Genomic DNA, 72,089 nt, shown 5'->3' on the forward strand with positions numbered 1-72,089 from the left:
TCTTCATAGAGCTCTTGAATACTCCTTGTCCTTTGCGGTTGTTCATTTGAACTTTATTGAGAAGAGGGAAATGCAACATTTATTGGAGAAGGAGGTGGAGTTGTATCATGCACAGGTTCCACGGTCTCTAGTTCTTCTTCATCACCAAAGTATGGAAGAAAATCATATGAAGTTTCTTCCTGAGCTTCCCAGTTCCATGCCAATTCTTTATCAAATTCAACATCGCGACTTACCACCATCTTGACGCTACTTGGGTTGTATAGATTGTAGCCTTTTGAACTCATATCATAGCCAACAAACACATACTTAACACTTCGATCATCAAACTTCGCTCTCCCTTAATGTGGAACATGAGCATAGGCTATGCTCCTAAGATTCTCAAGTGCTTGACACTTGGATTTATTACACTCCATGCTTCTTGAGGGGTTTGATCTCTAACATTCTTTATTGGAGACATGTTGTTCAAATAAACTGCACAAGATACAGCTTCTGTCCAAAATTCCTTGGGCATATTTTTAGCTCTTAACATACATCTAGCCATATTAAGAATCGTTCGATTCCTTCTCTCTGTAACTCCATTTTGTTGGGGTGAATAAGGTACCGTTAGAGGGCGACGAATTCCATGAGATTGACAAAAGTAATTAAATTCTTTTGAAGTGAATTCACTTCCTCTATCGGACCATAAAACTTTTATTTCATAGCCACTTTCTTTTTCTACAAGTACTTTAAAGTTTTTAAAAGCTGCAAAAGCTTCAGATTTTTGATTCAAGAAATAAACCCAAGTCTTTCTACTAAAATCATCAATGAAGAGTAGAAAGTATTTCAATTTACTAATTGAAGGTGGATTGATTGGTCCACACACATCAGTGTGAACAAGCTGAAGTGGTTTGGTTGATCTTGACATGGCCTCCTTTGGAAAACTCCTCCTTGTATGTTTTCCAAGAAGACAAGCTTCACACAATTGATTGGGATGGCTTATTGATGGTATCCCATGCACCATTTTATTTTCTCCTAGTGATTTGAGCGCTTCAAAATTCAAGTGCCCAAATCGCATGTGCCAACACCATGATTCATCTTGCACATTAGCCTTCAAATACTTTGCATCAATTGTCTTAAGATTCAGAGAAAATAATCTATTCTTTGCCATATGCACTTTAGCAATTAGAATTCCACTTGAATCTCTAATTCAAAGATGCATATTTTTCATGTGGATTTCATATTCCTTTTCAAGTTGGCCCAAACTCAAAATATTACTTTTTAATTTTGGGACATAATAAACATCTTGAATTAACTTGTGACTACCATCTTTACAGAAGATCAGAATCGTACATATCCCTTCAATTTGAATCTTTCAGGTATCTCCAAAGGAATTGTCACAACCCAAACTGATGGGCCGCGACGAGCATCTGGTAACTTACTCAATCGAGTACCACCGTAACGTATGTTTCTTATTACTATCATCATATACACGTGACATACGGGCCTAATAGGCCAACATCATCATTTATAAACTCAAAACATAGGCCGACAAGGTCGTACAATATTTCACGTACACGACATATGTCTACAAGTCTCTAAGAGTACATAATTGTCATAAAGGTCGGGACAGAGCCCCGCCATACCAAACCATACACATCTAAATCATACTGACCAAACAAGTAACTCCAAAGCAAATGGAGTGCACCAATATCTTCTGCTGAGATGATCGCCTACTTGGAGGATTCTCGACCTGTCTATCGAGAACTGCGGGCATGAAATGCAGCATCCCCAGGCAAAAGGGACGTCAATACAAATAGTGTACCGAGTATGTAAGGAAAGAAAATCAATAAATAATAGACATGAGAGAAACATGGAGTAAAAGACTTGACATGTACGTGTGCATAGCTCTGTGAGTCATTTTATTTTTATAATGTCATGTATATGCGTATAAATATCATACCATGCATAGGTATATGCATTCATAGCATCATCAAGCCTCTTAGGGCATCCCATCATATCATTTCAGCCACTATAGGCAAATTATCAACGTATACCAGCTGATCAGGTGGTGGTGCGTATATAACGCCGTAACCTTTTTCCATATCCCATATACATATATATACATATATATGCGTATATAACGCTATCTGGTCATGGGTCAATGTATATGTATAAATGCATGAAATGCATAAGAAATACGTTAATAATATTTTCTCGGAATGTCATTAAAATAATATGCCTTAAGAAATAAGTTAATAAGATTTTCTCGGAATGTCATAAAAATAATATGCCTGTCGGATAAATTTATCAAATACGTATTTTTCTGAGACCCACGAACAGAAGATATAATAATAATTCACATGGGGAATTAGGAATATAGACACCCCTAATATTTCTATAGATAGAATCATTTATGAAAATTGTGCATTTTCTAGTTTTGTATAGATCATGCCAAAAGAAAAGAAGGAATAGCCTTAACATATCTGGAGTAGGAAAAAATCCATATGATATTCTTGGAAAAGGTTTCACCGTACTTCTTTAGAACCGCAAAATTTCTCCGTTGCTAAGACTCTAAAAATTTTTGCTGGAATTTGTTGCAAGGAGAATTGCTAACGTTTACTTCTGGTTGTAAGGTCTTGGTACTGAAATTATTAGGAATGAGGTTTAGGATATGATTGTAGTTATGGTTTTGTTTTGAAAGATCTTTGGAATTGAAGTGTTTTGGTAACACTTCACATTGTTGAAGTGTTTTGCTAACACATCATTTTGCCACCTATCAAGAATGACTAAGAGTCATCTTTTTATGAAGTGGCTTGCTGCCACGTGGGGGTGGGGGGTAATTTTAATCTTATCCCATAACCAATTAATTAATTAGGTAATATTCTATTATCCGGTAATTAATCAATTACCTGCATAATTAAGAATTACCTAAAATACTACTCTTTTTTAATACAATTTATACATCATACTATCATGGCCATATGGTACCTTGTATGGCACTAATCTATAAATACCGGGTATTATAGCTCGGACCGGATTTTATCCCAAATTGTCAAACTTCGAGGAATTTTATTTTCTTTGATTTGCTTACCCTCTCTCCTTCATGAATATTCTCATCTTTTTGTTTGGAATAGCATAATACTTACAATCCCAAAATAATCTCGTTCCCGAGCTTGTGTCGATTAACTTACAACGAAATATTTGCGTACAAAAAAAATACGGGATGCAACATCTCATTTCCGAGCTCTCATCAATTTATTTATGGCGTGCTTTCATATATGAAAATGTGGGGTGTAACATCATTCCCCCCTTTGGAACATTCGTCCTCGAATGTTGACTGGTGCACTGACCATTTTCATAGCTTATGTCTTCCGAATACTTTATTACTCTCCTTTCCATCTAGGCAATTGTTCTGTGAATAAATCCAAAGGCGAGGGCATCCCCTCCCTTTATGCCTCTTTATCACACCACGACTTGTGGTCGGAATCCTTCCAATCTCGTAACTGTTGTTACCTTCTATCATGCAGCCTGTACGACTCTGACCTTGTAAATGCGCCTATGCGACTCTTTCCTCCAGCTTTTAGCCAATCTCTAGGCCTCACTTTGTGAACATATACATAACTAAAGATGTCCCTCTAGGCATTTATAGGTATACTGAAGTCCTTTCCTCGGTACTTTGTCGAACTTACGACTATTGCTATTTCTTGTTTCATAGCCCCGGTTATCCATCCGTGTGAGTTTACTGCATCTAGGTAGGTCATAATATACTCTAACACTTACTTCGATTTATCGTTACTGAGGCCTACTACCAAACTCCATATTATTCTCGTTGCTTATCCCATATGTATAAATCTAAGTCCTTTAATGCTTCCTCATTACTGTTCATCTTAAGAACGACAGTCTAATCTCATCTCGTACTTTGTGACTTTTGTCCATCCATTGTTGATTCACCTCAATAATGATCTACAATATACCACAGATAACTTGAAACTTCTTCCCTTGCCACTAGGGCTTACGTTGCATCAAGGAATATTTGAAGTGATTTCCGCAATCGTATTTCATAGAAACTCGATGTGATTCGCCTTATGGGGGTATTCTGATCTCATGCCATTCGTGAAATCTTTTCTCCTTCTCCCCTTTTATTTTTCTTTCTTCAAATCATTATTCAGTCGAAGGCCCAACCGTTATCTTTTATCTGTCACAATTACCCCTTCATTTCACTATCAGGGCAGCATTTCATCTCTTCTAAATGCTACTAGTCTTACACTCCTTTGAGTTTATTCAAGCTATACTGAGCCTTCTATAACTTAGAGAACCCATCGGCTCTCATGTTTTTATGGGCTTAATCCCGAGAACTGACCCATTCTCATCACTTTCTTACTCGCCCTTTTTCATCCATACTCCTATCATAAAACCTTGTCGCTTTACTATACTTTAGCTTGCGATCTCTACGTATCTATTTATACTATTCATAACCTTCCTTCAACTTGCTTGCACCATTGATTCTCTTATGTTATTCTGAAACATTAAGCGAGACATCACATCTTCTCTAACTCTTCTTTATTCTCTTGACTAGATCTCTCGGTACTTAGAAACAATAGGCTAGAAGGTACGCCACTGACGACGCTGCTATCGTTCTTGGATATTGAATCCCAGTGCTTCTAGCCTTCTATCCGAAGCATGGACTATTCACAATCTTCTGCCTTTGAGTATCTTGTACGTTGTTCACCTTTACCTTACTTACCTTAAAATCTCGCATCGTATCTTCTATCTCTTTCATGACCTCCCTTCCACATAGGTATAATTCACGTCCATAACTTGAAGCTCTATTATAATACTTGCACCTCTGGTGCATACACAATCCGGTGGGAGTTTTGTACTGACTTCTTATGAGGCTGGTACTTTTCTAGCCGGCTTTATCGTAGGGCCATTATAGAATATGGTTGTTGTACTATCCCTCTGGTATCTCTAATATTAAGAATGATCCTTTAATGTTCTCAATCATGATTTCTATAATTTTCTGGGTCCAATAATCAGATTCTTGATTTACTTCGTTGATATAACTCTTTAGTTTCCTCCTTCTTCTGATCAGCCTTTATGTAGGCTTAAGCTATCTCTTGATCTGTAGCTCATGGTATTAATTATTACGTTTAGCCTTTCATGGGCATTGAGGAATGTCCATGATACAATCCTTTAATAATACAATCCTTCATCTATGACCTGGGCTCAATTCTTTCTTTTAACTTATACCAAAATCTTCTACGGTTGTATATGTTGCATGTATGAAACTTCCAAACTCTTAAGTACGTTCATAACGTAACTAACTCTGGATCATGAATCTAATAATTCTTTTTGTTCCATCTCAGCTTTCTTCTAATGTAAGCAATTACTTTTCCTGGTCTTTCTGCCCCCTTTTTTGCGTGCATACTTAGCTTATCTTCATGCCCATGCATATTGGAATTCCATACAACTCATATGATCTTGAATATCACTTCTGATTTTACTTCCCGTTCATTAGCCACCGTAGGTGCTATTTTCTTATGGAATGCATACAATGTTGTTGTGAGACTGTTGTTATAAGACCATTTCCTCCTTAGGTCACCTAGCTTAAGTTAAAGCTTCCTTCCTTACTTTCTCAGCCAGTCTTTCATTGTAGTATTTAGGGAGGATTATCTGACTCTTGTAAAGTTGCGAGCTAATTACACCGAATACTTAATGTCCTTTCTCTCCTATAATTATTCGTAGTTTACGCTCGTGTGCTTGTAGGGTTGCTTTTGAACTTAAATTTTGACTGTTTTTAGTGGCATCCTCTTTTATTTCCGTAACACTTATACGTCACCTTTAACTACCCCAACTTCTATCTGAATATTTCTCAAGGGTTCCGAGGTCATATCTGCGAGACTAAATTCCCCATATTGGGTTTTACTATGTTTATCTTGCACGGTCTGCTACCTCGTCTGTAACCCCCAGTTTAGCCATAACCAGGCTCTTCCTGAATCAACTACTGACTACTCGTTGGCCCATTCTCATATTAATATTCCTCGTAATCTTTCTTGGGTCATTTCCTTTATCTTAACTTACGTCTCGTACGTGCTCCTTATATATCAATAACATCTCAGGCAGGAACCCTTACTTCCTCTCCTTGACGTCGTGCTTGCATAATATTCTGGAATCGTAGTACATCTGTAGGATTTGAATACGTGCAATCTCATCCCCTTTTCATTTTTGTCGCACTCTTCCTTTACCATTCCATAGTTACTAGAATTACTTAATTCCGATTTAATGCCACGTAACTCCATATTCCCCCCTTTAGGGGAGTACTAAGAGCTGAAGCCACAAGGATCTACCTATAGATATTTTACCTCTTCATCTTTGGCGTCGTTTCACGACATCAATAACCCTTACACGCCTTGCGATAATCCTTTTGTACCCAGGATAACAAATTCCCTTACTCGCAATGGTGACACTTAGTGCAACTGGCACATACAATCCTTTAAGCTTAACTTTGCTCATATTGCTTGCTTTAGGGAAGCGTTTTCCTGAATGACCATTTTCTGAATTTCTCATGAATCATCTTCTGTTGTCCATTCTATTTTTGCCGGAACGCAAATCTGAAATTCTCGTGATGCTAACTATTATCAAGTCACCCAGTCCCTAATTCATGTTTAATTTATCTTGTTCACCAGCCCATACTGATTTCTATTATACTGGGGTCTAACTTTTCCTTTCGGTAGTTGCGTTGGAGTCACGAACTTATTTTTCGAAGTGACTTTATGGCCTATACTCTTTTGTTTCCTCAAGGACTGTCACCTCTCATATTTTCCTTCCCCTGACTATTGACTCTATAATACTACCATTTTTGTTTTGATCTACCGTTGTCAGCCATGTTGACATCTTACTCATAATGCTTCATTAACTCTCTTCTTATTTCCCTGCTAACATCTTTGTCTATCACCTTATTCTGAAAACTTCAACAAGACATTCTCTTGCTTTTAGCTCCCCTTGCTCCATCTACTAGTTCTTCGGGTTGCCTAACATTCTCTCTCTGCTAGGGACGGGAGCCATACTAAGATAATATTTAACCTTTCCAGGCTTCCAGTGCTTATCTTTGTAGTACTCATATCTAGCTGTACTATTTTAGGGTGTACCATCGAGGTGTCTCACCAGGAGATCCATTACCACGTTTGCACTATTCTTCGGAAATGTCAACCAACTCAAATATTCCATCCACCCTTTTTGGGTCACTCTAACCCCAGCCGGACCTTGATATCCGTCATTCTCTTATACTACTCCTGTTAGCTTCCATATGGCATAAATGAGATGGGTATGGCCAGCTGTACATACCTTTGCAACCATTGAAGGTAACTCAAAATGCTTATATCTCCCATCATGAATGGTAAATAATGATAGTCTTCATTAACTGGGCGCCTCGTACCCTTCTTCACCTTGCTTCATTTACTTGTTGAGACTTGTACTATCTTCTAAATTCTCATTGCCTTTCACCATAGGGGTGGATAGATATCCTTGCCTTAAGGCTCCTTATCAATAGGCTTACACATTTTAGTACACATATGATCTATTGAAGACCTTACATTTTCTCATCATAAGCATTATGAAAAATCGAGTTCCTCTGACTCAAATCTTCAATATCCGTATTCAATCTCTTACCAACTGGATGTATCGTCATATTACACATAAAATAGAAGCTAGGAGTTTGAATTCTTATAAATGAGCTCTACCACACGATCTAGAGTAAGAAGAAAAAGTGACAGTCCTAAATGCCCTGTAGCCTCTTGCTTATAAGTGTGGTGCACGACACACCCATAAACAAGACTCTACTAGACACGGCTTGTAGACTCCCTAGGACAGAACTGCTCTGATACCACTTTTGTCACGACCCAAACCTATGGGCCACGACGGGCACCCGGTACCTTACTCAACCGAGTACCACTGTAACGTATCTTTCTTATTACTATCATCAAATACACGTGACATACGGGCCTAATAGGCCAACATCATCATTTATAAACTCAAAACATAGGCCGACAAGGCCGTACAATCTTTCACGTACACGACATATGTCTACAAGCCTCTAAGAGTACATAATTGTCATAAAGGTCGGGACAGATCCCCGCCATACCAAACCATACACATCTAAATCATACTGACCAAACAAGCAACTCCGGAGCAAATGGAGTGCACCAATATCTTCTGCTGAGCTGATCGCCTACTCGGAGGACTCTCGACCTGTGTATCGAGACCTGCGGGCATGAAACACAGCGTCCCCAGGCAAAAGGGGCGTCAGTACAAATAATGTACCGAGTATGTAAGGAATAAAAATAAGTAAATAATAGACATGAGAGAAACATGGAGTAAAAAACTCGACATGTACGTGTGCATAGCTCCGTGAGTCATTTCATTTTTATAATGTCATGCATATATGTATAAATATCATACCATGCATAGGTATATGCATTCATAGAATCATCAAGCCTCTGAGGGCATCCCATCATATCATTTCAGCCACTGTGGGCAAATCATTAACGTATACCAGGTGATCAGGTGGCGGTGCGTATATAACGCCGTAACCTTTTTCCATATCCCACATACATATATATACATATATACATGTATATAACACCATCTGGTCATGGATCAATGTATATGTATAAATGCATGAAATGCATAAGAAATACATTAATAATATTTTCTCGGAATGTCATAAAAATAATATGCCTGTCGGATAAATTTTATCAAATACGTATTTTTCTGAGACCCATGAACAGAAGATATAATAATAATTCACATGGGGAATCAAGAATATAGACACCCCTAATATTTCAATGGATATAGTTATTTAAGGAAATTGTGCATTTGTTCGTTTCGTATAGATCATGCCAAAAGTAAAGAAGGGATAGCCTTAACATACTCGGAGTAGGGAAAAATCCATATGATATTCTTGGAAAAGGTTGCACCGTACTTCTTTAGAACCACAAAATTTCTCCGTTGCTAAGACTCTAAAAATTCTTGCTGGAATTTGTTGCAAGGAGAATTGCTAACGTTTACTTTTGGTTGTAAGGTCTTGGTATTGAAATTATTAGGAATGAGGTTTAGGATCTGATTGTAGTTATGGTTTTGTTTTGAAAGATCTTTGGAATTGAAGTGTTTTGGTAACACTTCACGTTGTTGAAATGTTTTGGTAACACATCATTTTACCACCTATCAAGAATGACTAAGAGTCATCTCTTTATGAAGTGGCTTGCTGCCTGGTGGTGGGGGTAATTTTAATCTTATCCCATAACCAATTAATTAATTAGGTAATATTCCGTTACCCGGTAAATAACCAATTACTCGCATAATTAAGAATTACTAAAATACTACTCCTTTTTAATACAATTTATACATTATACTAACATGGCCATATGATACCTTGTATGGCACTAATCCATAAATATCGGGTATTATAGCTCGAACCGTATTTTATCCCAAATTGTCAAACTTCGAGGAATTTTATTTTCTTCGATTTGCTTACCCTCTCTCCTTCATGAATATTCTCATCACTTGTTTGGAATAGACTAATACTTACAATCCCAAAATAATCTCGTTCCCGAGCTTACGTCGATTAACTTATGACGAAATATTAGCGTACAAAGAAAATACGGGATGTAACATCTCATTTCCGAGCTCTCATGAATTTATTTATGGCGTGCTTTCATATACGAAAATGTGGGGTGTAATAGGACACATTACCTCTCACCGTTTTATTGATCTCCACAAACTTCTCTTTGCATCCACACATATAATTGCTTGCTCCATTGCCCAAATACCATGAGCTGCAATCATCCTTGTCTTCTTCCTTGAGTGCTATCAACAATGATGACTCAACTTCTTCTTTCTTGTCGTCAACAAGGTTAGCTTTTTCTTCAATATTGCTACGACATTCCCAAGAGTAATGGCCAAATTTGTGACAATTATAACACTCAATATTTGATTTATCATACTTTTGTCCATTATATTTTTGGTAGTAGCCACATCCTCTTCCTCCTCTATGCCCACGACTACGACCTCTAAATGTCTGGTGGATTTTAACTTCATTGTTGAAGTTGTTACTATTACTTCTTCCTCTTCCATGACCACCACGGCCTCGGCCTCGCCCGTTTCCTCGATAACTCTTTTCACCTCCATAATCCTTAAAGGATGCCCGAGTTTTAAGAAGTTGCTGCAATAGCACTTCTTGTCTCCTCTTGATCTTTTCTTCATGGGCCTGTAAAGAAACCTCCAATTGCTCTACCATCATAAACTCTAAATCTTTAGACTCCTCAATAGCACACACCACAAAATTAAATTTAGGTGTTAAAGTGCGAAGGATCTTTTCTACCATACGGACATCTTCTATGTCCTTCCCGTATCTTCTTAGTTGATTTACAACAGCCTTCACTTTTGAACAATAATCAGAAATACATTCGGATTCTTTCATTTTTAAAACTTTAAAATCAGCCCTTAGAGTTTGAAGTTTTACCTTCCTCACCTTGTCTACACCTTGAAGAGAATTTTGTAAAATCCCCCAAGCTTCCTTTGAGGTGGTAGCATCTGCCACCTTCTCAAACTGGCATCATCCAAACATTAGTGGATGAGCGCGAGGTCTTGTTGATCCTTCTTCCTCGTCTTTGCCAAGACAAATTTTTTATTTTGAGGCAGAGCTTCCTCATTATCGGGTTTTGTATACCCTCTATCTACGATTTTCCCACACATCTTTCATACGTAGACACTATTTCTCATAATTATCTTTTGTGAGTCGGGGGTACTCAAAAGACAGCGTACCATTATTTTTCATGGCTCTGATACCACGTTGTTGGGAAAAATAATAATTCCGCCAAGGAATAATATCCACGATAAATAATAATAAGACAAGAGAGTAACAACGACACCAAACTCTTTTAATGGGGTAAAATACAATACCCGAGCGGAGCAATATAACTACTATAATATTACAACTTAGTAGTGTCAAGAGACTACTACAATTTTAAAATTAAATAACACTCTTTATTTAAAACACCTCACTACAATATTACTCACACTCACTATTTATCTCACAGACTACAATCTGTGGATTACTCTCTCTAACTTTTATTGCTTCTCTCTTATTTTGGTGTAATTGAAATGAAGAATAAAGGCCTCTATTTATAGTAAGAGATGTCATCCAACTACTACAAAGAAGATGGCTTGTTGTTGATTTAGTCCTATAATTTTTCAACAAAGTTAGTCACCTCCCATTTTCTTCAACAAAGTTGTCAACAAAGTTAGCCACCTCCCATTTTTTTTCAACAAAGTTAGGTACCTCTCATCCCATTTTTCTTCATTTCTTTTTTGTTTTTCTTTAATATGAGCCCCACAACATCATGCCCAAATCAAATGCAGTTAGAGCAAAATTTGGGCTTTCAGTCATAAGATAAGTCTTGGTGAATAGTCTGTGAAGGAATGTGAATGATCTCAATGCAATCTGATAGAGGTTTAGTAATATCAGTATTGACTAGGACTCTAGCATATGAGATCTTATTCAAATCTGCAGTGTATCAGTCTGTGTACAGGGGAGTAGCAATGGCACTTGCCAGTTTTCTTTGAGCGTCTGCAAACAAATAACCAACAGGCAACCCTAAAAAATTCACCCGTAGTGGAATAGTAGTGATACATTCAGGAACAAAATAGAAATTTCTCTTCCAGTTCTGCAAAATGTATGGCTTATTATGATATGTATAAGGGCCTGCTTGCATCACCATATCTCGATCCTCTGTAGTAGCAAATCGAACTACATAATAGCCATCGTTGTGGTATAGAATTTGGGGCTTCGAAACAAAGTCACAGATGGCGGTAACAAAATCTTCCATAGACATTCCATAGGGTGTGTCGTCTTGGACATACCCTATAAGGGCATTTGCCCAGTGATCGTTGAGATGCTTAATTTCATCCTCTTCAATTTTAGCGATAATCTAATTACCATTTCGCTGAGCTGGAGGTGCATACTCCAACTGCATACCCATCTGCAAACTTCGATTGTGCTTTCTTCCTCTCTAGTCCTGCTGAATTGGAGTAGTTGGCCTCTGAATTGGTGGTGACTCGATTGTCGATTCTTACTGGGCAGGTGACGTCTGAGTAGAAGTGCCGACATCTGAGAACTGGAGTCGGCGAGGACGTGCCATCTTCAGAGTTTCCGTTTGCTCTCCATTAGTTGAAATCTGCTTATCACTGTTACATCTTGGGTGCTTCATAGCTCTATGATTCTCCTTTCCAGCATTATATGTTTCGGTTTGTTTTAGCCATCTTCCACGTCATGTCTTCTGCTCCTTTCTCAAAGGCTAGTTTCAATTATTGCCATGACAGAACTGTTGATCTTTATATTCACTAGTGGCTACTTCGTCTCTTTCTCTTTTATTGTACGTTGGCATACAATAAACTGCATTCCTCTTTCTGAGATTGGATGATATAGGTGCCTTTTTGCTCACCTCGTTCACAGTTCTTGCATGCATAATAACTTGGCTGGTCATACTGAAACCTTTATTTCTATTTGCTTTAGTTATATTCAACGAGAATTAATGAGATAAACCAGAGAGCAGTCTGCCAACATATAGTATATACAAGAAGATTAGACATGGAGTAGGCACCGGTGAATAATATATATATATCTATTTATATATAATAGGAGAGACAAAGAAATATTATGGTGACAAGTGGCGTAACATTAAATTGACACGTGTAAAATGTTTGGACAATTCTCCAATTTTGTTGGAGTTTCAAATATATTTAAAAAAAATGTAAAGGACAGTTTTTTTTTCCAGAATTCAAAATTTCAGACAGTTTTTTTTAGAATTCAAAATTTTAGAATTTTTTACTTTTTTAAAAAATAACTGATTTTACATGGCACAATTAAAGGACACGTTTTTTTCTCTTTAAAAAAGAAAACTAATTTTAAAGCACCCACTTATTGAGTAAAAATTAAAGCACCCTTCGTTCTGCCTTCAGTTATCCGTTTACTTTCCCTAAGAAACCCAAAAAAAACTTCCCCTTCTTTCCATTCATCTTCTTAACTACGCCTCTTTTATATCTTCTTTGTCACACACAATTTCACATACAATCAACAGTTCCAAAAATAATCTTCTATTTATATATAATAGGAGAGACAAAGAAATATTATGGTGACAAGTGGCGTAACATTAAATTGACACGTGTAAAATGTTTGGACAATTCTCCAATTTTGTTGGAGTTTCAAATATATTTAAAAAAAATGTAAAGGACAGTTTTTTTTTCCAGAATTCAAAATTTCAGACAGTTTTTTTTAGAATTCAAAATTTTAGAATTTTTTACTTTTTAAAAAAATAACTGATTTTACATGGCACAATTAAAGGACACGTTTTTTTCTCTTTAAAAAAGAAAACTGATTTTAAAGCACCCACTTATTGAGTAAAAATTAAAGCACCCTTTGAAAGACTCGTTCTGCCTTCAGTTATCCGTTTACTTTCCCTAAGAAACCCAAAAAAAACTTCCCCTTCTTTCCATTCATCTTCTTAACTACGCCTCTTTTATATCTTCTTTGTCACACACAATTTCACATACAATCAACAGTTCCAAAAATAATACCTTAGAATACAGATACGATACATAGCATAAGTGAAACACGGATCGAATAAGTAGAGCGGAGAAAGAGTTAGTAAAGGTTGTTCGTTATATTAATTGTAATGGAGTCCCTTTTTGTTGAAGGACACAATTCATGACAGGATTTACAGAAAAAAATGAGGAATTGGAGGCATGATGATGCACATGGAAGACATGCAAGAATAATATATTTGGTAAACAATATTACGACTTACCTTTATAATTTTTTTTCCATGTTAAAGAACAAATTTTGTTGTGTATAGATAAATTTTGTGACACTTTAATTTACGTAAAACAAATAAAGTGAAATCTTTTTTTATAAGTATTCTCACATTTTTTAATTATTATATATCCCTCAAATATTTTACTTTATTTCTAAATAATTTATTACAATTGATCAATATAAATTTGATTGTATATATATTGCAGTGGACATGATTTACAATTTACATGGTAATATATATCATAAGTTTGAAGTGTTTTGTTAGATGTTTTTTTAGTTTGTACTAACTAGGTGAAAGGATAAACTTATTTTGAAATGTTGGTAAAAAAGAAAAGAACAAGAATTTATAAGGGTTCGGTTAGACACTTTTTTCTTCATATTGTTATGTAAAACGAAAAAAAATATTTTGAACCAAAATAAGCAATTCTTTTGAGACTTTTTCTCAAAGAATTTATCTATATCCTATTCTATTTATATAGAGAGAAAAAAAGAGGCAAAACAATGTTACGATGCATCGTGTCAACACAATAACATGTCAAATTTTAATTTTTAGAACAAAACTCCAATAAAATTGGACTTTCAAAATTATTTTAAAATATAACAAAGCTCTCACGTTTGTCTTTCAATTCAGACAAATTAATAGAAATTAAACTTCTCAATTCAAAAAACAAAAATCAGTACTTCTTCCCAATTTTATTTTGCAGTTTTTTTGATTAACTTACCAACTTTCTCCCAATTTTGTTTGGCAGTTTTGTTTATTAACATGCCAACAAAAAAAAATAGTATCATCATATAAGGTCATCACAATAACATGTCAAATTTTAATTTTGAAAATAAATCTCCAATAAAATTGGTTAAAAATTATATTTAAATAGAACAAAGCACCCACGTTTGTCTCCCAATGCAGAAAAAAATTAATAAAAATTAAACCTGGCAATTAAAAAAAAAATTAGTACTTCCTCCAAATTTTATTTTGGCAGTTTTTTTTATTAACCTGCCAAAAACAATTATTTTCGCAATCATATTTGACAGTTTTTTTTTTGCCAATTCAAAAAAAAAAAGTTAGTATTTGCATAATCTTCGGTCATGCAATGTTTGGTTTGTGTCAACCGTATTTCTATAGCATTTGTTTGCTCGCGGGAAAAATCTGAGTTTTTCCCAGATTCAAACATATATTTTTTATTATTTTTTTCCATAAAATAAGCCAATAATTATCCAATTTTTCACAATTTGTGCCAAACGGTTCAGCCCCCATAAGGTCATAATCCATCTTCTTCTTGCTCGGGGGTTTTCTTCTCTCTTTCATAACTCAACGCCATTGCCATTGAAATATTCAATTTTTGTTTTCTAAAGGAATAATATATCTAAGAGGTATCAACTTTTATGTTGTTGTAACTTGGGTTGGGCAGTTTTAATCCATTGGATATAATGTAACTTGAAATGTTTTTGGCATCTCAATTTGTGTATTGTAGTTTCACTATATATTGGTATGTCTGTGGGGTATAGTTGATAATTAATATCTTGCAAAAGCTGTGGTTCTAACCTTTATTATTTTTGCATGTTTGTACTATATCTTAAGTATTTGCTCATATAATTTTTCTCACGCTATTGTGAACAATCATACAGAATATAACATGTTTCTTTTATAGAACCATGTTTTGTTTTCTTTATTTGTTATATATAGTTATGACATCATGAAAATGGTCCATGGTGAAGTAAAAGCAACTAGAGAATCTGTCTAAAAGTTAGAATTGTTGAGGTAATTGTTTGTTGAGCTAAGGGTGAAGTTGTTCCTCTCTTTATTTGAGAAATATAGCCTTAGACAGTCAACTCTTTTTAGATGACAAAGTAGAGTAAAGTCAATAAGTTTGTATTTTTAGATAGGCATGTTTGAATAAGAAAGAATTGTTCCACATCTAGAATTTGCAATATAACTGGAAGCATGTTAAGCTACCTTAAAATATAAGGAGAAATATGAGGTTCATACTTATCGAATAATTTTGATTCACTTTAATTGAACTATTTTGCTATTGTTGGTTTTGTACTTAGGTTCAAAGGCGTTTTTAGACCTTATGAAATAAGATTTTGGTGTTTTTGCATGATTGTGGTTAGTCTAAGAAAAGTTGTGCCGGCCTTGACAATAAAGTTTTAGATGTGTATAGGTCCTTACATCACTAACAGTTTTCTAATGGATAGTAAGATATAGTAATAATTAGATAACACATTTTTTTTTTCATGGCAATTTTGTGAGGAATGGATAAGTTTGTTTCCTGGTTACTTGAATGTAAGAATATTCAATGCATTTATATGTTTGATAAAATAATAGTATTTGCATGTTCCTTTGTATCTACCTATTTTTTTTATAAAAAATATTATTTAATATTCTCCGCACGAATACTAGTAGTATATAATAGCAGGATTCCTTTTGTGAGAGACTCAGAGGCGGCTTAACAGTATTTGTGGCCTAAAGCCATATATATATATATATATATATATATATATATATATATATATATATATATATATATATATATATTCTAATATTTTGAGATACAAAATTATTAATAACTTTTTATAATCGATCTCTCCTAAAAATGTTTTGAACAATATTAAAATAGTTTTAACTCTTTTATTTTAGTTTTGAACAACTTGATTCATATTTTTCGTGGCATATTTTAATTCTAATAAATGAATAAAAGACAATATATAACTATGAAGTAAGAATAAAATGAGATGATAATAACACTTGAAAGTTATAATAATAGAATTTAATTCAAGAAAAATGTTGACTTGGTTTCAAGATATCTTTTTGCTCCTTCAATAACACAAAATGCTTGAAACTTCAGGAAAAAACAAAAAAGAATGCACGATATATGATATCAATAGTACTTTTAAGCTATGTGGGTTTTTGAATAATACTACTCCTACTAAGTTATCAGATTTAAACCCGAAAAAAGCAAGAAAGAGAATATGTAAGAGTATAAAGTTATGCGAACGATTAACTCTTGGACAAACCAAGAAAGAAAATGAATAGTGTAAAATATGATTTAGTACTACATATGTGGGTTTTCGAATAATACTACTCCTACTAAGTTATCAGACTTAAACCCGAAAAAAGCAAGAAAGAGAATATATAAGAGTATAAAATTATGCGAACGATTAACTCTTGGACAAACCAAGAAAGAAAATGAATAGTGTAAAATATGATTTAGTACTACATATTTTTCGATGAAAAAATGGGTAAAAAGTGAAATATAATAATTTCACTTGTTAGATTTTTTGTTCATACAAAAAAAAGTTTGAAAGAAATTCACATTTATAAAAAGTATTACGCGCAACTCAATTAGTTACACATCTACTTCATTTTATAAAAAAAAAATATCTAATTTTCAAGGTAAAAATTACTCATTATTTTCCTAAAATAGGCTATAAACCTATTTTGATATTAAAAAAATAGGCCCCCCAAATTTGGGGGCCTCAAGCAAATGCTTTAGAAGCTTTAGCCGGCCCTGGAGAGACCAATATATCACATAACTTTTTTTGGTTCCATTTTCAGTTGTTGGTGCAGGTTCTGTTAATCGATAAACATGGATCAGTTCTCTGAGGTTGCATGCTGTCAGTTCTAATCATTTAGTGTTTGGTACGAAGGAAAACACTCTAGATGAGAGGCTTTGAAATATAAGTTCCTTATTCTGTCTGGAATCTGGTATAATTGCAGATGCTCCAAGCAGAAATGAAAACTAATCTATTGCGGCTATATAACTTCAAGGATGCTACGAATTAGGGTTAGCCTGAAATAACCATTACTAATATTTTGTATTTGTCAACCTTTTCGAATTTTAAAATCTAGAAATAGAAGTATAAATCTAATGGTACAATACAATGCTTCCACCACCAACTTGTAGGTTCGAGTTTCGAGTTACGTGGAGGGTAAGCTAGAATGCTAATGATTTTTTTGAGATCATTGTTATGTTTTCCGTCTCGTTGAATAAAACACATACAATGGAATGATTTATTAGCCATACAAGATATTCACGACACAACCTAATGATTTTCCTGAGATTATTGTTGTATTTTCGATATCGTTGAAGAAAATACAAATGAAATAATTTATTATTCACACAAGATATCCACGACACAACCTGTGTATACGCTCTAATAGTTGTTTAGAAATTGAATTGATTCAACAAAGGAAAAAGAAGTGAATCTCACCACTTTCAGGTAAAATTTACTTATTTGGCTCCTTGCTTGTGAAGGGTGTGTGTGTGTTGTGGGGGGGGGGGGGGGGGGATAACTGGCTGGGTGTCTTGACCTTAGCCAAGTCAAGCAAGTGAATGTCTTGATTGCACTTGTTGTCTTCAACACTTGAACATTTTTGAATTTGTAAGAAGGGAGTTTTGTCTTGCTTTTTCCAAAATCATTTCCTTTCTGCATTTTTCCCTTTGCCCTAAGGTCGTACGTGATGATGTAACGTCCTAATCCTTAGATAAATATTTACTCGAAATGTACTTTAAGAAACTGAAAGAAAGAAAATCCTTGATAAAACTAGAGAATAATCAAAACTATATGGCGTTTGACCCAAAAACTAACTTTGAGATTAAACAATTGAAATTATATATTTTTGAGGGCCACTAGCAATTAATTCGTTTGATTCAAGACGTTAGCAAATTAAAAATAACAACGAATGAGAAAGACTAAAATAGACTGAGCAAAACAATAAAGAGTGAGAGAGTCTTGATTTTCAATGTCCGAACAATCTCCAAAAGCAGGAGTGATCGAGTTACAAAGCTGTTTAAAAAAAGATGAGATGGTTTTGTCTAAGGGCAAATGAGGGTTCCGAGTCCTGAGGCTGCACATTGGAGAAAGTGGGTAATGGGAGCGGGACTCCAGCTGATGCTTATCTCTTCAGTGTAACAAAATTGGCAGTGATCTCTATGGAAATTCAACTATCATTGACCATGGCTTTCAATCTTATCCGCCTTCATCTCTTCGAACGGTCCTGTATCGGGTTGGGGAGCAACTTCAACCACAGCTCACGTGCTCCGAAATCCGTCACCTGTCTAGGGCGGCCCGTCCATAAATCAGGTAAAGCAACTGCTTTAGGCCCCACATTTGTGGAGGCCCTTTTTTTTTTATTACACCTAATAGGCTATATATAAAAAAAAAAAAAAAAGTTATGTAAACTTATACTGCGGTTTTAAGGATATGTGATTTAATCCAGTATCAATTGATAAACAACGAATTGAATAAATAAATTAGACAATGAAATGAATCAAACCGGTCTGCAAACAACGCCTCGACCTCGACTCGAGACAGTCTCGAGGCTAGTTAAAAAGAACAATAGAGGATAGAACAAACAACGATGAACAATGATGAACAAAGAAAACAGCGTATATGTATATTTTTCTTAGTGAATAATAATTGCCTCACAACTGAATGTGATCCCTCTTTATATAATAGAGGAATCCTAAATAAGGTACAACTCTAATAACGGAAGTAGATCCCATGATTGGCACTAACAACTACTTTGATTTGATCCGTTCCGGGATTTCCGCCGTGATCTTCGACCGGTTACTGATATATCGCCATTCCGTTATTACGCCTTACTCGACGTCAGTCATGCTTGATCTCGATTGTTACTGGCCTCGATCTCATAGAACACTTCAATCTCTAGGCTCGATGTTCTATCTTTGAGCTCGAGCCCGATCTATTATGAGGTTACCCTCGGGGCAACTCCCCTGCCAACGAAATAGGATATGCCCGATTTCGACCGTATACATCTAGTCCTCTCGTTTTTTGGAGTGTAATGAGAAGAAACGAATTTTGAGACTTTGATTTAATACCTTAATCAATTATGATGTCAACATCGTGACGTAAGCGACAGAAGCGATTAAAGCGTCGTGTTTGCATAATTCCCAAGGTCATTAATTAACGCCAATTGATGGTCGGCCACCGGTGCTTTCAAACCATCAAAGTGGCTATTATAAATAGACCGCCTTCATAATCTTCTCAAACTTTACTTTCAAACTTATTCTAATCTTCAAAAGCTCTTCTATTCACTTCAAGTTCATCAACTTTGCTGGTTTCCGTTTGCCAATCTCTTATTAAAACACAAATTCCGCCTTCTTCTTCCTTAAACCTCATATAGTAATGGCAAAAACATCAAAGAATGCTCCTCAAGAGGAAAAAAGCCTCCTTATTGTGGTCGGACGGTGACAAAACACCGGTGTAGCCACGTATCGAAGAGTGCATCCCCAGGCCATGTGAACTCACTTCCGACTTTAAAGTCGAAAAATCCTCTTATGTTCCTGGCCAATGCGAGCCCATGTCTAGATATATCTGTTCAATATCCGAAGGCGATCTCGAACAGGTGAAAAGGACTGCCACTGGGAGAATAAAGAGGTGGTGATTCCTACCACCGAGGAGGACATCACCACTCATATGAAAGGGTTCTTAAGTGTGTATGCTTACCCTTTCACACTAGGTTCCGTCGATCCTATCATAATCGACTTCTGCCACCAATAGCGGGTAACCCTGGGCCAGATCTACCCCTCTTTTTGGCGCATTGTCATTTTGGTCAGATTCTTCTCGAGCAAGGTCGAGGGTATGTCTTTCACCCTCGATCATCTCATTAGGCTATACAACCCCCATCTTTATCAGGGCGGACTGATAAAACTTCAGCGTCGGGCCACGAAGGTATTGTTCTCGAGTATAGACGAGGACAAGGACCGAGGGTGGATGGGCCGGTTTGTCCGAGTCAGGACCTCCGACTTAATCCTCGCCGAGAAGATGCCATTCCCCGAAGAATGGAACATGAAGCGTAAGTAGAACCTCACTGATAACGTTTGACTACTTGTTATATTTCCTTTACCTCTTCTCATCTATATTCTTCTTTATGGTGTAGCTTTCGCCTGGTTTCCTGGTGCAGTCCCAGACCTTGCAGGTTGGGTTCGACAACTGGTTTCAACCTCTTCGTATGCTGAGCACTCGTGGCGCGATTTGGTCAAGGGACGATGGGTGGCCAAAAATTATGGTAAGTTCCCATGTCCGTGTTTGATGCTTTCCTGTGAAATACTTCTTTTTAACATGATTTCTTCTCATATAGGCCTTGGAGATAATGTCGTCATGAGGCCACCTCCCATGGGGAAGGGGAGGTCCCAATCCGACCAAAGATAAGAAAAGGAGAAGGGCCTTGACTCCAGATACCCCAAAGCCCAAGAAAAGCAGGGCTCGAAAGTCGAAGACTAATCCCTCCGTTCTGTCTACCAATATAGTCCAAACACTACGAGATGAAGACGAGGAGGGAGAAGATGTCGACTGCCTGCTGGTGGCTCGGAAGAGGGAAGGCATCGAAGCTTCGAAAACTGCTGATGTGGTGACGGTCGAGGAGGTTCAGCCGCAGATAGAGATGATCTTGGGGGAAGGTCTGAGTAGGGTCCCCGAGTTATCGGGTGTTGATGATGCCTCCTGCTGTGATGAGCAACCGGCGAGTGTGCCCGAAGGGTCTAGTTCTAAGGCCCTTCAAAGAGAAGAGAATGCCCCAAGTGACTCGCTCGGGGCAATTAACATCGATGATTCGCCGCCCGGCCCCACGTTCTTTGAGGGGCAGTTTCGGGATGCCCGGTCCATGGGGACCCTTGATGTGGGGACGGCTCCCGAAGGGGATGATATATTTCGTGGCTGCTTCGCAGGGGTCGAAGATGTTCCCGAACTGGACGTATCACTCATTTTTTATGAGGCTCAGCGGCTTCTGAACCAAGTGAGTTTTAGCCCATGTTACCATGCTTACGTTTTGTTCTTATTTCTCTAAGTCTGATTTCCTTCCTTTCTATACAGGCTACGGTGCTCTATCGAGAAGCGTCCTCCAAATACCGAGTTGAGCTGGCCCGATGCGAGGCCGATCTCAAAAAGCTTACGGAGGAGAGAGATGCCCTTAAACTCTTCTATGTGCACAAAGAAGAGGAGATCATGAGTATTCGGGCCGAGCTAACAAGAGCTCATGAAGATCAAACCGAGCTCATTGAATGGGTAATGTAAATTTTTGGGAGCTTGTTATGTATTAACTTGATATTGGCGACTAACACTTTTCTCCTGCAGGTTCAGCAGAAGGCCGAATTGGTTGAGCAGCTTCGTGAGGAGGCCAAGATGAAAGAGGCAGAGACTTTGGGGTAGAAGCAGAACATGGACTGTCTCGCCTCGGAGAAAGAAGCGGTTCGGCCCCAACTATCTTCGATTGAGCGTCAACTCCAAAGTGTGAAGGAGGAGCTCGAGATTCGGTTGGCCGCTGAGCTTGCAAGGGCCACATCCAAGGCAGAGGCGCTTGTGGCCTCCTACCGAGCTTACGCCGAAGCCGCTAACACTCGGGAAAAGGAAATTTTTGATGCTGCTGAGGTTAGATTGTCCCGTGTTGCCGAGTATGCTAGGCGCCAGTCTCGAAGAGAGACTCTTGAGGAGGTATATGCTCGTGGCTTCGACCTCACGTCTGATATCGAGAATGCGAAGGTTTTGGAAGACGAGGCCGAAGCTTTGCTTTCCGATGAAGAAGACTCTGCGAGTCGATACGAGAGTGGAGGAGATGCAGATTAAGCTCCCAAAGCGGACTAGGCATTTAGGATTTTTTCTCCTTTTGTTTTTTGTGTAACACCTTGTGTGGTCTTTGTAAATACTTTGCATATCTGAAATATTCCTTTTCTTTCTGTTTCGTCTTCGATTTTTGATTTATGATAAATTCTGTTTTGCCTTGTCAAAACTTTGTTGCAATCGGGTTGTTGTAGCCTCTATAATCTAGTGAGCAATAGCTCGAACTCATAGTAGAACAAACCCTTAGGTTTTTAGTTAAGCGAGGGCGAGTCCCCGAGCTTAACAATATGTTTGGAATTTTGATTTCAGACGGCTTGATCGAAGCCGTAATTGTACTGTTTTTATAGCCGAGTTCGAGTAAGTTTCGAACTAAGAGTAACAGACCCCTTAAGGTTTTATATCAAATAATGATGAATCCTCGAGCTATATTCAAGTCAGTTTTATTTGAGCTCGGAATAGTGGAACCCTTAGGTCCGAATTGAGTGAGAACAAAATCTCGAACTCTAAGTGTATTGGCCCTTAGGCTCTTTAGATTGGGGCGATATGGCCTCTAAAAGACGGCTATTTTTTTCCCTTTTTCGGCTTAGAAGACTTAGTAAAAAATTTCTTTATGCCTTAACACGTATTCTTTACCCATTGGGTTTTTTGAGGGTTCGATGTCAATTGAAACCCCTTTGCTTTTTGTGCCTTAGCACGTTTGTGTTAAGATAATTTGATACCTCTTAAGGTTTTTCGAGGGCTGATTTTATCAAAGCCCTTTTGATTACTTGCCGAGGGTAGCCTTTTTTAATCGGGTTTTCAAAGAATTTGACGGCCTATTTTAATTACGGGATTCGGATGTCTCCGAGCCGGCTTAATTTGGCCGTAGCCTTTGGGTATGCCTCTTGGGCTTATTTTCCAATAACACTTCGAACTTGTTTGAAGTGTTAGTCCCCGAGAATGATGGCCTTGGCCTGTAGATCGAGGAGTGCCTCTTTGAGGTCTTATGAATTTGAGTTTAGATTACTCGAATATGTCGATCGTCGACGTCAGTCCCTGAGTGTACGAGGTATATTTGCACTTGGCCCTTGAGCAATTTCTCACAAAATCATAAGTATGGAGCTTGTATTGAAAGTTTTCTTTGAGACACAAGATGATTGATATAAAAAGAATGCTTCTTTTTATAATTTATACATGCATACATGTTTTTCCATCGGGGCTCGACTAATCTATATGGACACGATTCATTCTACCGTTTGGCCCATTACAAAGTTTCTCTATCAAGACCCTTTGACACAAAGTATTTTCCTCGAAAGTGTAACATCCGAGGGTGATGTCCCCCAGTATTCGAGGTTGATTGTAAAGAAGCCTTGGATACTGTTGAATGGTCCTTATGTAGCACATAATTGTTGCCTTGTTAAAAATCTCGCCAGAAAAACCCACCTGGGACAAAAACTAATCTAAGGTAAAAAGAGTGCAATGCGTGCTTTAAAACCTGAGGTCTCGATGTCTTCGATCGATCACCTGCAGTGAGTTAGTGTCGAATATATAAATGAAAAAGGGGAATAAAGTCATACCTTAGCAATAGTACCATTTGAGAAGCGATATGTTCCAATTATTTTGCAGTTGTTCGCCATCTATCGTGCCGAGCTTATAAGATCCCTTTCCGACGATGTCGAGGACTTGGTAGGGTCCTTCCCAATTTGGGCCGATCTTCCCTTCGCTAGGATCTTGAGTGTTGATGGTACCTTTCCTCGGGAAAGAGTCCCCTACTCTGAAGTGGCAAAGGTTGGTTCTCCTATTGTAGTATCTTTTGATTCGTTGTTTTTGTACATCCATTCGAACGAGTGTGGCTTCTCATTTTTCATCCAATAATTCGAGGCTAGTATTCATAGTCTCGTGATTTGACTCTTCTGTTGTATGTTGAAACCTGGCACTGGGTTCCCCGACTTCGACTGGAATCAAGGCTTTGGAGCTATATACTAAGGAGAACGGGGTTGCCCCCGTACTGGATTTTGATGTTGTTCGATATGCCCAAAGGACTGGGGTAGAATTTCTCTCCAATTCCCCTTAGCTTCGTTCAACCTTTTCTTTAGGGTGATACAGCGTTGATAATATCCTTTTTATTTTATGGTCTTCGAGAAATTTCATCACTTTGCTGCCGATAAATTATTTTCCATTGTCACACACTATTTTGGCAGGTATCCCAAATCGACATACGATGTGATCCCAGATGAAGTCTATAATCTCTTTCTCTCTCACTTTCTCGAACGCCTGTGCTTCAACCCATTTAGAGAAATAGTCAGTCATAAATAAAATGAACTTGGCTTTACCTGGGGACGATGGTAGAGGGCCGACGATATCCATCCCCCATTTCATGAATGGCCATGGGGATAAGACTGAATGAAGTTATTCTTCGGGCTGATGGAACATCGGTGCAAATCTTTGACATTTATCACATTTTCGAACAAACTCCTTAGTGTCTTTTTCCATGCTATCCCAGTAGTATCCCGCTCTAATGATTTTGTGAGTCAGTGATTCGGCGCCGGAGTGGTTCCCACAAGTGCCTTCATGGACCTCTCGTAGAACATAATCGGTGTCTCCTGGCACTAAGCATACTGCAAATGTCCTTCTATATAATGTTCCATCTTCAGCCAATGTGAATCGAGCAGCTCTGGTTCGTAGGTCCCTCGACTCTTTAGGGTCCGATGAGAGCTTTTCATTCTTCAAGTATTCAATATATTTGTTCCTCCAATCCCAGGTTAAGCTTGTAGAGTTTATCTCGGCATGACCTTCCTCGATCACGGATCTCGAGAGTTGGACGACAGTTCCTGAGCTGCTCTCATCTTCCTCGACCGATGACCCCAAATTTGCAAGTGCATCGGCCTCACTATTTTGTTCTCGAGGTACATGCTATAAAGTCCATTCTTTAAAATGGTGCAAAGTTACCTGCAGTTTGTCCAAATACCTTTGCATTCTATCCTCTCAAACTTCGAAGGTTTTGTTTACTTGGTTCACCACCAGTAAATAGTCACACTTGGCTTCAATGACTTCTGCTCCCAAGCTTTTATCTAGCTCCAGACCTGCAATCAGGGCCTCGTACTCTTTTCTCATTGTAAGTCAACCTAGATATTTTGATATATTGCCTAATAGAGCTACCCGTGGGCAGCTTCAAAACGATGCCTAGCCCAAACCCCTTCGCATTTGAAGCACCGTCTGTGAAGAGAGTCCATACCCTCGATGATGTACCTGATTTTAACAAGAGTTCCCTTTCAACTTCGGGTACGAGGGTTGGCGTGAAATCGGCCACGAAGTCCGCTAAAATTTGAGACTTGATGGTCGTCCGCGGTTGATATTCGATATCGTACCCACTGGGTTTGACGATCCATTTGGCCAATCGGCCCGATAGTTCGGGTTTGTGCAAAATATTACGAAGTGGGTAAGTGGTTAATACACATATGGGGTGACATTGAAAGTATGGTCTTAACTTTCTAGAGGTGCTTATCAGTGCAAGTGCCAATTTCTCCAAGTGTATATATCTAGTTTCTGCTTCTCCTAAGGTTCGACTTATATAATAAATGGGAAATTGCGTACCTTTCTCTTCTCGGACTAGAACACCACTTACCGCGATTTCCGATACTGCCAAGTACAAGTAAAGTTTCTCATCTGCCTTTGGAGTGTGAAGCAGTGGTGGGCTTGATAGGTATCACTTCAATTCCTCTAATGCCTGTTGGCATTCCGGGGTCCAGGCGAAAACGTTCTTCTTTTTGAGTAGAGAGAAAAATCTGTGGCTTCGATTCGACGACCTCGAAATGAATCGGCCTAAGGCAGCTATCCGTCCAGTTAGCTTCTGCACGACTTATACACTGTCCACGACGGTGATGTCTTCGATGGCCTTGATTTTATCGGGGTTGATCTCGATCCCCCGATTCGATACCATGAAGCCAAGGAACTTGCCCGAACCGACCCCGAAAGCACATTTCTCGGGGTTGAGCTTCATATTGTATTTCCTTACAATCTCGAACGTTTCCTGCAAATGAGCCAAATGGTCCTCTGCGCGCAGGGACTTAACTAGCATGTCATCAATATAAACTTCCATTGATTTACCTTCTTTTTTTTGAATATTTTATTTACTAGGCGTTGGTAAGTAGCTCCTACATTTTTTTAGCCCGAAGGGCATTACATTATAACAATATGTTCCATACTTAGTGATAAATGAAGTCTTTTCTTGGTCTTTCGGGTTTATTTGGATTTGATTGTACCCGGAATAGGCATCGAAAAAAGTAAGGATCTCATGGCCGGTCGTGGCATCGATCATGCGATCGATGTTAGGCAGTGAAAAAGAATCTTTGGGGTACGCCTTGTTTAAATTCTTATAATCTACACACATCCTAAGTTTGTTCCCTTTTTTTAGGGAATACAACTATATTGCCTAACCATTCAGGATATTGTCACACCTCCTTTTTCCCGGGAGGATAGGGGGGGGGATAGTGGAGTTTTTCTAATTAAAGTGACATTAATCGAAATGGGATTATTTATTTATTTCAGAATCGCCATTTGGAATAATTTATGGTGTCCCAAGTCACCGGTTTATTTTAAATCCCAAATCGAGGAAATTGACTCTTATTTATGGTCTGCGAATACAGAAGACCGAGTAAGGAATTCTGTTAACCCGGGAGAAGGTGTGAGGCACTCCCGAGTTCCGTGGTTTTAGCACGGTTGCTTAACTATTAATACTTGGCTTAATTATCTGATTTATTATCTGTTTTAAACCTATTGTGTATTTTACTTTTTAACCACTTTTAATTATTTATGGAATTATTTCTGAAACAAGTCACGATGTCGTACACTTGTCATTTTGGTACACATTGCAAACCGCGCAACATGAAATGCACACGCGAGTTACGACATGCTTATTTTATTATTGTTTGAAGTTATGGTAAGGTCACATGAAATGCACACCCGAATTGGAATTTACGTATCGTGACCATGCCACGGGAACCGTACCCATGGCCACGATGATTTATTAATCGAGCCTAAAGCAAACTACGGTATTTATGAATTATTTTCCCAAGCTGCTTGGTTCGTAGAGGTCATTTACCAACTCTAGCTTTGACATCAAGGTTGTGCAAAAGTAACAATATTTCTTCAATTCCAAATCTCAAAAGTTATTACTCAAGTAATTCACCTGAAATTCTTTTAAACAGATTCCAAAAAAACGAAATGGTTTCTAGATCTAGAATCCCCACGCCTTTAACACCTTCAAATTAAAGAAATCCGTACTAGGCAACCACAAATCCATTTCTTCATAAGTAGTCTAAAATCTTACAATCTCCAATAATAAAGCAATAAAATGAAGATACTAGTCTTCTAATGGCTAACATATATGAGATCAAGTACATGTTGACCTAACCATAGCTAACAACTAAATTTTCACTGCTGACTTAAACACAAAGAAATCACCACAGGCAAGCTAAATTTGGATCATTTTTATCTAAAATAAATTACACGAACGGGGAATAGTGAATCATGAATGCTCATGGGGGTTATGAAAGACCAGCAGAATCTCAAATCTTAAAGCATTATAAACCAATTAACAGAGAAACTCATAAACCACAACTCAACTTCGCTACAACAATCATACCATCATGAAAACTTCATTCATTTCATAAATTTACAATAAGTAGGCAAAATACCTGGTTGAACAAAGAAAACTTGAATAAACAGACTAAAGGCAGAGGCAAACTTGACCGAAGCTCAGCAGTTCCCGAAATAGTAAAATCAGCGGAATCGAACAATGATTTGAGTTTAAATCGAACTCTCAGCTTCGAAACAAGTTCTACAGCTCCATCAAGCTCTGAAATCCCCAGAAAATGTGAGAGAGAAAAAGGATTTGAAACTGAAAATCAGCTTTGTAACTTTTGAATTTTAGCTCTAAACTTTGTAATTCCCACTTGTTACTAGAGGCTTCAACGAGAGTGAGGTTGTGTGATAGAGAGAAAAATAAGAGAGGGGCAGCGGCTGAGTTTTTTGTGTAAAGGGGAAGCTAGGGTTTCTAAGAGGGACCGGTCTCTGTTTTTTCTATGGGACTGAAGTCAGGGGGAGTGCACCGATTCTCTTTCTCTGATCTCCTCCCTTTTTTTAGGGTTTGGAAAAATGGGTGTTGTAAAGAGAAGGGGGATCCGGTTGGGCCAGGTGGGTCATGGAAATTGGGCTTCTAAAGGGATGGGCTTGACTAAACCAATTTGTGTGGCTAAACTATTATATATATTTTACTCACTAATTGACTAATGACCTAATTAATTAACTAGCCTAAAAATGCATGTAGAGTTACTAATGTATTTTTTTTTTTTGGTATTTTAGTGTTTTACAAATGCAATTGATTATGCATTTAAAATCTAAAAAATGTGAAAATTAAAAATATTTTTGTATTTTCTTTATGATTTAAAATGCAACTTAAAAATGCATCAAATATGAATACGTACAAAGCAAACTAAGAAAAAATATAGAAAAATAATTTAAAGCTATTGTTTTGGATTTTTTTGGAGTAATTTTATATTAGGGCAAAAATTAGGTGCTCATAGTTGCCCTTCTTTGCTCGAGAACATGAAGAGTTTTCGGGCAATAATAAAGTGAGCAATTATGAGCAATTTTTGCCCGTTTGACACTCCATAGGAAGCATTTTGAAAATGTTTGACCGAACCGTGTTTCAGAGGTTGCCTACATATCCTTGGCTATAAAGGAATCAGGTCAGTGTAATTCTGGAAGTTTAGGTAGCTGGGACTACCGAGAAGCTGTGATTTCACTACTGTTGCTGTTGTTACTGCTTGCTGAGCTCCTTATTACACCAAAGTCAAAATGAAAAAGACTAAGCCTATCAGCTATGAGTTACAAGATTCCTATCTATGAGTCTTTTGAAGCTTGATCTTGAGTTTTGGCTGGTTCTTCATGCAGACTCTGATCTGAACCTCGATGCTTGCTAGCTGCAGGTGGTAGTTCATTCTTCTTCGGCTTTTCGGATCAAGATGGGACATGCAAAGCTTGCGACTTCAATCATATCTTGAGCAGCCCATATCTTTTCATCTTTTTCTGCATTTTGGATTCACTTCTTCTTCTTTTTTTTTTTTCTTTTTTTTTTTTTAAATTCTGGATTGAGACTTCTTCCTTTGGTCATCCTGTACTGTCAACTCGCATTCTTGAGGAGAGCTTCTGCTACTTCTAACTTGAATTGAATTCTTAAATGACTTCTCTCGTTCTCCAGGTGGGCGCCTGATGACTTAAAACTCGAAATAAATTACTTCATTCTCCAGGTGGGCGCCTGCTGACTTAAAAACTTGAAATAAATTTCCTCATTCTCCAGGTGGGTGCCTGTGCTGACTTAAAACAGAAATGAATTCCCTCATTCTCCAGGTGGGCGCTTGATGTTGACTTGAAACTTGAAATGGATTCCCTTGTTTTCCAGGTGGGCGCTTGTTGCTAACTTAAAACTTGAAATGAATTCCCTCGTTCTCCAGGTGGGCGCCTGATGCTAACTTAAAACTTGAAATGAATTTCCTCGTTCTCCAGGTGGGTTCTCTAGGTGGGCGCCTGATGCTAACTTAAAACTTGAAATAAATTTCCTCGTTCTCCAGGTGGGCGCCTGCTGACTTAAAACTGAAATTAATTCCCTCGTTCTCCAGGTGGGCGCCTGATGAGTTAAAACTTGAAATTAATTCCCTCGTTCTCCAGGTGGGCGCCTGCTACTACAAAAAAAATAGACAAAACAAAAGAAACCTTTCTACCCCAGTTTACACTAGGAAGATTTGTGAGTTATTAGCAGAACTATAAATTACCTATGCTATTGATGAAAGATGCAATGATGAGAGTAAAATTAAAGACTCGACTAGGATGTGCGTCTCCTAAAGAAATAAAAATGTGAAAAACCCAAACTAGGAAGTGCGTCTCCTAAATTTGAGATTGAGCTTGCGAAAAACTATAAACTAAGCTTGACTAAACTAAAAACTGACCCTATTCTCCAGGCGGGACCCCTGATTTCAAGAAAACTAAATATTGATAACTTAAAAAAACTAAAAATTGACCTTTGTTTTTTTTTTTTCAGACTTCCCTTTTTTAAAACTTATTATCCTAGGAGAAAATTCATCAGACTAGGTCTTTTTTTTTTGGTATCTTAGGAGAAAGATTCATGAGACTAAGATTTCTATCCTAGGAGAAAGATTCATCAGACTAGGTTTTCTATCTTAGGAGAAAGATTCATCAGACTAAGACGTTTATCCTAGGAGAAAATTCATCAGACTAGGTTTTCTATCTTAGGAGAAAGTTCATCAGACTAGGTCTTTTTGTTATCTTAGGAGAAAGATTCATCAGACTAAGTTTTCGATCCTAGGAGAAAGTTCATCAGACTAAGTCTTCAATCTTAGGAAAAAGATTCATCAGACTAAGATTTCGATCCTAGGAGAAAATTTATCAGGCTAGGTCTTTTTTTTATTATTTTAGGAGAAAGATTCATCAGACTAAGACGTTTATCCTAGGATAAACTTCATCAGACTAGGTTTTCTATCTTAGGAGAAAGATTCATCAGACTAAGATTTTGATCCTAGGATAAAATTCATCAGACTAGGTCTCTTTTTTTTTATCTTAGGAGAAAGATTCATCAGACTAAGATTTTCTATCTTAGGAGAAAGATTCATCAGACTAAGATTTCGATCCTAGGAGAAAACTCATCAGACTAGGTCTCTTTTTTATTATCTTAGGAGAAAGATTCATCAGACTAAGACGTTTATCCTAGGAGAAACTTCATCAGACTAGGTTTTCTATTTTAGGGGGAAAAATGAGAAGAGAAATGGCAACATTTTATGCACACTAGCAAGATAGATAAAGGCAAAGATTTGAGAAACATCCCTTTGTTGGCTCTTCTCTTCTTCTTTTTGTTCTTTCTTCTTCTTTTTTTTCTTTTTTTTTCTTTTTGAACCAACTTCCTTGCACTGCTTTGTTCCTGTTTCAAACAAAGAAAATTTTGTCAGTTTTAAAGTGGTGGTCGGTTTGTGGCCTTGAGTCTTAGGCAGCTTGGCTTTCGCTCAATCAGCTTGAGTCAGTTTCAAGAGACTTTTTGCTCTGCATTAATCCTGATCGCTTCACACCCAGCACCATTTGTATTTGTGGCTCAATCAGCCTTATCCCAACTGGAGATCTTTGCTTAGGTGACCTTTTCTGATATCTTGAATGGCTTCTTGCTTTTTGAGCAATTTGTTTGTCAAAGAGAATCAAAAGTCCCTGATTAACCTTGAGGTTATCTTTGTTTGCTTTAGCCAAGTAGGCTGAAAAGAGTCTTTTGGGGAGAGCCTTTGCATGAATCCCCAAGACATGTTGACTGTAACACCTGAGTGTGCTGGCCAAATTTACTTTGCAACTGAAAAGCTGGTAGCAGATTTTGAAATATTTTCTTGCTTGTTTTGACAAGGACTGACTCAAAGCAAAGGACATCATGATGCGAAGAAACAATATTAACAAGAAATGCCCCTGTCGGAAGGATAGAAGGAAGAGTTTTTTTTTTTTTTTTTGCGGTAAATAACCTTAATGATCATGACATACATTTTAGACTTAACGGTCTGATCTATCAAAATGACCAAATCTTCCCTTTTACCATTCTTATGACTTTGAAGTAGGGCTTGTTCATGCCAATCCTTTGCATCAGCTTCACGACTCACTATCGACGAGTGGTGCCCCGAGAGATTTTCACCAACAAGCCTCTCTCATTTATTTATCTCTTCTAACTGTCGCCTTACAGTGCCGGTGAGGGTTTTCACTAGTAAGACTCTCTCATTTTCTTTTTCTTTTTCTTTTCTTTTCTTTCCCTTTTTTTTTTGTGAGCAACTTGACAGTGTTCTATATCGCGTGATAATTGCTGCTCTTTGCATGCGTTTCTTGGCATTCTTGAAGGCATATCGGAAGGTCTTTATTTGGAAGGTTTTTGGATAGGGTTGGAAAGAAGGTTGACATGAAGGCTCAAAGTAGACTCAATATGATGGGTTGTACACTTTACAACTCTTGAAATCGACTCTTTCAAAAGTGAAATAAAATCTTTGCCCCAGTTTCAGATATTGGGGATTTTTGGATTTTTTTTTGAATTCTTATTTGGTTGGACCGAACCGTGTAAGGCTGCCTACGTATCCCTTTTAAAGGAATCAGGTCTAACATAGTTCAAACCTCTGAACTAACTATTTTTTTTCATTTTTTTCTTTTTTTCTTTTTCTTTCTTTTTTTCTCATTTTTCCCTTCTTTCTTCTCTTTTTTTTTTCAAAACAAACTGCCCCAGCTTCTATTTTCGATGGGCATGGACTTTCAAATGTTTTTTTTTTCTTTTTCTTTTTTTTTTACTTGTACTTTCTAAGAGTTTCCCTAGTTTGTACTCTATGGGCATGGACTTTTTTTACATTTCTTTTTTTTTTTTTGGACTTTCAACTCTAAACTTGATTCCAAAAGAGGGTGGTCGAAGAAAATAACACAGGCTCAAAAGGGGTAACAAAGGGTATAAAGTGTTTAGGTAGCACAAAAAGGGCCTCCCAACCTCGAGAACGCCAAACATATTATCTGTTGCGGTCACAACATTGATGACCATGTTTGTCTTCTTGGTTTGTCGTGGTCGAAAGACACTTTCCATCCATTAATGTCAAACTTTCCAACAAACTTCAATTGATTCTTTCCCAAACCCGATCTTCACAATGATTTGAAGGTAAAACTTACTCGAGCTTAATTCCAAAGTGTTTCGACTCTTTGTTCATCCTAAAAAATATCTTTTTTTTTCGGTTATCCGATTCAAGATTAAATCAATTTTCTAAAATCTGGCCAAAAGTTCCGCATGCATGTCATGTCACTAGAACTAGCGGCGAAAGAACTAAGCATAGAATGAAACAAGGACAAACTGTATTTCATTGAATAACGGATAAAAGGATTTGACAATTAGACAAACAAACTGAAATCCGAGTTACGACCCTAAAATAACCCGGCTAATAAAAATAGCAACAAAACGGACAAACAAGACTCACACAAACAAATAGAGGGATAGAAGGGTTTGACTCAATAAAACAAATAAAATCTGGATCACACCATGGAATAACCCAGATAATAGAAAAAACATCAAAACAAGCTACCAAGATTCCTTCCTAGTGAGGAGGGAATGACTTTTCAATTGCTAAGCTTGACATTTAGCCACAAATTTGCTCATCAAAATCACCATGGCCTTCTCCAATTTCAGTCGGCAAGTTCTCGAGAGGATTCTTATACTCCATGTCACCACACATCATCCCCACAAAGTGTGCATCATCATGTGCATGTAAAGGATTCTGTGTGATATTCTGGGTGTCATTATCTTGGATCACTATCAGTTTTTCCTGGATCATCCTTTCTATTTCTCTTTTCAAATCCCGACAACTTTTAACATTGTGCCCCTGGGCATTGGAATGGTATTCACACCTTTTAGAAGGGTCAAAATTTCTTGCACGTGGGTCCACATGATTTGGAGGAATAGGTGCAATCATGTCATAATGCTTTAATTTCTCAAACATACTTGCGTAGGACTCTCCTATTGGTGTAAAATTATCTTTCAACCTTTGTTCCCCTCTATACCCCTGGCTTGGTTGTGGGTTATAGGGCACTTGAAAATTTTGTGGAGGCTGGTGGAGATTTTGCGGGGCTGGTGCTCGCCTTCTGGGGTGTCTTGGTGGTTGGACAACATACTGAAATGGAGCAATAGAGTATTGTGGGTTCTGAGGTGGATAGTAGTGCTCAGGGGAATCATCGGAAACCTGATGAGGTTGCTCATACCTTCGAGATGTTGTCCTAGGACCTCTTCTCGACCTTATTGTCATCATGGTTTCTTCATCTTTCTCATTCGTGTCACTAAAATTATCAGATTCAATCTTTACAGCCTGAGTTGCAGCTTTGAGAACTGCTTGACTTATAATTTTGCCTGTCTTAAGGCCATTCTCAACCATTTCCCCAATTTTGATTGCTTCCGAGAAGGATTTGCCCACTGCAGACATCATGTTTTGAAAATAATATGGCTCTTGAGCCTGAAGGAAGACAGTGATTAGCTTGTGGTCATCCATGGGTGGCTTAACTCTAGCCGCTTGCTCTCTCCATTTAATGGCATATTCTCTGAAACTTTCAGTTGGTTTATTCTTCAAGTTCGAAAGGGAATTGCGGTCTGGGGCGATATCGATGTTGTATTGGAACTGTTTGACAAAGGCCTGGGCCATGTCATCCCAGACATGCCAGTGAGAGGTTTCTTGATCCATAAACCATTCAGAGGCTACCCCTGTCAGGCTTTCCCCGAAATAAGCCATTACTAGTTCTTCTTTTCCCTCCACACCTCTTAGTTGATTGCAATACCTTTTCAGGTGAGCTATGGGGTCTCCGTGTCCATCATACTTTTCAAATTTGGGAGTCTTGAAACCAAGTGGCAAACGAACACCGGGGAACATACATAGATCCTTGAAGGCAATACTCTTCTGACCTGCCGACCCTTACATGTTTTTCAACTTTTGTTCTAAGCTTTTCACTCTTTGGGTCATTTCTTCTTGTGCCACCTTTCGGGTAGGCTTCTCAATCTTTGAAGGAAGATCAAATAGGTACGAGTGGTATTCAGGAGAATGGTATTATTCTTGCTGGGTAGCAAATTGTGACTCATGACTTTTCTTTTGTACCACTGTTGGCTGTGGGATTGTGAAAACGGGCATAACAACAGTGATTGTCTGATTGGTTGTCAATGGCACACTTTGGGAGCGCGCAACAGAAGTTCCAGTTGTAGTCGTACAGTTGGGATAAAGACTGAACCCAAATGGATAGGATCGATCAGACAATGAGACATGAGTGGTAGTAGTCGAGATGGGTGTGAATTTTGGGAAAATATAAGAAAGGGGTGGTCCTTGACCATTGGCCGATGCTTGACACATTTCAGTCATTTGTTGTTTCAGTATTCTATTTTCCTCAACCATAGTAGACTCTTGTTGAACCCTCTGACCCCGAGTCTCTTGACCACTCGTAACAGCTCTAATGTCAGTTGTCAATGACATATTTCCTTTGGATCTTGTGTTGATAGCTTACCACAAACCGACCACCTCAAACTTTCATCTATGATTCAAAATAAGAGGCACGTTAGAATGGACTCAGTCGGTCCTTATTATCATCATCATTTTTTTTTTTATTTTCATTTTCATTTCATTTTTTTTGGCGATCGAACCTGATGTGGGTTGCCTACGTATCATGTGGGAACATGAATCAGATCGTGCGTAGTTCGGGAAGATCAAGAATAAAGGAAATAAACTAACTCTTTTTTTTTCTAATTTCCGAAAGAAAGACTTATAAAGAAGAAAGAAAATATTTTTGGATTTCGATTTATTTATTTTTTTGAAATTTTTTAAAAGAAAGACTTCTAAAGAAGAAAGAAAATATTTTTTTTGAATTTCGATTTTTTTTTTCCGAAATTTCGAAAGAAAAACATCTAAACAAGAAAGGAAATATTTTTGGATTTTTAGAATTTTATTTTGAATTTATGAAAGAAATACTTCTAAAGAAAAAAAAATTTGAATCTTGAATTTTCTTTTCAATTTTCGAAAGAAGAATGAAAATACTTTTGGATTTTGAGAAGAAATTAAAAAGAAAATATTTTTGTATTTTTTTAAAAATTGGGGTCTAAAAGAAAGACTTTCTACAGAAGGAAGTAAAGGAAAATATTTTTGGAGTTTTTTGAAAATTGTGGTCTAAAAGAAAGACTTTCTAAAGAGGAGGTAAAGAAAAATATTTTTGGATTTTTTTGAAAATTGTGGGCCGGAACCGATAAGGTTTACCTACGTATCTCACATCCGGTGAGAATCAGACCCGCGTAGTTCTGCCATTTTGATGCACAGAAAAATATGATTTATTTTGAAATGATTTTCTCTTTTTGTTTTTGAAATTTCGACAGAGTAACAAGATTTTTTGAATACCGGAATTATCAAAACCGAGCGTTTTTCTATCCTACCTCACTCTTGATTTTTCTCTTTTTTTTTTACTCAAGAAACCGGTCAACATACAAGCCAAGCAAATTAATGCACAAGTAGCACGTAAAGAATGCATCAGGATGGTCCCTTAATTTTGGGTACACCTGTCCTAGACGGACCCAACCCCTATGTTGAGTCCCCTAAGTCAAATGCACGTGATGTAAGCAAACGTACCTACTAGGGATTTGGCATGAGGCTGTGTTATTCTAAGTTTAAATCCTAGGTGTATTGTTCTAGACCTGGCTTACCCGAGCAGACAACTCGAGCCGAGGGGGTCAGCGAGACAGCGTACCGGGAATACAGAAGCTTCACCGGCTTTGCAACTTAGCCGAACCTCGTTCTAAAATTAGGATATGACTCTAACAGAAAAGAAGCCACGCGAAGCGCACGCTTCCCAGAAAATTTAGAAGACTCAGAGAGAAGAAAGGTTTTCGTAACAGTTTATATACAGTTCATAACAATATCAAAGCTGTAAAGAGAAGCAATTAGTACATTAGGCTCAAACAAGAAATATCAGACAATCATGAAAGCCAAGCATAACGGTTATCTAAGCTCAAATTCTGAACCCTGAACCAGAGATTCTAGGTTCTTGTCCCCAGCAGAGTCGCCAGAGCTGTCACACCTCCTTTTTCCCGAGGGGGGGATAGGGGAGTTTTTCCAATTAAAGTGACATTAATCGAAATTGGATTATTTATTTATTTCAGAGTCGCCACTTGGAATAATTTATGGTGTCCCAAGTCACCGGTTTATTTAAATCCCAAATCGAGGAAATTGACTCTTATTTATGGTCTGCGAACACAGAGGACCGAGTAAGGAATTCTGTTAACCCGGGAGAAGGTGTGAGGCACTCCCGAGTTCCGTGGTTTTAGCACGGTTGCTTAACTATTAATACTTGGCTTAATTATCTAATTTATTACCTGTTTTAAACCTATTGTGCATTTTACTTTTTAACCGCTTTTAATTATTTATGGAATTATTTCTGGAACAAGTCACGATGTCGTACACTTTTTATTTTGGTACACATTGCAAACCGCGCCACATGAAATGCACACGCGAGTTACGACATGCTTATTTTATTATTGTTTGAAGTTATGGTCAGGTCATATGAAATGCACACCCGAATTAGAATTTACGTATCGTGACCATGCCACGGGAACCGTACCCATGGCCACGATGATTTATTAATCGAGCCTAAAAGCAAACTACGGTATTTATGAATTATTTTCCCAAGCTGCTTGGTTCGTAGAGGTCATTTACCGACTCTAGCTTTGACATCAAGGTTGTGCAAAAGTGACACCATTTCTTCAATTCCAAATCTCAAAAGTTATTACTCAAGTAATTCACCTGAAATTCTTTTAAACAGATTCCAAAAAAACGAAATGGTTTCTAGATCTAGAATCCCCACGCCTTTAACTTAACCTTCAAATTAAAGAAATCCGTACTAGGCAACCACAAATCCATTTCTTCATAAGTAGTCTAAAATCTTACAATCTCCAATAAGAAAGCAATAAAATGAAGATACTAGTCTTCTAATGGCTAACATATATTAGATCAAGTACATGTTGACTTAACCATAGCTAACAGCTAAATTTTCACTGCTGACTTAAACACAAAGAAATCACCACAGGTAAGCTAGATTTGGATCATTTTTATCTAAAATAAATTACACAAACGGGGAATAGTGAATCATGAATGCTCATGGGGGTTATGAAAGACCAGCAGAATCTCAAATCTTAAAGCATTATAAACCAATTAACAGAGAAACTCATAAACCACAACTCAACTTCTCTACAGCAATCATACCATCATGAAAACTTCATTCATTTCATAAATTTACAAGAAGTCGGCAAAATACCTGGTTGAACAAAGAAAACTTGAATAAACAGACTAAAGGTAGAGGCAAACTTGACCGAAGCTCAGCAGTTCCCGAAATAGTAAAATCAGCGAAATCGAATAATGATTTGAGTTTAAATCGAACTCTCAGCTTCGAAACAAGTTCTACAGCTCCATCAAGCTCTGAAATCCCCAGAAAATGTGAGAGAGGAAAAGGATTTGAAACTGAAAATCAGCTTTGTAACTTTTGAATTTTAGCTCTAAACTTTATAATTCCCACTTGTTACTAGAGGCTTCAACGAGAGTGAGGTTGTGTGATAGAGAGAAAAACAAGAGAGGGGCAGCGGCTGAGTTTTTTGTGTAAAGGGGAAGCTAGGGTTTCTAAGAGGGAGGGATCCGGTCTCTGTTTTTTCTATGGGACTGAAGTTAGGGGGAGTGCACCGATTCTCTTTCTCTGATCTCCTCCCTTTTTTTAGGGTTTGGAAAAATGGGTGTTGTAAAGAGAAGGGGAATCCGGTTGGGCCAGGTGGGTCATGGAAATTAGGCTTCTAAAGGGATGGGCTTGACTAAACCAATTTGTGTGGCTAAACTATTATATATATTTTACTCACTAATTGACTAATGACCTAATTAATTAACTAGCCTAAAAATGCATGTAGAGTTACTAATGTATTTTTTTTTTTTTGGTATTTTAGTGTTTTACAAATGCAATTGATTATGCATTTAAAATCTAAAAAATATGAAAATTAAAAATATTTTTATATTTTCTTTAGGATTTAAAATGCAACTTAAAAATGCATCAAATATTAATACGTACAAAGCAAACTAAGAAAAAATATAGAAAAATAATTTAAAGCTATTTTTTTGAATTTTTTAGGAGTAATTTTATATTAGGGCAAAAATTAGGTGCTCACAGATATTTCACCTCCCGAATAGACCCTATTTTTAGATGTTTAGTTACCTCGTCCTTTATGGATGTGTGCTTTACCTCGGACTGGGGTCTCCTTTTTTGCTTCACCGGTTTGAACCTAGGGTCCAGGCTTAACCGATACATCGTTATCTCCGGTGGGATCTCTGTCATGTCTAAATGGGACCAAGCAAAATAATCTATATTATCAATAAGAAATTAAATATATTTTTTCCTGAGTTCGGGGGTTAATCCCCTTCCCAGGTATACCTTTCGCTCGGGTAGGTACTCGATCAATATAACCTATTCTAGCTCTTCGACCGTTGATTTGGTGGCGTCAGAATCTTCGGGTACAATAAAAGTTCGAGGAGTCAGAAAATCCTCCTCTTCTTCTTCTATCTCCTGCTTCCTTGACTCGGTCGATGTTGGTGGCTGTGATTGCTATTTGACTTCCTGTTTATCTTTGATGCTCGACCTTTCCAAGGTTGATAGTGTCGATATCGGTGTTACCTCATTGACCGCAAATATTTCCTTTGCAACATGCTACTCCCCATATACTATTTTTACATCGGCCAACGTCGGAAATTTCATCATTTGGTGGAGAGTCGAAGGGACTGCCCTTATATTGTGGATCCAAGGCCTTCTGAGTAGGGCATTGTACCTCATATCGCCCTCGATTATATGGAACTTGGTATCTTGAATGGTTCCAGCCATGTTCACCGGTAAAATAATCTCCCCTTTAGTTGTTTCATTGGCCGTATTGAAGCCATTTAAGACCCGAGCTGCGGGCACAATTTCATTTTGTAGGCCTAGCTGCTCCACGACCCTCGATCGGATGATATTTGACGAGCTACCTGGATCCACTAAAACACGCTTAACTTGAACTTTATTTAATAAGATAGAAATTACCAGAGCGTCGTTGTGGGGCTGAGAAATGCTTTCTGCTTCTTCGTCGTTGAATGATAAAGTGCCTTTGGGCATATAATCTCGGGTTCGTTTTTCCCTAGTGATTTATACCTTAGTGCGTTTGAATATGGGTCCCTGTGGGACATCGACCCCATCGACGATCATATGAATGACATGCTGGGGGTCCTCCTGTTCATTTTTCCTATTGGCATCCCTTTCTCTGAAATAATTCTTGGCTAGATCACTGAGGAACTCTCAAAGGTGGCCCTCATTGAATAGACGGGCTACCTCCTCCCTTAATTTCCTGCAATCCCCGGTCTTGTGACTATGCGTGCCATGATACTTGCACATAAAATTTGGGTTTCTTTGGGAAGGATCGGTTTGTATGGGTCTGGGCCACCTAGTATCTTTGATCCTTTCAATTGCCGATACAATGCCCGATGCATCGATGCTAAAGTTATATTCGATAACCGAGGTGCCTTTGTAGGATCGGCATACTTGTCAAAACCACTTTTGCTCATAAGTCCCCGAGAATTCTGTCCTCGATCACTTCTTCGATCATTCTGGGTGGTATTGCATCCTGAGCCATTGTTCCTTCGATCTGTGGTATATGATTGATATCGATCTCTGTTCGATCTTGGCTCCTTGTCAACGTCCCTTTGATTTTTAACGGCCGACCTGTTGGGATGTATAGAACCGGAAGGGGCTCCTAATTGGTCGTCCTCGACCCTGATCTTCGATTGATATCGATTGTGCACATCTGCCCAAGTTACAGCTGGATACTCGATCAAATTTTGTTTCAACTGACGTGATGCTATTTGAACTCCGCTAGTTCAACCCTTGGGTGAAAACATGAACGGCCCAATCATCTGTGACCAGTGGCAACTCCATGTGTTCCATTTGAAATCGGGACACGAACTCTCTCAGCATTTCATTATCACTTTGTCTTACCTTGGAAAGGTCTGATTTCCTCGTTGCGACCTTTATGGCCCCGGCGTGTGCCTTTATGAAAGAATCTGCTAACATGGAAAATGAGTCAATGGAATTTGGTGGCAGGTTGTGATACCAAATAATTGCTCCCTTTGAAAGGGTCTCTCAAAATATTTTTAATAGCACAGATTCGATTTCATCATCTTCTAAATCGTTACCCTTGATGGCGCATGTATATGAAGTAACATGCTCATTGGGATCAGTGGTCCCATTATATTTGGGTATGTCTAGCATACGAAACTTCTTTGGAATAGGTTTCGGAGCCGCACTTGGAAGAAACGGCTTTTGTACAAACTTCTTCGAATCCATCCCTTTCAAGATTGGTGGTGCCCCTGGTATCTGGTCAACTCGAGAGTTGTATGTCTCCACTTTTTTATCGTTGGCTTCGATTCTCTTCTCCCCTGATTCAATTCTTTTGGTGAGCTCCCCGAGCATTTTCATTAGCATAGGATCAGTCCCCGATTCGTTAACATTCGGCCTTTCCGGTACTGGCTCGGTACGACGAGTAATTTTCAGCTCGACCCTATTCGGAGTTCTATGTTGATTTTTGTAACTGAGCAATAGCGGCTTGATGAGCCTGAAGCATCTCGAATATCACTTGGAGACTAACTCCTTCGTCTCATGTGCCCTGTGTTCCTTGGTCACTAGATCGGCCTTCTCTGCATACGCTCCCATCGAGACTTGTGCCTAGGTCCGCATTTAGAGCAACTTGCGAACTGACATCGACTGTGTTGGCAACCACTGCTTCCCCGAGATTAGCCTGTGGCACCTCGACTCCTGGAGCAATCACCTTTTCGTTTTTACCGCGGAATCCGAGGCCATTGTCACCGTGTGTGGATGCGTTTTGTGAGTTTGACATGTTTTAACCGGAAAGCAAAGATACTTGACAAGAACAAGCATAAAATAGTGTATTTTACTAGAATTAGTACTGAACAATCACTATTATCCTCAGCCCCACGGTGGGCGCCAAACTGTTTACCCTAAAACTTGAGTTATAATTAAACTTATACTGTGGTTTTAAGGATATGTGATTTAATCCAGTATCAATTGATAAACAACGAATTGAATAAATAAATTGGACAATGAAATGAATCCAACCGGTCTGCAAACAACACCTCGACCTCGACTCGAGACAGTCTCAAGGCTAGTTAATAAGAGCAATAGAGGATGGAACAAACAAAGATGAACAAAAAAACAACGTATATGTATATTCTTCTCAGTGAATAATAATTTCCTCACAAGTGAATGGGATCCCTCTTTATATAATATAGGAATCCTAAAATAAGGTACAACTCTAATAACAGAAGTAGATCCCATGATTGGCACTAACAACCACTTTGATTTGATCTGTTCCGTGATTTCTGTCGTGATCTTCGACCGGTTACTGATATCTCGTCATTCCATTATTATGCCTTACTCGACGTGAGTCATGCTTGATCTCGATTTTTGCTAGCCTCGATCTCATAGAACACTTCGATCTCTAGGCTCGATGTTCTATCTTCGAGCTCGGGCCCGATCTATTATGAGATTACCCTCGGGGCAACTCCCCTGCCAACGAAATCGGGTATGCCCGATTTTGACCGTATACACTTTATTTAACAAATAAAGAGATGAAGGATTTGCAACTGCTTTGATCTGCCAAGGAAATTGCATTTGAAATTAATATCGAACCCGAATTTTATAAGAAACGTGTAATATATAGGAAGAAACTATTTGAGGAGAATGTTAATAGTGAAATCTCAAAATCTCTCAAAGTGTCCTTTAGAGTTGTTTACTTTTTATACATACTTCCTCTGGTCCATAATAAATGACTTTTTAACCTTTGATGTGCCCCTTAAGAAAATACTGACTCCTAGAACAAAAATATATTTTGATTGAATTATCCTTAATTAAAATTTATATGTTGTTAACTTGACACGTTGAGATATGTAAATAAGGGTAAATTTTGGAAAAATAAAGTTAATTCCTTCTCGATTATATAAAAGGACACTTATTTTGGACCAAAATAAAAGTCAAAAAACCCACTTATTATGGACCGCAGAGAGTAGTAGACAAGGTTATTTTTTCACTTTAAAATAGATTTGAACAATTAGAGGCATATGAAAATATTTTTGGTTTTCTATTTAGCAGTAAAAACTGAGATCACTAGTTGATGGAAATTTGAAAAAATATTTCCTTCATCTTGAATACTCCTTAAATCATAATAATCAACCCGATATTGATCGTTTAGATTTATTTTCTGAATCAAAAATATTAAAAAAAAGTAGTACAATTAGAAGATAACAATTTAATTGATATACTCAATCAAATAAAAAGGCTTGATTATTTTTCAAATACCTATATTACTTATAGAATAATGTTAATAACTTCTATTACCGTTGCTTCAGCGAAACAAAGTTTTTCAAAATTGAAATTGATAAAACCTTACCTAAGATCAATAATGTCTCAAAGATGTTAAATGAATTAGCTATATTGTCAATTGAGAAAGACTTATTAGGAGAAATTGATTATAAAAAATTAATAATAACTTTGTATCTAAAAAAAGTTAGAAAAATAAATTTAAAATAAAAATAAAATATTTTTTATTAATAAAAAAGTTACGGCCCCTCATAAAGTTTGGCTTTAGGCCACGAAATTGGTCGGGCCTCCCCTGCACCTGTCATTCCTTCGTCGTGCCACATATTGAACCCGAACTTCACCAATACACATGGCTTGTTACATCAGTCATAAATCCTACTAATAGTTGGTATTGTCAAACCTTATTCTAGTCGTAATTTTTGAGTAAATGCAATGGGACATGCAGTTGGCTGTCTTTAAGCATGGACACATACGAGACGTGATAAACTTGAGATATAAGTCATTATCATTCTTAAAGAAAATCTAATTGCTCCGTAAAGTTGCTTTTCGGGACTTGATTAGTGTCTTTGTATTTCAGAGCATAATTCATCAGGAAGTGGTTGTTTGTTTTGATCTGTCTTATCGATCTAAATGATAACTTAATTGCCAACTCTAACTTTGATTTTTTCTTTATATGGTAATTAATGGACGTTGGAAATATTATTAGAACTTTTTCAAAGCTTGAGGCATATCATGGATAATAACCTTAAGGATATTTCACTGCTAAAGGCGTATTTCTTCTGGTATACCAAGAGTATAAATAAAAGTAGCAAATTTAGGAGATTATATTAGAGAAAAAAAAGAAAGCCAGAATATGCAACAACTATAATCTATATATTATTAAAATGAAAGGAAAAAACTCTCTCCTTAAGCCAAGCGGCAGCCTAGAAAAAAGCCGCATAGCATAAGTAGTAAATAATTAGTTATTGGTTATTTTTTTGAATTTAAATATCTATAAAACAATAAAATAAAATATTTTATAGTAAAAAATGAAAATTTAAAAAAACCGTCCATCCAAATTGGAGAGTAGTTTCAAGTTGAAGTTTTTAAATTATTTTAAAATAAAAAACTAAAATTACTAAAAGTAAAAAACTGCCAATTCAAAATTTCTTTATTTTTTGTAATAATTTTTGTTTTTCTTTTTAAAAATAAAATATTTATTTATTCAGAGAATGTTATTGAGAATAATAAAATAAAATATAAAATATATAAATATATATCTTCTATCTATATCTATATATTATTAAAAGAAGAGGAAAAAGTCCTCTCCTTAAGCCAAGTAGAAAAAATAAAAAAATGCCAATTCAAAATTTCTTTGTTTTTAATAAATTTTGTTTTTCTTTTTATAATATAATAAAGAAAAATACAAAACAAAAAATTTATTCGATGCCTATACAAGTCTCTTTAATTTAATAGAGATTTTATTCATTAAAATTCAGATAATATTATTGAGAACAATAGGATAAAATTTAAAATAAAAAATATTTCAAGAATAATAAAATATATATCTTCTATTATATTAGGAATTTCTTCAATCTCTGGACTTGTAGGAATTGTATCCTTAATTTTGTCCATCTGATCAATTATCTGGGATCTTAATTCTGGGAAAAGTTATTCAATGACTATACAAGTCTCTTTAATCTAATAGGGATTTTATTCATTAAAATTCAGACAATATTATTGAGAACATTAGAATAAAATTTAAAATAAAAAAATATTTCAAGAGTAATAAATATATATCTTCTATTATATTACAAAAATAGTAGACCAAAATATTAAACAAAGTAATATGCTAACAAAAATTTCTACTAACAATGAAATTATATTAAATATTGGATAATATAATAAAGAAAAATACACAATAAAAAATAATTAATTGACTATATAAGTACCTTTAATTTAACAGAGATTTTATTTATTAAAATTCAGATAATATTATTGACAACAACAGAATAAAATTTAAAATAAAAAATATTTCAACATTAATAAAATATATATCTTCTCTTATATTACAAAAAGAAAGCGTGCAGATAAAAATATTAAACAAAGTAATTTGCTAATAAAAGTTTCTATTAACAATATAAAAATACTAAATATTGGATAATAGAATAAAGAAAAATATATAATTAAAAAATTATTCAATGACTATATAAGTCCCTTTAATTTTGATAGAGATTTTATTATTAAGTATATTATATTGACAAACAAGATGACAATTGAAATTTATTAAAGCAATACGATCTAATATGTTCAAATAAGCTCGATCATAATTTAATTTAATTAATATTAATTGTGCATCGCGCGGGTACGACTATTAGTATTAATTATATTGATGGGCTTAAAGGTTAGGAATAAAAAATAAGGAAATTTTCCTATAGATACAAATTACGATAATTTTTATTCATTTATCTAGGTTCTTGGGTTTTCAAAAAGTAGCTAGAGTTTTTGTTTTTAGATATAACTTAATACAACTTATATACACCTTTTTTGTTGTACAGAATTGGGTTAAAATTTACAACTTACGTATAACTTATACACAATTTGTGTATAACTTTTTATTGTACAAAACTGGGTCAAAATATACAGCTTACATACAACTTATATATAATTTTTTTGTTGTACTAAATCCAGTCAAACACATACAACCTGCATATAATTATGTTAGTTGTATGTATTTTCTATGTCGTTTGTACATCCGACATACAAAATGCATATAATTTATTCATGTCTTCCTTTCGATTTTCAATCTGAAATTTCAACCAAAATCAACTCGAATATTCACCACACTCCCTAAAATTTGAGATATAAACTCCAAAGGACATTCTCAATTATTTGCAACAACACTCAATCCAAACAAATAACAGTTTCCCAAAACTCGATTTTTATATTTAAAATTTTGAAGCTTTTTAATGATTTTCAAGGAAGCTTTTAACAAAGTTTACAACTTTGTAATCATTTTTATATCTATTTTTAATTGTGCTTACTCAATTAGATAATGATTAGATTGGCGCGGTGTTATTCATGGGCATGGAGAGATACCATCAAGGTATTTATATACCCCCATTCATCTCTATGGAGCATTCAGGTCTAAATTATTCTTTTGAGAAAATAATAAACGTCCAGCATTAATGAGATTAAAAGAAGAAATTGGAATGCTTGAAACTAAATTGTAGGAGATCACACTTTCTGAAGAAACAACGAAGATATAAAAATGGGGAAATCCAATATCAAACTCAGATTTATCTTACTTAACTTTAGGTTAATTTACTTCGCCTAAAGGGAAGAAAATTTTCCGAACCCTCGGTGTCAGTATGAGGTTTAAGTCAGACGAGAATAATATTCTACGACTAGCAATTCATTTATTTTCAAATTGACCTATTTACTATCTATTATTTGTTTAACTAATATGTTTACCCTCAAAATCGGATAACAATTGGATTTGTAAGTGGTTTTAAGGATACGTGGATTAACTTGATACAAAATGATAAATTAGATTGCAATTGAAATAAAAGATGATAAAGTAAATGCAAACCACATGAATTGGACAATTTCAGTCTTAGAAGATTGACCACCCTCGAGCCGAATGCACTTCGATCGGTATCAAGACACAGAAGAATAAGAGCTTAAAGAGAATAATAATAATGTATTTCTTTGGAATGCATGTCACAATATATTAAATAAATTATCAGGTCCCCTTTATATAGTAGAGGAGTCCTACTTTAGGTACAATTCTATAAAAGGTAAAAAATCTCTTGATTTGCTAATTGCCGGTTCCTTATTGATACGTGCTGAGATTTCCGCCGTAATATCCAATCGGTCACAGATATTTCGGTCTTCTGTTGGTTATACTAACAATATTTTTTTGAGCTCGTTCGGGGTTATAGTCAACTCCGAGATCACAGACTCAATATTCTCGAGGGTAGGCGTTCTAACCCCGGGTTCTAGCCCGGTGGGACTTGGAGTTAATCTTCAGCCCTTTATTGCCAAGTTCCAAGCCTGACCCGCCATGTCATAGGCGAGCTCGATTTCGACAGTATACATATAGTCCCCTCATTTTTCGAAGAGTAGACGACGAGAAACGACATGAGCTTCCGATTCTTACTTCGATACCCTGCGACAGAAACGACAGAATAAACGAAATGTCTCGTCAGTCAAGTCTTAATGGCATTAAATTCTTGTCAATTTTCGGTCGGCCACTCCTGGATGTGAACCATCGCTGAAAAGCTATAAATACCCCTTCCTTTGTTCATTCAAACTTTATATCCAAGCCTTCTATCCTCGTACCTAAGAAATTTTAATACTTCGAGACACTTATATTCTGGTTTTTTGAGATCTTTTGTAAGAACTTTTGTTCGTCTTCATCCCAAACTATCAAGTGTACTCCTTTAACTTCCTCTTTTCCCTCATTTTCCCTCCATTTTCAAAGAAATGGCAAAGACGTTTTAATATTTCCAGGCACTTGTATTCTGGTTTTTTGAGATCTTTTGTAACAAGTGTACTCCTTTAACTTCCTCTTTTCCCTCATTTTCCCTCTATTTTCAAAGAAATGGCGAAGACTTCAAAAATCGTTCCCCAAAAAGGAAACCCCTTCTACCTCGCAGCCGGCTACCGAGGAGACCGTTTCGCGTACAGCTGTCGAGGAACCAGTACCGGAACCTCCCTTAAAAATGTTCATCCCTGGGAGGTGCCCGGTCAATGCTAATTTTTAGGTTGAAAAGCCCTTTTTCGTACAAGGCCGATGCGAGGAGGTGTCGAGATATATCGGCTCGATCGCTGAGGATGTTCTCTCTGCGGTTAAAAAGGATTGCAATTGGGTCAATAAGCGTGTAGTGATTCTCGAACCCGATGAAGACATCACCACCCATGTAGAGGGATATTTAAGTGTTTACACTTATCCTTTTACACTAGGCCCCTTGGATCCGGTCATCATCTATTTCTGCAAGAGATACGAGGTATGCCTCAGTTAAATTCATCCTTCATTCTGAAAGATCGTGATCCTTCTCCGTTTCTTTGTGAGCAAGATCGAAGGATGCCCGTTCACCATCGATCACCTCATGCGTTTATACAGTCCCCGACTCTACCGGGGGGGGGGGGGGAGGGGGAAGGGACTGATCAAGCTCGCGCGTCGGGCTAGTAAAGCCCCATTCTCGAGTATTGATAAAGATCGGGATCGAAGCTGGTTAGGTCATTTTGTTCGAGTGAGGACTTCGGACTTGATTCCAGCTGAGCATATGCTATTTCCTGAGAAGTGGAATATGTCACGTAAGTATAATTTCGCTTCCAAAATTTGATTTATAGCTTTTTTCCTTCCTTCTTATCGGTGTTCTGTGGTGGTGCAGCTGTCGCTCGAGTCCCGAATACAATTCCTCGACTCAAGGAGTGGGTCGAGGGCATTGTACTACAAAGGATCTATTCCGAGCACTCATGGTGCAAACTTTCAAAGGGCCGATGGGAGGCTCATTCCCATTGTGAGATCCCTTTCATGAGTAAATAATACTTGAGTTCCTTTTCGCTTCATTAAGTTCTCACTTGTTTTACTACTTTTTGCAGGTTTATCCAAGAACGCCACATTGAGGCCTCCATCCGGTGGCGAGAACCTCCCCTCCGAGTCCCCTGCTCCGAGACAGGCCGAAGAGAAGGAAAGAAAGAGGGCTCCATGTTCTCCGAGCTTGGAGAAGAAGAAAACAAAGAGAAGGCCAGTGCGCAAGTCTAAAGAAAGTACCAATGCTCGAGCACCGTCTTCAGATTCACTCTATCGGTTGAGGGACAAATCTGAAGAAGAAGATGAAGCCTTCGATATGATGGCCCGCGTGTCATCGTCACTCAAAGGGTAAGGGGCCTCCGAACCGGAGAGAGGCGAGGCCGATCTACCTCAAGTTAGGGAGGCCGACGAGGAGGCCGTAGCCGAAGCTTCTCGGGATGTGGGCAACACCCCGAAGGAGGCACTTGGTGTGATAGACATCACCGAGTCACCTTCGTTCACTGAGTCCATGTACAACGATGCTCAGACAGTGAAAGAACATCCCAATGAGAGGGCACACGGAGCAGACGACCCCTTCTACGGCTTTTTTGATGGCGTAGAATCTACCGCCACGGAGGATGTCACTGGGTTGGGTGACTTAGAGGTGCCGAAGAAGAGTCCATCTTCGGGAACAAGCGGGCATTCTTCAAGCCCGAAACTGGTCAACCGGTTCCGAGCCCGAGTGTGGATCCCGACCGAAAACGGTCGATCATCATCTCCGTTCCGGAGGATGCCTGGGTCCTTTCTGCCCCCGTAGGGGTGTCCAGCTGCCTTCGGTGTTTGGTGACTGAGGAAGACCAAGCTAAGATGACCGAGGTGGACGCGCCCTACCTGTTCAGTGAAGCACTACAGGCTCTAAACCGGGTAACTTCAAATATCTCTTGATGACTTCAATTCATACTTAGACTAATTTGTAGATAATCCTAACATTTTTCTTTGTGTCCACAGGCCTCGGTGCTTCATCACGAGACCTTTCTCAGATATCGGGACGAGCTGAACCAACTTGAGGCCGAGGTCTGAGCGCTCACTGAGAAGAGAAATACTTACAAACTTCTCAGCGAGCAGCGTGAAGGGGAGGCTAAGAGCCTCCGAGCTGAGCTGGAGGTGGCTCGAAAGGGGCATACCGATCTGGTCGAGTAGGTAAAAATATTTGAGTTTAGTGACGACGAGCTAGGCTCAGTGACTAATGGTCGGAATCCGCAGGTCCAACAGAAAATCGACTGGATCGCCCAACTTCGAGCTGAGATGGATGCTTTTAATGCCGAGACCGACGAATGAAGAGGTAGGATGGACTGTCTGGCCTCAAAAAAGAGACTGCTCGGGCGCAGCTAACTTCGGCAGAGGCCCAGCTTCGAGCGACAAAGGAAAAGACCGAAGTGCAGGCCAAAAAGGTTGAGAAGCTCTAGTCTCGGCTAAGTGCTGCCGTCTCTGATCAAGAAAATCTTGCCAAGGAGCTTGAAATGGACAAGTCGGTAGTTAAAGTCGATGCTGACGAGATGGTCACCCAATACAAGGCCGATGCTGAGACGGCCCAGGATCGAACGAAGGATATCGTCGAGCATGCGAAGCGGCAATTCTGAAGAGAGGCCCTCGAGGAAATTCATTCTCTAGGTTTTGCCTTGTCGGCTAAAATTGAGAGTGCCAAGGGACTTGAAGCCGAGGCCAAGAAGTTGTCTTATCCCGAGGAAGACTCCGAGGGTTTGAGCGGATCTGAGGGTAGAGGAGACTCTGAAGAACCTATTGACGAGGCGGGCTCCGATGAAGACCTGGCCATTTAAGTGCCTTGTACATTTTTTATATTTTTGTACTTGTGTACTTTTGTACTTTTTGTCAAGGCCCTTTGGCCTTTGTAAAGACTTCATGTATATATAATACAAGGCTTCCTTTTCCCTTCGACAATTGTTTTTTTCTTTGCTTTATTCTTTATGTTCGCAAAGATCGAAATGCCTTAGCATGAATTAGTTAGGTCATGTTCGGTGGTTCGAACATGCCTTGATTTTGAAATTATTTTGTTCAAGGCATCGTGGGGGTTCGGTATGACCAGAACCTTTCCCCAAAGTACTTATAATATTTTAGATTATAGTTTGCTGAGGGTAGCCTTTAGAACCGGTTTAGAAATTTTTCAAGGCCTTATTTTGTGTTACGGGTCATAGACGTCTCTGAGCCATTTTAATATGGCCGTAGCCTTTTTTGTTTGGGTGTTGCCTAGTGGGATAGTCACCTTGAGTTATCCAAGCTTGCCTAATATAACAGTCCCCAAATAGGGATGGCTGTAGCCTTTAAGGTTCGGCGTTGCCTAATAGGTCTTGTGCCTCCGGGCTCCCTTAGCCCGAGCCATCCGATTTTGTTTTTGGATGGCAGTCCCCAATTGGGAGTGATCGTTTGAACCCGGATAAAGGTGGCCCTTGGGCTCGATACCTTTAGGGGATCTAATGTAGGAAATTTCTTAAGAGGAAAGAAAAAAGAGAAATTTTTAAGGGACAAGATATTCATCCGCAAGGTAGAGACTTCTTTTTATTCTTGTGTATAATAGTTACGCATGTGTACAAGCTTTGTGCCAGGGCTCGAGCAGTCTATGAGGGCACGATTCATTTGACTATTTGTCCCTTACAGTAAATCTTATCGATTGAGCCGAGACCATTCAATCATAAAGTTTCTTTCCTTGCTAAAGTCATTATCCGAGCGTAATGCCCCCCTGTGTTCGGGGCCGATCGTAGAGAGGCCTCGAATACTGTTGTCGTGATCTTCAATATCGGTTCGTAACTAGCTTCAATTTTAAGTTAGCACGATTCACTGTTGCCTCGTTAAAAACCTCACCGGAAGACCCATTTAGGACAAAACCAGTTCAAGGGAGAAAGAGTGTAACACGTGCTTTCAGGCCTAAAAATTGTATCATTCCTTGTTTGTAACCTGCAAGTGTTAGTTCAAAATAAAAGAAATGAATTGGGCCATACCTTAACAGTAATATCATTTTAAGCGAGTTATATTCCAGTTGTTTCGTTCATTGCTCCGAGTTTGTAGGACCCCTTTCCGGTGATCTCGATAATTTAATACGGACCTTCCTAGTTCGACCCCAAATTCCCTTCGTTCGGGTTTTGGGAGTTTAGTGTAACCTTCCTTAATACCAAGTCCCCAACATTGAAGTGTCGAAGGTTAGCTCTTCGATTGTAATACCTCTCGATCCGCTTCTTTTGGGAGGCCAATCGAACAAGGGCAGCTTCACGCCTTTCATCTAATAGATACATGCTTGTATTCATGGCCTCGTCATTTGACTTTGACCGGTATTAGAGCTTCGGCGCCGTAAACCAGTGAAAACGGGGTGGCCCCGGTACTGGACTTTGAGGTCGTACGGTATGCCCATATCTCTTCGTGTAGGATTTCCTTGCATTTTCCTTTGGCATCAGTTAACCTCTTTTTGAGGTTCTAGAGTATGGTTTTGTTGGTCAATTCTGCTTGTCCGTTCCCACTAGGGTGATAAGGCGTTGATAGGATCCTTTTGATCTTGTGGTCTTTGAGAAACTTGCTTACTTTGCTGCGGATGATTTTTTCCCGTTGTCACACATGATCTCGGCCGGCATTCCGAACCGGCATATGATGTGGTCCCAAATGAAGTCGATGACCTCCTTCGCCCTGACCTTCTCGTATGTCTGGGCTTCCACCCACTTAGAAAAATAGTCAGTCATAAACAATATAAATTGAGCCTTATCGAGACCATTCAATCATAAAGTTTCTTTCTTTGCTAAAGTCGTTATCCGAGGGTAATGTCCCCCAGTGTTCGGGGCCGATCGTAGAGAGGCCTCGAATACTATTGTCGTGATCTTCAATATCGGTTTGTAACCGGCCTTAAATTCTAAGTTAGCACGATTCATTGTTGCCTCGTTAATAGCTTCGCCGAAAAACCCAATTGGGACAAAACCAGTTCAAGGGATAAAGAGTGCAACGCGTGCTTTCAGGCCTAAAAATTGTATCGTTCTTATTTGTAACCTCCAAGTGTTAGTTCAAAATAAAAGAAATGAATTGGGCCATACTTTAGGAGTAATATCATTTTAAGTAAGTTATATTCCAGATGTTCCGTTCATTGCTCCGAGTTTGTAGGACTCCTTTCCGATGATCTCGATAATTTGACACGGACCTTCCCAATTCGGCCCCAACTTCCCTTAATTTGGGTTTCAGGTGTTTAGTGTAACCTTCCTTAATACCAATTCCCCGACATTGAAGTTTTGAAGGTTAGTTCTTCGGTTGTAATACCTCTCGATCCACTGCTTTTGGGAGGCCAATCGAACAAGGGCGGTTTCACGCCTTTTATCTAATAGATACATGCTTGTATTTATGGCCTCGTCGTTTGTTTCCTTGGTTACATATCAAAACCTGAGACTTGGTTCTTTGACTTCGACCGGTATTAGAGCTTCGGTGCTGTAAACCAGTGAAAGCGGTGTGGCCCCGGTACTGGACTTCGAGGTCGTACGGTATGCCCATAAGATTTCGGGCAGGATTTCCTTCCATTTTCCTTTGGTGTCAGTTAACCTCTTTTTGAGGTTTTGGAATATGGTTTTGTTAGTCGATTCTGCTTTTCCGTTCCTACTAGGGTGATAGGGCGTTGATAGGATCCTTTTGATCTTGTGGTCTTTGAGAAACTTGCTTACTTTGCTGCCGATGAATTGTTTCCCGTTGTCACACACGATCTCGGCCGGCATTCTAAACCGGCATATGATGTGGTCCCAAATGAAATCGATGACCTACTTCGCCCTGACCTTCTCGTATGCCTGGGCTTCCACCCACTTAGAAAAATAGTCAGTCATAAACAATATAAATTGAGCCTTACCGGGTGCCCATGGAAGGGGACCAACGATGTACATTCCCCATTTCATGAAAGGCCATGGTGACAGAACTGAATGTAGCAACTCCCCGGGTTGGTGAATCATCAGAGCATGTCTTTGACATTCATCACATTTTCGTACGAACTCCTTCACATCCTTTTCCATATCAATCCTGTAGTAACCGGCTCTGATTACTTTTTGAACCAATGTTCGGTGCCCGAATGATTTCCATAGGTGCCTTCGTGTATTTCCCTCAGAACATACTTGGTATCACCTGGTCCTAGACATATCGAGTGGGCCATCAAATGCTCTTCTGGATAGGGTTCCATCTTCGGACAAACTAAATCGGGTTGCCTTCGTATGCAGGGCCCTCGATTCTTTTGGATCCAAGGGAAGTTTTCCGGCCTTCAGATATTCTATATATTTGTTTCTCCAGTCCCAAGTTAGGCTCGTTGAGTGAATCTCAGTATGGCCTTCTTTCACTACCGATCTCATGAGCTGTATGACTGTCCCCGAGTTGAACTCGTCGTACTCAACCGATGATCCTAAATTAGCTAGGGCATCGGCCTCGCTGTTTTGATCCCGCGGTACATGTTGTAAAGTCCACTCCTTGAACCGATGTAATGTTACCTGCAACTTGTCCAGGTACCTTTGCATTCGTTCTTCTCAGACCTCGAACATCCCATTAACTTGGTTCACCACGAGAATGGAGTCACACTTAGATTCGATCACCTCTGCTTTCAAGCTTTTGGCTAGTTCGAGACCTGCAATCATGGACTCATATTCGGCCTTGTTGTTAGTCAATTTCACATTCCTAATAGATTGTCTAACTATATTGCCTATTGGTGGCTTCAATACGATGCCAAGTCCATACCCTTTTGTGTTCGAGGCAGCGTCCGTAACGAGGGTCTAGATCCCCGAGGACGTCCCCGAGTTTATCAACAACTCTCTTTTGACCTCAGGTATTAGGGCCGGCGTAAAGTCGGCCACGAAGTTCTCCAATATTTGAGATTTAATGGTGGTCCGGGATCGATATTCAATATCATACCTGCTGATCTCCACCGCCCATTTGGCCAATCATCTGGAGAGCTCGGGTTTATGCATTATATTTTGCAATGGGTAAGTAGTCACAATACATATAGGATGACATTGAAAATATGGTTTTAACTTCCTAGAGGCGCTTAGCAAAGCGAGCGCCAATTTCTTTAGGTAAGGGTACCTAGTTTCGGCTTCACCTAGGGTCCTGCTAACATAGTAAATTGGAAATTGCGTACCTTGCTCTTGCTGGACCAGGACACCACTTACCGCTATCTCCGACACTTCTAAGTACATGTATAGTTGTTCGTCTGTCTTTGGCGTGTGAAGCAGCGGTGGGATCGATAGATACCGCTTGAGTTCCTCCAAGGCACGTTGGCACTCCGGGGTCCATGAGAAGTTATTCTTCTTCTTCAATAGTGATAAGAATCGGTGGCTCTTATTGGAGGAACTCGATATGAATCGTCCCAGGGCGGCTATGTGTCTGGTTAATCTTTGCACGGCTGTCACATTGTCCACAACCATGATATCTTTGATGTCTTTGATCTTGTCGGGTTGATCTCGATTCCCCGATTGGATAACATGAATTCGAGGAATTTACCTGATCCAACTCCAAACGCATATTTCTCCGGGTTCAGCTTCATATTGTATTTCTTCAATATGCTGAAGGTTTCCTGCAAATGTTTTAAATGTTCCTCTGCTCGCAGGGACTTACCAAACATATCATCAATTTAAACCTCCATTTATTTTCCTATTTGTTCCTCGAACATCTAGTTTACTAGGCGTTGGTAAATGGCACCGATGTTTTTTACCCCGAATGGCATCACGTTATAGCAGTATGTGTCGTATTTAGCGATGAAGGAGGTTTTTTCCTGATCACCCGAGTTCATCCGTATTTGGTTGTACCCGGAGTAGGCATCAAGAAAACTGAGGATCTCATGGCTGGCCATGGCATTGATCATGCGATCGGTGTTGGGCAAAGGGAAGGAGTCCTTGGGGCATGCCTTAGTCAAATCCTTATAGTCTACACACATTCTTAATTTATTCCCTTTTTTAGGGACTACTACTACGTTCGCTAACCAATCCAGGTATTTAACATTCCGAATGGACCCAATCCGGGTATTTAACCTCGATCGGATGATGTTGACCAAGCTACCTGGATCAATTAACATATGCTTAACTCGAGACTTATTTATGAGTACAGATATTACCAGTGCATCATTGTAGGGCTGCACGATCCCTTCTGCGTCCTCATCGTTGAAAGACAAGATTCTTTCCGGTATGTAATCTCGAGAACGTTTTTCCCTCGTGAAGGATATTTTGGTGCGCTTCAACATCGGCCCCTGAGGGACATCGACTCCTCCGATGATCATGTTAATGACGTGTTGAGGTTCTTTCTGTTCGGTCTGTTTGTTAGAATCCCTATTCCTGAAATGATTCTTGGCTCGGTTGCTCAGGAATTCTCGAAGATGCCAGTTGTTGAATAGTCAGGCTACTTCCTCTTTCAACTGTCGGAAATCCTCCGTTCTATGGCCGTGAGTGCCGTGATATTTACACATCTGGTTAGGATTCCTTTGGGTTGGATCAGATTGTAGAGGTTGAGGCCATTTGGTGTATGCATCCGATAGCTGATACAATGGCGGCAACATCGACGTTAAAGTTGTATTCTGATAACCTCAGTGCTTCCTTAGGCCCGATGGGCCTGTCGAAACTGTTCTTGCCCATGAGTCCCTGGTTACTTCGACCTCGATCATTTCTCCTTTCACTTCCTTCGGGATTTCTCCCGGATTTGTTACCTCTTCAATCCCCATTTGTACGGTTGATAACAATCCCTGCTTGGTATCGGTTCACGATCAATGTCTCTCTTGGCTCTATCGACGGTTCTGACAGGATAAACGGACCACGAAAGGGCCCCAAGTTGATCATCTTTGACGCTAATTTTCTATTGATACCGGTTATGCACGTCAGCCCAAGTAACGGTCAGATATTCTATCAGGTTTTGTTTCAAATACTGTGAAGCCATCGAGCTTCGAACATTGAGTCCCTGGTTGAAAGCTTGAACGGCCCAATCGTACGCAATCGGGGGTAAGTCCATTCTCTCCATTTGAAATCGGGACACAAACTCTCCGAGCATTTCACTATCCCTCTGTCTTACTTTGAAGAGGTCTGACTTCCTGGTCTCGACCTTGATAGCTCCGGCATGTGCTTTTACGAAGGAATCTACAAGCATAGCAAATGAGTCAATAGAATTAGGAGGTAGGCTATGGTATCATATCATGGCTTCCTTTGACAGGGTCTCTCCGAACTTCTTCAACAAGACAGACTCGATCTAATCATCCTCCAAGTCATTCCCTTTGATAGCATATGTGTAGGAGGTTACATGCTCATTTGGGTCGGTCGTCCCATTGTACTTAGGAATCTCGAGCATGCGGAACTTCTTAGGGATTGGCTTTGGATTCGCGATCGGAGGAAAAGGTTTTTGCACGAACTTCTTGGAATCCAGGCCTTTCAATATCGGCGGTGCTCCTAGGATTTGGTCGACCCTGAAATTGTAGGTTTCCACCTTTTTATCATTAGCTTCGATTTTCTTCTCCCCTGATTCTACCTATTTGGTCAGTTCTGTCATGCCCCAATATCGAGGAGCGCGACCGGCACTCAACCGAGTGAACCCGACTGAGCAAGCCTGTTAGATTTTATTCTACCCAAATTCATTCGTGAATAAAGAGGAGATGTACTCCGTTAATCAAATACTGAAGAGATTTCATTAATCGCTTCCATTTCATTCCCATTAACAGCATCATTCAATATTTCCAAAATAGTACGAGTTTATAGAATTAATGAAAAATATGTTGCCAAATACCAACAGTTCTAATCCAATTCCCAACATCAAATACCACCCACAACCTGTCTACGGAGCCTCTAAGTACAACTGAAGAGTAATATGGAAATGTCGGCAACAAGGCCCCGGCTATACCTCAACCACAAAGTACATGAGAAACAAAAGATACATGACCCCGAAATGAAGTGGGGCTCACCAAATCAGCTGAAAGGAGAGTACTGCTATCACTGATCAATGCCACCTGCTGTAGAACTACCTGCATCCATTAAAGATGCAGCGCCCCCGGCAAAAGGGACGTTAGTACTATCGAATAGCACTAGTATGTATAGCTAGAAATTCTCTTTCAAAATAGAATGCCCATATGATCTATACATGGAACACATAATATAATGTAATTGAAACAACCTGTACAAACAAGGACAACAACAGGGGGCACCTATTGACTGCATTAATAATGTGTCTCATTAGACCGTCCTTAGTGTTCACATATCATATTATACACTTATGCGTTTCATAGACCGTCCATAGTTTTTATCCATACCGTACATCTATACCTCTTATACACAATGCACCTATGCGTTTCATAGACCGTCCACAGGATTTCATATCACAATGGATTTCATAACACAATGTACCTATGTGTTAATAGGCTGTCCACAGGATTTCATATCACAATGTACCTATGCGTTCATAGACCGTCCACAGGATTTCATAAAATAATGTACCTATGCGTTCATAGACCGTCCACAGGATTTCATATCACAATGTACCTATGCCTTCATAGACCGTCCACAGGATTTCATAACACAATGTACTTCATAACACAATGTACCTATGCATTTCATAGACCGTCCATAAGATTTCATAACAGAATATACCTATGCGTTTCATAGACCGTCCATAGGGTTTCATAACACAATATACCTATGTGTTTCATAGACCGTCCATAGGGTTTCATAACACAATATACCTATGCGTTTCATAGACCGTCCATAGGGTTTCATAATACAATATACCTATGCATGTCATAGACCGTCCATAGGGTTTCATAACACATTGGAAACAAAAGTACAAATATGTACATCTCATAACCTTTCACACCACATATCACCTAATCCGTACTTTCAACCACTTACAACATTATTATTTCATTGGCTCTCTTGGCCATACATATGATTCTTTATTCATGGCACAATGCACGTATTTCATATTCCACACTTTCATTTATTCCCTTTCATAGATCATCATCATAATTATCAACAAATAGAATATTCCGGAAATCACAACTTTAAATTCATTAGTAATGAAGGCTTTTAAACACAAATGATTTCTTTCCAATAATTGGAGTAAAATGATTGGCAATCAAAGTACAAGTTAAGATCATACATAATTTCCACTCACGAATATGTAAGAACGCAAAACACATTGAAAATTACTTACAAAGCATAACATTAGCTAAAACAGCCACATATGGCATCACTTGAGTTCATAAACCTTTAGCCGATTATATTGTCGAAGTCAATTTTGGAATAGTTGAGTCAAAGCTCATTTCATAATCTTTCTTATATTATTTCATTTCATTGGCACCATTGGTCACAAGTATAACTTTCACTATTTGCACGTTGGCCACACTTTATATTCCCAATTTATTGATTTCACTTCCAACCATCTTTATAGGTTATCAACAATGAGACATTCCCAATCAAGACTTTAGGTACACATATGAGCAATTAAGAGTCTTAAGAATATTGAGATTTTCTCACACAATTTGGCATACTAGCTTTCATTTGAAATACGATTCAAGCCACCACATTTTAATACGTAGCCCATACTTTGAAACTCACGGAAACATTATGAAATTCAATTCCAAGAGAGAAAGTTTAGCCAACATACCTCAATTGAGCTTTCCTTAAATTACTATAACGTTCCAGAAATTCTAGCAATCCCAATCTCTAGGATGATGACCTAGTGAGTTTCCCTCCTTAATCTTCCAAAACTTGAGCAAGAATTGAAGAATCAATTACTGAGGAACACCTTCTCACTCTAGGGCACTCTCTCTCTCACTCTAAAACATCAAGTTATACCTCAAAAATAACCCAAAGAGTGTATTTAACAAAATAGGGTCGGGTTTTAAAAACCAAAAAATGAAGCTCCGGAACAGGTTCTGCGGTCGCATATGCAACCGCATAATGGTCATGCGAACCGCATACCGGTCGCATAATTGGTGTCCAAAATGACCAAATATCTGTCTGTGTATGCGGTCACTATGCGGTCCGCATAACTGTTCTACGGTCGCATAGTGCACCGCATAACAGTTATGCGGTCGCATAGTCGACCGCATAATTGCTTACCACTGGCCCAATCAACTGCCTCACTCTGCGGACATTATGCGGTCCGCAGAGTGATTCTGCGGTTGCATAATAGACCGCATAAATGCGCTTTTTTGCCAAAAATTTTTCTTTACTTTCCGGTGCATTGTTTAACCCAAAACGTCCGAGCCGCGGCTCGCAAGCTCACCGCTAACAATTTCTACAATCCTCAAACACGTAAGCCTAGTCCGATACCATGAAATATTATTTTCTTTGCAAAATTTACCGGGCTTTACACTTAGATACTTCAAAATTTTCTGAGGTGTTACATTCTCCCCCGCTTAGGAATATTCGTTCTCGAATGAGGGTAAAAATTCGTCATTAGAATCTTATGCAACTTAGTTTGTTTTATACCACAAACTAGCAGCCCCAAATTTGACTAACTCCCTAAATTTCCAAAACATTCGCTAGAGTTTCCCTTGTAACTAGGCCTATCCACCTGTCAGAGAGCCCCCGAAACACATCTTAACAACATATACGTAAGCCAACGACGTAACATAATACAACACAACACCAATTGTGGCCTCACAAGCAATTATATTACAAGAACGGAACACCCTTAACATCAAATGTACAAATCATACATAATTCATAGAAAGCAACTCCTAGAATACTTTGTAAATACATAGATATTCAAACAAGTAAGGATACTTTTCTTTATTTCTTCCTTAGTTTCCCAAGTAGTCTCTTCAACCTGTTGGTTTCACCATAGCACTTGATGGAGCCAATCTTAACTTTCGGACTTATCTAAAAAGGATAGCAAATAGTCGCTCCTCATAATCCAATTATCCATTAACTCCACCTCCTTACACATAGACACATGAAACACCGGGTAAACAGAGGTCAATAATAGGGAAACATCATTCTCATAGTTTGGCCTATTTTCTTTATGACTTCATAAGGCCTACTATGACTACACATACTTTACCTCTATTAACAATTCACATAGCATCCTCATGGAGGACGTATTGAGAATAACCCGTTCACTTTCTTCAAATCTAAATTTCCATTCCAAACGCCCAAAGTAAACCTTTGGAATCCTCCAACAATTACTTTAAGATGTGCTAGCTTGAAAATTACCATAAAACTTCCTATCTAATATATTTGATCACGAGATAATGCTTCTTCTTTGACATGTTTGAGCCTTCAACCCCCCCACTGGTTTCTACAAATATGAACAATGAGGTTCGAGATTGGCTAAAATTATTTAAAAAAAAATTCATCAAGGTACTGAGCACGGTATTTCAAGAGGTTATATCCTAAGAGACATGAAGGTTACTACCAATAGTGCTGACATTATTAATCATTGTGATGACATCATTGATTCGACACATGAGGCATAGAGTTTCCTATTAGGCATTGATAATGTAGGGACCATCTTTATGGTCCCTACATTATGATCTTGGGGTTAGTCCCTGATTCGTTTACATTCGACCTCTCTGTGACCAGTTCATCCCTGCGGGTGACTTCCCAGGATGGATCGGGTTCAACTCTGCTCGGTGCGTGACTTTGGTTCTGTAACTGAGCTATCACTGCCTGTTGAGCCTGCACCATTTCAAAGATCAACTGTAGACTGATCCCGTCTCCTCTAATGTTTTATGTATTTTGAGCTGCCGATCGGGTTCTACCATGGACGCTATTCTCGGGGTCGGTAGGCAGGTTTGTATTGATAGCCACATGTGAATTAGTGTCAATTGGGTCTGCGACTGGAATTTTGATGGAATCAATGGGCTGCACCTCGTCACCGGGCACTATGTTGTTTTCACCGTGATGACCAGACTCATTGTCAACATGTAGGGATGCTGACTGAGACTTCGACATTTTGAGTTTTAACCTGAAATCAGAGACACTTCAAAGAACGAGTGTAAAGTAGTGTGTGTTATGGAGATTTGTATCAAATAACCACTAATATCCTTAGCCCCACGGTGGGCGCCAAACTATTTACCCTCAAAATCGGATAATAATTGAATTTGTAAGTGGTTTTAAGGATACATGGATTAACTTGACAGAAAATGATAAATTAGATTCCAATTGAAATAAATGACGATAAAGTAAATGCAAACCACACAAATTGGACAATTTCAGCCTTAGAAGGTTGACCACCCTCGAGCCGAATATACTTCGATCGGTATCAAGACACAGAAGAATAAGAGCTTAAAGAGAATAATAATAATGTATTTCTTTGGAATGCATGTCACAATATATTAAATAAATTATCAGGTCCCCTATATAAAGTATAGGAGTTCTACTTTAGGTACAATTCTATAAAAGGTAAAAAATCTCTTGATTTGCTGATTGTCGGTTCCTTATTGATATGTACCGAGATTTTTGCTGTAATATCCAACCGGTCACGGATATTTCGATCTTCTGTTGGTTATGCTAACGATGTTTCTTCGAGCTCGTTCGGGGTTATGGTCGACTCCGAGATCATGGACTCAATGTTCTCGAGGGTAGGCGTTCTGACCCTGGGTTCTAGCCCGGTGGGACTTGGAGTTGATCTTCAGTCCCTTATTGCCAAGTTCCGAGCCTGACCCGCCATGTCGTAGGTGAGCTCGATTTCGACCGTATACATAATTCTTTATATTTGAGTGGGTGAAGGGTCAAATGGTTTAAATTCAAAGCTAATTGAGAAAATCCAAGTTGGGAAGAGAAGCATGAGAAAGAGAAAGAGAGAGGGAAAAAATAGGGAAGACTAGAGTTTAATATATTACTTTGTATATAATTGATAATTATGTATAAAATATTTAATTAAATGATAATCTCTCTAATAATATTAATTAGGTTAATCTACATGCCTATTTCTCACATGCACGAGCTAACTCCTTTTCTTGCTTTCTATAAGCCCAATAAGAAAATTCATCATAAAATAAGAACAAAGAGCTTTTTTTAAATCCACGAGGGACCAGTCAGATGTCATCATCCTAACATTTTCCTATAATTACTGTATTAGCGGAGATTGACTTTCCACATAGACCTACTCTATGATGACATACGTCGTTAGATGATGTTTGACCAAAAAACCATATTTTTGCATGTAATTTGCCTTGAATTAGCCTCGATCTTATTAACGTTAGTGTGAATATTTATGACTCAAGCTAATAATAGTGTTTATATGTGTAAGAGTCAATCGCAAGTGATTTGAAATGATTGCGCGCAATTGAAGCCAAAACAGAAGAAGTTGGAGGGAATATAATTTTGGTCGCCCAACTTGGGGCCAGACGCCTCCCACTGCGCCAAAGGCAAAACTTCAGGAAGTATGGCGCGCAGCTTGGTGCCAGGCTCCCCCCTCCTTACCCACCTTGCATGGCACCTTAGCAGGAATTTTATCCTATTTCGGTTGGGACTTCATAGTTTTGACCCTACACACCCCCAACATGTATAAAAGAGGTTCTACACCTACTTATTTTTTTTTGGGTGGGGGGTGGGGGGGGGGGGAGGGGGAGAGTGTTGGACATTATTTAGATGCTAGATTATCATGTGGAATAACCTTTGGAGGAGAAAGTCATAAAGTTCTTCATTCATTCACCTTCTCTTTGTAATTTATTTATGCAAAATACTTGGATATTCGTTACTACGAACATGAGTGGCTAAGCAATCTATTTTCAAGGGTTGTGATTGTCATGAATATTGACGTTTATTATTTACACTTTTGTTGATTCGAATTATCATCTTGTGGTTGTTTCTTTAATTCTAGTTTTAACTTGTGAATTGTTGTAGCTACTGATTTACCCCACTATCTTTGCTATGCTTAAAAAAGTCATATTTAAATTAGAGTAGAGTTAAAGAGAGCTTGTTTCCGAACCCGTGGCTCAGATAAGGATTTTGCAGTTAGGTTAGGAATATATCTAACAGTCTTGCTTAGTTGAATGTCGTATTATAGTCGTTCATGATCAATTCTATACCAGAATATAGGGTTGATATATTGCGGATAGACATATAGTATTATAGAAACATGCTATTTGTATAAACGATCCGGTCAACTAGCAACCATGAATATTAATGGGTGTAATTACGAACCTAATAGGATTGATAAATCGACCAAGACCCTAGAATCTTCATCTCCTCTGATAAAAATTCAACTAAAATCGCTTGCTTCTTATTAATTTAGTTGGTTGCTTGTTCAATTTTTGCAACAGTAAGTTAATAGAAAAACCATTACTTTTGATTACCTTGAGCAGTTAATCGATTTTATTTAGCTCAGTTAGAGATTATTCTAAATATTTGTGAGTTCGACATCCTACTTTCGAGTCACTTTATTACTTGATGGACACGTATACTTGTATGTACTTGGGGAACCAATAAGTTTTTGGCGCCATTTCTGGGGACTTGGTAATTGATTATTTAATTGAGTTAATTTTTATAAGTTTTCTATTCATGTTTTGACTTTTTTGATTCATATGATCTGTCTCAGGTAATTGTGAATGAATAATGTCAAGGAAGAAGGATGAGGGTAAAGATAAACTTGAACCCTTTGAAAACGAACCTGAGAGACTCTTCCACAAAAATAAGAAAGCAACAAAACAAGTCAAAGAAATTGAATAAGCAGCAAGAGCGGCATCATAGGTTAAGGAAATCGAGAATCTAGAAGCAATTTTGGAACTTCCATAACCTGTAAGGATTGCAAACAATCAAGAACTACTAGTGATCGCAGCTGCCTAGCCTTGCAAATATGACACAAGCCATCGTCAAGCCGGCCATCACCGACCTTTTTGAGCTAAAACTATACATGGTGCAACTGATATAATGCCAAGGTCAATATATGAGGTTGCCACATGAGGATCCACAAAGGCATATTCATAATTTTTTGGAGATCACGAATACCTATTACGTTTCAAATGTCTCTTCGGATTAGGTCAGGCTGACATTATTTCTCTTTTAACTATTGAGAGAAACAAAGGAGTGATTACAAAAGAGCCTGCAAATTTAATCAGAACCTGAAATGATTTGGCACGTAATTTCCCCTCTTAGAAAATAAAATTGCTAAAGAGCCATATTTGTGGATTCCATGAAAATGAAGGAAGAAACTCTTCGCCAAGCTTGGGAGCGATTTAAGAAGCTACTTTGAGATGAAGTTTTGGATCACACTTTTGTGGAAGGATTAGATGAAGCATCCAAGATGTACATAGACTCCGCTTGCAAAGGTATGTGCATGGAGAAACCATACAGTGAAATCCAAGACTTGCTGAACAACTATACTGCAAATTATCAGAACTGGAAAGGAGAAGGAGAACCAAGTAAAGCAATCAGGCTTAAGATGAGTGGTGTGATCAAAAGATATGCCTTTATAGTGTTGGGAGCCGATGTATCAAAGATAGCTAATCAAGTTGGAAAGCTCTATCAAGTACAAGTGCAATCAATGCAGCATATGCAACAAATGATAAATTATTATGAGTTTTGTGGGGAAGGCCACACGGGTGACCAATATTCTGCAAATACGAGTCCATCTACTATGTAGGGTAGCAAACTAGAGGTTCAATGAATCAAAATGCTCAATATGGTAACACATACAATATGAATTGGAGAAACCATCCTAGCTTCTCATGGAGTGGAAATTAGAGCAATTACATGCCTCAAGGTAATGACAATCAGTCACCGAAACTACCACAACTAGTAGAGGAAAGTTTGACCAGTATGAGGAAAAGGCTTTTGGTCAATAACCAGAAGAGAGTGGCTGCCAATCAATAGCTGCATACATAGTTCAGAAATTTAGAGAGGCAATTTGGGAAGATGTCTAATAATCAAAACACTAGACCTCCGGGATCTCTCCCAAGCGATACAGAGAAAAATCTTCAAGTCAATGCAGTTATTTTGAGGAATAGGAGAGAATTGGTAGAAATGCTTAAGAAGAAGACGGAGCCATCTGGTCTCAAAGAGGTGGCTGAGAAAAACATAGTTGAATCTGAGCATGTAGCAGAATGGGTACGACCCATTTTCCTCAAAGGCTAAAAAAGAAGAATGATGACCACATGTTTCACAAATTCTAGATATGCTGGAGCAGATATATTTGAACATCCCTTTAGTGGACATGATCCGTGATGTCCTAAAATATGCTAAATATATCAAGGACATAATGGCAAATAAAAGGAGGTTAACTGAGCTTGACACTATTGCAAACACTAAAGAGACTTCGAGGATCCAACAAAATCTTCCGCAAAAGCTTAAGGATCCAGTAGCTTTACCATCCCTGTGAGGATTGGTGAAGTTCATGTGGGTAGAGCTCAATGTGATTTGGGTGCAAGTATAAAATATGATGTTATTATTAGTGTTTAAACAATTAGGCTTAGGAGCTCCATGACCTACCAAGGTAATGCTACAGTTGGCTGATGATCGTTTGCATACCCGAGAGGGTAATTGAGGATGTGTTACAATAGATTGGAAAGTTTATCTTTTGTAATTACCCGACCGATCATTTTGAGCTTTAGCATTATGTTCAGTCATTAGAGGTCTAGAGTGGCTTCATATTGCGTATTATGACTTACGTACTTGGTCGGATTTGATTTTCAAATATTTTGAGACTTATTTGGATGAGTGATTCTCATTTTAGAAGCTTAAGTTGAAAATATTGATCGGGGTTTGAATTTTGTGAAAACAATTTTGGAATGGTATTTTGATGACTCCAATAGGTTCATATTGTGTTGGACTTGGGCGCATGCCCGGAATTGAATTCGGAGGTCCGTAGGTTGATTTGGTTTGTTTTGCCAAACGATGGCAATGTACATGCTTAAATTTTTGATAAGTTTGACCGTAGGTTGAGTTCTTGGTTATCGAGTTCAGATTTTGGTTTTGGGACTTGGCGTAGGTTTATTTTGTTATTTATAATTTGTCTGCAAAGTTTGGCGTCATTCCGAGTTGATTTGATAGGAATCAGACATGCGATTGTGTATTTTAGAAGTTCTTAAGTTTAATTGTAGATTTCATGTGTTTTGATGTCCGATTCATGGTTTTGGATTTTATTTTTGTGATTTGATCACATGAGTGAGTTTGTATTATGTTTTCAGACTTGTGTTGATGTTTGGTTTGGATCCCCGAGGGCTCGGACGCATTTCAGACGCATTTCAAAGTGTTTAATAGAGTTTAAGCTTTGCTGGATTTGCACATGTGCTTCAGGTCTCGCATTTGCGAGATATGGATTGCATTTGAGACTCACGCAATTTCGAGGATGGGATCGCATTTGCGATGGTGACTAGGGTCCGTTAGGTTTGCATTTGTGAACATTTTGTTCACTTTTGCTAAGGGATCTGGGTTAGGCAGTGATCGCAATTGCGATCATTAGGTCGCTTTTGCGATATGTTCAACCTTCGCATTTGCCATGATATCGTCACATCTGCGACATCAGCAGGGGTGTGAGGAGTGTCGCTTTTGCAATTATTCTTTGCATTTGCAGAGTTCAGGTCGCATTTGCGGCACCTGCACCTAAACATAACAGTTGTAAGTCGACATTTTAGTCACATTTTCATATTTCAGAACCCTAGACTCAGTAGGAGACGATTTGGAAAGGGGATTTTCATCTACATACATTGGGTAAGTGATTCTAATCAGTTTTTAACTATTTTACATGATTATATATGAGATTTAACATAATATTTGTGAGAATCAAAGTGCAATTTTGAGAAACTTTGTCTAAGTTTTGAAAAATAAGAATTTGAGTTTTAAGAGTCGATCTGGACTCGGATTTTGAAAGAAAACACATATATGGACTCTTGGGATTATGGATAGTCGGAATCTACCCTTGGACCTGGGTTTTGATCGGGCGAGCCCGGGGTTGACTTTTGGAGAATGGTACAAAGATCATATATGTGTTTATTCTTTGCAATTATTCTTTGCATTTGCAGAGTTCAGGTCGCATTTGCGGCACCTGCACCTAAACATAACAGTTGTAAGTCGACATTTTAGTCACATTTTCATATTTCAGAACCCTAGACTCAGTAGGAGACGATTTGGAAAGGGGATTTTCATCTACATACATTGGGTAAGTGATTCTAATCAGTTTTTAACTATTTTACATGATTATATATGAGATTTAACATAATATTTGTGAGAATCAAAGTGCAATTTTGAGAAACTTTGTCTAAGTTTTGAAAAATAAGAATTTGAGTTTTAAGAGTCGATCTGGACTCGAATTTTGAAAGAAAACACATATATGGACTCTTGGGATTATGGATAGTCGGAATCTACCCTTGGACCTGGGTTTTGATCGGGCGAGCCCGGGGTTGACTTTTGGAGAATGGTACAAAGATCATACCTTTACTTATTGGAATTGATTTGTCTTGCATTATTTGATGTTATTAAGTTGATTTTGGTTAGATTGGAGCCGAGCGGAGGTGCATTATAAAGGAAAAGCTATTTTTGAGTATTGATTAAGGGCTTTTGAGGTAATTATCTTGCCTAACTTTGTGTGGGGGAACTACCCCGTAGGCATTGGTTTTGTTTGCACTATTTGAGTTACGTGGAAGATGTGTACACGAGGTGACGAGTGTGTATACGGTCTTATATGTGGAAATTCGATCGGTCTAGACTCTTAGGTTTCTTATGTATATTAAATTGAAGTTGTTCCATCATGTTATATTCTCCATTATTGAATTTACTCTTATATACCTTATTCAAAGTTGTTGGTTCATGTTAAATATTTTATTGCCAAATATACTCACACATGAATGCTTTAACTGTAGTTGTTTCCCCTTTATTTTCATGTTACCTCTTCCATAGTTGATTATTCTCATTTGAAGTCGATGTTACGTGTTATCTCTCTCATTGTTGAACTACTCTCACTTAAAGTCATTATTACTTGTTATGTCTTTCATTATTGGACTTATTCTTCTGTTTCCTTGTATTGCTGTAATTCTTGTGTTGATTTACTTGTCATACCCTCATTTTATTGTTGTTCTTGTTGTACTTGGTGTTGTTGAGCCATGGGCTATATGTGGTTGTTGTAATTGGAATTGTTATGGAAACGTTATGGTATATGAGCACATATGGTGCAAGTTGTTATATTATGTTGTTATGTCTAGTATCTCTTAGGTCGATATCCAGTAGCTCCAGTAGCAGCAGAGGGATAAGATCGGTAGTAGAAGGTAACGAACTAGAGACTCAGAGAGAGATCAGAAGCAAAACTCGGCAAGGCAAGGAGAAGGCGGAACCCAGGTGCTACACTAAACTAGGCGTTACCTGGGGCCGCACGACTCAGGCAGACTCTCTACCCGTGCGCGTGCCTATTTCGCTTTAGGAGGTATCAGAGCGGAGTTTTGGGTAAAAACCTTTCGATTTCTGCTAATTTTTGGCACATGTGGGATTGTTGAGAGGATTGTCGGGATGTTTGCACATGAGTTATCCGTGCTATTGATACTATTAATATTTACACATGCGACGTAACAAGGTTGGCTATATATGTTGGGTTTGCGTATGTGGCGAGATAAGGTGGGATAATTACTATGCGTGTGGCGAGACAAGGCGGGCATTTACATTATTCTTGCACATACAGAGAGACAAGGGGGCTATGTCGGGGATGATTTGTGATGGCCTAGGGGCACTGTCATTTATGATATTTGTGGGGTAGTGCGACCGTCTTGTGTGAGTCATGCATATGACGGGTTTTTTTGTGTTGTTTCCATTGTGCTATTCTGTGTCTCTCATCTTACTTGTTGACTCGAGTTGTGGTAGTACACTTGCACAAGCATACACCATATTGTATCACCTATAACCGTTAGGAGTATAATTCTTGATGTCCATTGATCGTGTATATGTAATTTGGTATATCTACCTTCTGTGTGAGATATTGTTACTATTGGCACATGAGTAGTCCGTGCAGGTATGAGGTCATTGTTAATGGTATTAGCACGTGAATAGTCCGTGCGATTGTGATTTATTATTTAGGCACGTGATGCCAAGTGATTATGATTTGTCATTTAGGATCCGAGATTGTGATTATGAGGTGTGATACCTCGGGGTAATTCCTGTGTAAACCTTGTGTAAGAAAGGTTAATTATTCGGCTGTTAATTGTTTTTCCTTACTTTGTTTCACTGAGTCTTCAATTATGTTTTGATTAATTTACGGCGTTAGTACCTGTTTACTCCTTGTTGCTATGTGATGCTTCTACTTTCCACCTGCTAGTGTTATATTGTTAATTCTTTCCATGTTTAGCTTTATATTGATGTTCATACATCTGTTAGTTTTATATCAATATTTGTACAGATTTTTATGTCTAGTAGGTGTCTTGACTGTACCTCATCACTACTCTACCGAGGTTAGTCTTGGTACTGATTAGGTACCGTTATGGTATACTCAAACTATGTTTGCTGCATAGTTTTGTGCAGATCCAGGTACCTCAGAGCGTGCTGGTCACTAGATAGCTGATCGTGTATTGTCGTGGAGAATTCAAGGTATACCTGCTGTCGCGTTCGCAGGCTCCGGAATCACCTTTTGGAGTTTTATATTGTTACTGTTTATTTCTATTCCGAACAATGATTATTTGATATTCTACGTCACACTTAGAAAGGCTTATGACTTGTACTACCGGTTTGGGGGTATTGTACATCTATTGATAATTGTTGGCTATGTATAGCAACTACTGGTTCTTATTTAATGATTGATTGGTTTAAATCTATCAATAACTCTCTATGTGTTAGGCTTACCTAGTCCAAGGGACTAGGTGCCATAACGACTCCTGAGGAGGGATTTTAGGTCGTGATAAGTTTGTATAAGAGCTCTAGGTTAGGTGCTACGAGTCATAAGCAAGTTTAGTAGAGTCTTGCGGATCGGTACAGAGACGTCTATACTTATCTTTGAGAGGCTACGAAACTATTAGGAAACTTCACTTCTTTCATTCCTATCATGTGAGTTTATTGATTTCGGAGTTTGAGCCTTTGTCATTCTATTCTCTCACAGATGGTGAGGACTTGAGCTGCAGTTGCCAATGATGTTGCCCCCTAGAGCCAGTGTTGCTAGGGGCCAGGGAAAAGGCCGAGGCATATGAGGAGCACGTGCTACAGCTAGAGCAACTGCCAGAGCAGCAACTGAGGAGCCACCAATAACTCCGGTTGGGGGACAGGCACCGGAGGCGCCTGTTGTTACCCCTGGACTTCAGGAGAATTTAGTGCAGTTACTGAGCATGTTTGGTATATTGGCTTAGGCGGGATTGATTCCAGCTGCACCAACTACTTCACAGACTGGGGGAGGAGTTCAAACTCCCGCCTCCCATAATCCAGAGTAGCAGGCTCACATTGGTCAGGTTTCGGGTGTTATGCCGGTACATCCTGTTATTCCGATTCAGCCTGAGGTCAAGCCAGGGGCATCAAAGGAGGAGCAGAAGAGACTTGAGAGGTTCAATAAGTATGATCCACCTACATTTTGTGGCACAACTGCCAATGATGCACATGGTTTTCAAGAGAAGTGTCACTGTATTCTTCGCACCATGGGTATTCTGGAGGTGAGCGGAGTTGCTTTTCTACATTTCAGCTTTCAGGGGCAGCGTATCGACAGTGGCAGGTTTATGTGGAGGGTAGGCTAGCTGATGCAGCACCACTCACTTAGACTCAGTTTTCAGAGATGATTTTGGGGAATTGTTTTTCCCAGACCCTCAAGGATGCGTGGCACACATAGTTCGAGCAGCTACACCAGGGCACTATGACAGTGTCGGAGTATGCCATCAGATTCAGTGAGCTGTCCCAACATGTACCCACCTTGGTTCCTACAGTCAGAGAGCGAGTCTGCAAATTTCTCGAGGGTCATAGTTATGGTCTTAGATTCAGTATGGCTCAAGAGTTGGAGACAGATACTCTATTTCAGTAGGTTGTAGAGATAGCTCACAGGTTGGACGGTATGCGGGGCCGAGAGAGAGAGGATAGGGAGGCTAAGAGGCCTCGTGGACTAGGAGGATCTACTGATCCCTATTTTGGAGGTGGGGCGCATCATGGTAGAGGTTTTTTGGGTCAACCAGTTCAGTTTGTACTTCAGGCTTCACATAGTGTTTTAGATATCCATGGGTCCCAGAGTACCTGTACCGGGAAGCTTCCATAGCCACGTCAGCGGAGAGGC

The 72,089-nt window shown here is 38.5% G+C and overlaps 1 protein-coding gene and 1 long non-coding RNA gene across 4 annotated transcripts; one reads left to right on the forward strand and one right to left on the reverse strand.

Annotated features, from left to right (window-relative positions):
• The first annotated feature begins 12,994 nt into the window (after positions 1 to 12,994).
• Positions 12,995 to 17,876, forward strand: LOC138896505 (uncharacterized). Its single transcript, XR_011409756.1, has 2 exons — positions 12,995 to 13,820; positions 17,406 to 17,876. It is a non-coding gene; the product is annotated as an uncharacterized lncRNA (long non-coding RNA).
• Positions 17,877 to 18,534: 658 nt separating this feature from the next.
• On the reverse strand, positions 18,535 to 38,963 carry LOC138896506 (uncharacterized). Of its 3 annotated transcripts, none has more exons than XM_070181593.1 (3): positions 35,337 to 38,963; positions 28,105 to 35,111; positions 18,535 to 18,909 (listed from the first exon to the last, which is right to left on the reverse strand). In XM_070181593.1, exon 2 carries the CDS (start codon positions 34,885 to 34,887, stop codon positions 33,610 to 33,612), a length of 1,278 nt encoding a protein of 425 aa, XP_070037694.1. In that variant the 5' UTR covers positions 34,888 to 35,111; positions 35,337 to 38,963; the 3' UTR covers positions 18,535 to 18,909; positions 28,105 to 33,609. The 3 variants fall into 3 exon arrangements, with proteins under 3 accessions (XP_070037694.1, XP_070037695.1, XP_070037693.1); XM_070181594.1 differs by having other exon boundaries at positions 28,105 to 30,285; positions 30,332 to 38,963; XM_070181592.1 differs by having other exon boundaries at positions 28,105 to 38,963.
• Positions 38,964 to 72,089: the final 33,126 nt, after the last annotated feature.

This window comes from Nicotiana tomentosiformis, chromosome 7 (assembly GCF_000390325.3).
Source record: "Nicotiana tomentosiformis chromosome 7, ASM39032v3, whole genome shotgun sequence".
Taxonomy (NCBI): domain Eukaryota; kingdom Viridiplantae; phylum Streptophyta; class Magnoliopsida; order Solanales; family Solanaceae; genus Nicotiana; species Nicotiana tomentosiformis.

Bases quoted from the DNA above. Each gene is read 5' to 3' on its own strand.
- LOC138896506 (XM_070181593.1), bottom strand. From the start codon at position 34,887: ATGTTCCCCGGTGTTCGTTTGCCACTTGGTTTCAAGACTCCCAAATTT.